Below are 72,089 nucleotides of genomic sequence, written 5' to 3'. Positions count from 1 at the left end.
CTTGTCATTTCTAGTGCCACTGAATCCTTCTCTTAACTCACATAACTATGACCCTCCTTACCTCTTCACCTGAACCATCGCCATAGTCTCTGACTGTTCTCTGTTCTTCAGATCTCTCACCTCTTCAATTCATCAGCCATGCAACCTCCAAAGTATGGGTCTGGCCAGGTATGTCATTCTTCTATTCAATAAACTCCAATGGTCCCCTATTAGGGGAATGGAATAAGTGTCTAGGTAAGGATTTACCCATCACTATGCTAAGTGCTTTTTACAAATGTTATCTCATTTGATCTTCAAAATTACCCTACAGGGAAGATGCTATTCATATCTCTATTTTACACATAAGGATACTGAGGCAAACAGAGGTTAAGTGACTTACTTAAGGTCACACACTAGTTAGTATTTGAATCTGGATTTGAACTCAAATCCAGTACTCTCTTATTATATCACCAGTTATTAGTTCAAGAATCAAATAAAACACTGAAAACTCTTCACAACCAGGTCCCTTCCTGCCTTGCCAGTCTTCTGATACATTATTTTCCTCTACTACTCACCTACATAAGCCTATGTGCTATTTCTCAAGCACAAAGATCCACTTTGGTTTCCAGGGTTTTTCACTCCTTGTCCCCCATGCCTAGAATTTTCTCTTTCCTCACCTCTACCTCTCAGATTCCTTGGTTTTCTACTGAGTGAGGTCTCCTGTTTCCAGAAAAATCTACTGTATTTTGTATATGTAACCCTTAGTCACTCATGTCAGGCTCATGTCTGATGTGGCAAAAAAAAAAAAATGTAATGGCCCATATTCGGTCATTCTGCCCTTGCAAGGGTAGTGATGAAATGGTTTGTGATGATACCCCAAGTTAGAGAGCAAAACCACTCTAACACTGAGCTGAGTGGTTTCTCCTCTGTGGCTCCTAGAGTTCCCCCATGACCCCATGCCTCTGACAATGGAGACAAGGAAATGCAAGGACAGTGCCAACCACAGGTGCTTGGATGTCATCCATCAAATTTGGTTTTTAATAGAATTAAAAAGGACACAATTTAAAGCAGGAATCCATCACACTCAGCTGAAGGCAGGGATAGGACAACAGACTAAAGACTTTCAGTTCCTTGTGCCTGTTTCTTGTTTTTGGTTTTTCTTCTTCACCCTACAGCTACCCAACCAAATGTCTGTAATTAAAACAAGACAAAGCAAAACACAGTCACACATCTTTCTACTTGTCCAGTTAGGGGCCACCTCTTATTGCCTCCCATGGAGGCTTGGGTTTGGAGAAGGGAATTCCAGATGGCACAGCTACCATGGTCAGGCCGCTGTTCTATGCGTTGGGTGCCTCCTGCTACTTCCTTGTTCTTTTCTCCTTATCCTGTTTCCTCTCCTTCTCAAAAAAAATCTTCAGAAAGTCCTACTGTACACAGGAGTACACGTCTTCCTCTCAAGTCCTGATCTTTTCTTCACTTCTTCTCTTCCCAAGCTGGGAGGAAATCCAACTCACAGGGTAGTTTGGAGGTTAAGGGTATTTACTATGGTGACATCTATTAAAAATGTCATTCTTCAATTTTTATGGAGCCATGTCATACTTGGGCAATTGTGGGCAAGAGTTCAGTCTGCAATGATGACTCAGTTCCAGTACAGTTTACTGCTTGAGTTTTCCAGAATATTTGGAGATTGGTACTTGTACAATATGGATTTGTCATCTGTTAGTCCTTGAAATGGAGCATAATTCTTGAAATGAAAGAAATTATAATTATGTACCTTGAAACATGCAGGTCATGTCCTGCTGGTTAGTCCATAGGTACTAAAATGTATAGCTTGGAGTAATAAGTTGTAGAATATCCATCATTTCAATACTTTATCTTTTTGTTATTGTTTAGTCCTGCAGTCATATCTGACTCTTGATGACCCAGTATGGGATTTTCTTGGCAAAGATACTGGAGTGGTTTCCCATTTCCTTATTTAATGGATTACAGCAAACAAAGATGAAATGACTTGCCCAGGGTCACACAGTTAGTGAATGTTTGAGACCAGATTTGAATGCAGGTCCTCTTGACTCCAGTTCCAGAGCTCTATCTTCTGTGCCACTTAACTGCCCCTTGCTTGAAGGTAGGGATTGTCATTCTTTTGACTTGTATTTGTGTCCCTGGAGTTTTATACAATGTCGACAATGTTGTTTTTGTTCAATTGATTAGTTGTGTCTGATTCCTCATGACCCCATTTGGAATTTTCTTGCTAAAGATACTAGAGTGATTTGTCATTTTCTTCTCCAGCTCATTTTATAGATGAGGAAACTGAGGCAAACTGGGTTAAGTAACTTGCCCAGGGTCACATGACTCCAGGTCAGATGTTCTATCCATTGGACCACCTAGCTGCTTTATTTATACTGATTGCTATATCCAGGCTACATAAGGAAAACTCTTCTTTAATTTCTGAAGGCAATGACCTAGTTCTGATTTGCCATCATAAGCTTCTGTATTTCCACAAAACTATGAGAATTAGCCATTTGTTTGACCCTTCTTTGTCAGACTGTTGTAGGTTGAAGTCATGTGGATGTCATCCAACAAGGACTTTTTGAGTCCACTTGTGGGTCTTTGTATTTTATCAGTTCTCATAATTTGGTATTAAATATGTAATGCCTTCTGTAAAGAAAGATGGGATCAAGCATCAGAAGACAATCAGGTTCTTTGTTAGTCATTCACGTACATCTGTAAAGCACTGTTCTTAAATTTAAATTTCTTATATCCAATAATTACTCTTATCTGACCTTGCCACTTTCCAATTTTGCAGACAGATTGAGGTTTCAGTCATCTCTTTGAATATTTTGTCTGTCATTGAATTAATAGGAAAGGGGGAAAGGAATAAGCATTTAAATAGTACCTACTATGTGTTAGGCACTGTTCTATGCGCTTTTTATAAATATTAGCTGATTTGATCTGTAGATCTTCTGCTTATTGCTTGCTCCAACTTGCATTATTATTACATAAGGACTTCTAGTGATAATATAGATCAGAGTCAAGCCCGTGCCTGGCAAAACTCCCCAGTGTTGCTGGAACCAGATTAAACTGTAATTGGGAAATGTTTACCAAAATAAATAAAAATATAATACACATATAATGCTAATCTGTGTTTTTCTAAGTCAGTATGTGGCAATAATAGCAATTATTATCATTATTTTCATTAAATAATAATAACATTTAAAAAATTGTGAATAAAGGGCCAACCTTAGAGTCAGGAAGACTGAGTTTAAGTACTACTTCTGAAATATAATAGCTGTGTGACCATAAGCAAGTCACTTAGCCACTAGGTGCCCAAGCAAATCTCGAAGACTATAACTTGCGGAGTTGTCAAGCCAAAAAGAAATGGATGGAGGGAGTTCTGACACCAAGATCTTTCTAGAAATATAACATGATATGTCTGTATAAAAAATATATGTATATATATTTAAACTCAGATCCTACACACCATTCTGTGCAAGGGCTTCACAGTTCCCCCAGTTACTACCTCCCCACCAAAACTATTTTGTGTTCATGCACATATGTAGATGTCATCTTTCCCTTTGCCCAAAATAGAACATAAACTGATAGATGGCAATAACTCGAGTATTATCATTGTGTCCTCAGTTCCTGGTGCATACTAGGTTCTTAACAAATGACAGCACAGTAGACAGAGTGCCAGACCTGGAATCAGGAAGACCTATCTTTCTGAGTTCAAATCTGGCCTCAGGCACTTACTAGCTGTGTGACCCTGGGCAAGTCACTTAACCTTGTTTGCCTTGGTTTCTCCATCTGTAAAATGAGTTGGGAGGAGGAAATGGCAAACCCTTTCTGTATTTTAGCCAAGAAAACCACAAATGGGGTCACAAAGAGTCAAAAATGACTACACAACAACAACAACAAAATAAATGGTTGAAGTTGGGAAAGTATATAATTCAATACAGAGATCTAGGATAATTAAAAAAAGAGGCAGCGTCTGGTCCCTTGAATATAAGCAACCTGAAAAAGAAAATCAATAAATTCCCAGAGTGGGTAGGATACTAAAGCAGTATCTGTCTATCCCTCCTTATACTCCTACTAAGTAAAATGGTCAAACTGAGGTCAAAGAGAAAGATTATTTTTATCCCTGATCATACCTTTGGGTGGGGAAACCAAACAAACAACAACAAAAAAAAGGAGTAAAATGTGTTTTTCCTAAAAAGCTTTTCGGGATAAGGTTAAGAGTGTTTATGCATGAAACAATCCCTTCGAAAGCAAACATCTGGTTCATGTAGAGCTCTGTGACGTCTCAGTGAACTTTTGCCATCCATTCTCCATGAAAAGGGAAAGAAAAAACAAGGAGATAGATAATCCATCCATGCATGCCATCAGTCCCCTCTGTATTTATCCCAGGGAAGATTCTGAAGATCATTTAACTGTAAACCTTCCACCTGCAATGAAAATGGCTAACATGAGTAGCTGAGTGTTCAAACGTTTTAAAGGGTTGGAAAGGGAATTTTTCTATTAAAAACAACGACAACAGCAACAGAATGGATCCTAGTGATCCAACAGGTTACAAGGAGGGGTATGGAGGCTGGAGAGGAAAGGGAAGCATATCCATTTCTGTAATCCAATATCTGAAAAGCTCCAGAACTGGAAAAGGTGTTGGCATCACATGCCATTTTCTCATAGCTCCTGGCTTGTCTTTCTTAATCATCTCCTCCTGCTAAAAGGTTTAAAATTAATCTTCATGTCTTAAGAGTACAATATGTCAGGACATCCCTAATTTCCCTGTCTGCCTTGATGACCCCAGCTGAAAGGGCTGAATCCCCTCCAATATTGGTCGTTTATTGGAGACACCTGTGCGATCCTCCCTCAAATAAACAAAGGAGCACAGCTGTAGGAGGGCTGACAAGTTTAACCCTCCATTGGATTTTGATTCTTTGATGCATCTCCAATTTCCTCTACAGATTGTGATCCCTAGATGCTTTCTATCCAATGTGATTCCTCCTCATATCTTTCTGTAAATAGAGAAGATCCCCTCCTCACACCAGAGTCTTTCTGTCACTACGGCTTTCTATCTGTTATTTTTGTTCATGTAGACTCTCATGCTTTTCTGGTCACATAGGTGACCTTAATATTGCCTTTTACCTGACATCTCCCACAGGTCATGCTGGTAACTGCTCAGCCTTCTTCCCATCCACCATGTGTCTTTTCATTCCTTTTTGAATGAATGAATTATGTGTTTATTTAACACTTACTATGTGTCAGGCTCTGTGCTAAGCACAGGAGATACAAAAAAAAAGAAAATTAAAAAAATAAAAGCAGTCTTTACTCCCAAGCAGCTCCCATGCTAATGGGAGAGACAACTCACATAAGCTTCAGCTGCAAGAAATAGGGAAAGGTCCCATTGCCTTAAGGGTACAAGGGCAAAGCAGAAGAAGGTGCCTCTTCCTTATTGTTTAGGATCACTTGTAATTTTGGTTCTTCCTAAATGATAACAGTCTATGATTAGCAGACATGGTTCTATCATTTGGAGTTCTGGAGTTTAAAAAATGTTGCTTTATTTCTTTTTCCTGTAAACAATGAAGTGTTCATTGAAAGCAACATATCGATATTGATATATGTGTGCATATAATGTATATATATATGTATATATACGCATCCATATACACATATACATGTCCATACATATTCTGTGTGTGTGTGTGTGTCTGTCTGTCTCCTAAATGTCATCCAGTATTTTTTCTCACCTACTCAATTCTTGGCCCAGCTCATTGTTCATCTTATGAATTGTAACTAGGATAGTGCAGCTAGGGCTTTGGTCCAGGTGCTAGGGTGCTTTATGTACTAAATTTAGGTACTAAATTTAGAAGGCGTTAAAAGCGCTTGAAGTCTGTCATCAGTATGAAAATAATAGAGCTTAGCACATACTTAGAATAATTCATTAAAATTAAAGGCTAGTCAATATTGCGTTCAAGTGAGCTCCTCCTTTGTTCCCGCACCTACTGTGCACATAAGTTTCACATCTATCCCTTGGAGTTTCCATAACTGCCTGGGCAGGAGAGTGTCCTGCCTCTCCACTCTTCACCTGAAGGTAGCATTGGGATGCTTGCTCTGGGTGTGTTTGTGGCACTTGATTGAGGCACAGAAACTCCTTGTTAACAGTTTTGTTCATCTGCAGATATACACAAATACATACATAGAGATATATACGCACATCCCTATCTAGATATACATATGTGTATTTCTGCATAGCCCAGACCCTCCACAACAAGATGGACTCCTGAACTCTGCCCTCATGATCATAGAGCCATTAGGGTCTATCATCATTTAAAACATGGCTCCAAGACTCCATTTCTTCTGAATCTCACCAGACTAAGCCAAATGATACTTGCGCAAAGCAAAAGGTGAGTAATTAAATAGATTGGTAAAGGAAATAATAAGGAAAATTTCCCCATAGGCAGAAGTTCAACAACCCCTTCTCTTCCCTAGCCCTTCTCAAGCTGCCAGTGGGAGAGAGGACAGTCCCTGGACAGCTGCCACTCCTACAGTTCTCTCCTAGCTGCAACAGCACTCAGAGCTTCCTCAGCCACCCACTGGGGCTCATCATTGTTCTGCTCCCCCACAGAGAGGCTGCTGAGTTTCTTCTCCACTGAGTGACTGCTCAGATGGGCTACTGCTGCTATCTGCTGGAGGGCTTCTTCCTCAAAAGGAATGCTAGAACATATTTGAGAGACCATCCGTCCTTACATAGAGCTATTTTAGCTCTTTTTTTAGTCAGACCCATGGTCCCACTCAACCAGCATAGAAATAAGCCCATAGGTCAAATTTCTCTTCCTCCTTCCTCTTCTCCTCCTCCCCTACTCTCCCCTTCCTCACCCTCCAGCAGGAACTGCCTCAAGCCCTTTTGATATTTGAAATGAGTGATTTTTCTGGCTAGTAGTACCATTGACATGCAAATTCTCCTGGAAGGTTGAGGTAGAACTGATGACTTTTGCCTGCTATTCCTACAGCAGCATCCAGGGTCACTGTGTTCAATGTACCTGTGAGATCCAAAGTCTCATTCCCCTCCCTACTCATTTTCTAGTCGGTTCTCTCTCCACCATCTGCTCTGCTCCCACTTGAGGATGACTATATTCTGAGGGCTACTTCATGATGTTGAGTCTTTCCCTGGAAGCACCATATCACCAGAAGCCCCACTGCTTACTTCTCTTCTAGCTTACTCTGTTCTGTTAGATTTCCACATTAGTTGCCTTGTTCAAACATGAATAACCTCCTTCCTCCCTACCTCCTCTACCTCCCCTGCTTTCTAGCCCTTCTTTAAGCTTTGTCTCCCCCCATAAGCTCCTTGACAGGAGAGACTGTCTCAAGGTCTTTGTTTTTTCTATCTCCAGTCCTTAATACAATGCCTTGAACTTATTTATTGACTGACTATATAAGCACTGAAAAAATGCTCTATCTAGCTAAACAATAACATTCTCATTCATTCTGTTTTTCTAGGGTAGACATTTATACAAAAAAATTCATATTAATATGGGTTTACTGAAGAAATCTTACAGTATTCCAGGTCCCAATGCAATTAGTACAACGTCATTTATGAAGAAAAACATTGCTTTACACCTTACTTGGTGACACATACCACCAGATACCAGAGGCTGCATGGAAGCCCATTCCCCTCAACCTAACTTGTTTCCTCTCCAGATCCCATCAGGATCTTCCTTTCCCACTAACTTTCCTTCCAAAAGCTCTTTCACTTTCCCTCCTCCTGGATTCACAATGACAGCATATCCCCACTCCCATGGGAAAGAGCCCAGAGCTCTAGGCCTACTCTGATCTTTAGGTTCATTACCCTCTTCCAAAAACTTGTGGCCCTGGGTTCCACTAGTCTTCTGACACAGGGAAGACAGGGTTATTCATGTGACATGGATAAGCAGAGAGTCACCAACTACAATTCTTCCAGCAGAATAGAGGACCACCAGGATAATTTGTGCCCTGCTGATGGGCTCTTCAGATCATAGGCATTGTCGTTTGTCTTTATCCTTAACCTTAAAGACCTCTGGGCCTTGCCATCTTCCCTGCAACGGAACTGTCTTATACAGTTGTCTCCACAAGTAGAGTATGAGATAGGCTTCTTTATGCTTGGTCCATTGTAAATGCTTCTTTATTCCTTGAATAGTCATTTTACTGTTGCATATCAGGGTCATCTTGTTTGAGGAGAGCCATCAAAGCTATATTTTGTTCTACCAAATCAAATGGTTTTTTTTTTAAATCATTAAAATTGATACAATGGAATCATAGCTATGGATATATATCTAAGTCACTTGAGCATTTCTAAAGATGTCTGGCATAAGAAAAGACCTAGAAAAGTCTGCTGTTCTGTTCTTGTGGTTTCATCAGTGTTAATTTTGCGGCATACATATATCACTCTCACAAAGCTTTCATAGCATTAAAAAGCATCATCTTCTTCGGTAGCTGCTAAACACTACCTATGATTTGTCCTTTCTTTTGAAATCATCCTATCTCGGTCATCTCTTAAAAATTAATCCCTTGGTGCCTTTAAAAATCAAGTCACTTACAGAATAAATCATTTTTATGTACATACAGTCCCAGAAGGCTACTCTTAATGAAATTATCTTAAGTATCATGACTATTTTTCCAAAAGTTCCTTAGGCAGTGTCCATCGGAGTCCAAATATAATGATTTTGCTATTTTTGCCTCCTTAGATATAATTTATATAATATTTCCAGATGCATTCCAATATACTCCAGTTTGTTGCCCTTCTAGTTTCATCTCCCAAGCTTCTCAGGGTGATCTCTGGAACTGGGTCTCTCTACAGCCTTGATCACTTTCTCAACTACTTTTCACTGTTTTGATCAATACTGAACTAGATGACAAAGTAGAGTTCTGGGCTTGGAATCAGAAAGACTCATCTTCATAAGCTCAAATCTGACCTCATATAATTACTACCTGTATAACCCTGAGCAAGTCACTTAACCTTACTTGCCTTGGTTTCCTCATCTATAAAATGAGTTGAAGAAGGAAATGACAAACCACGCCAATATCTTTGCCAAGAAAACACCAAAGGGGTCACAAAGAGTCAGACATGACTGAAAAGACTCAACAATAACAACAATGCTCTAAACTGACTCTGTCACCCACTTCTCCACCCCTTCCCAACTTCTATATTTCTCTACTTAGCAAAGGGATTAAGTCATTACTGACTGTAGAAGTTTCTGGATTCTTTTGGTCTCCATATTGTGGTACCAGTTTTCATATTGACTAAATTTAGCTAAAAAAATGGTGGTGGGGTCAATGTCTTTTCCTTGTATCTATTCCCCATTTTTCCAGTTGTGTGTTCATCCTTCGTTGCCAAAGAAGACCATGCCATCAGAGAAATGATGACATGACTTGCACTTGACTTTGTTTTAAGTGAGGAAGGGCTGTGCAGATCACCACCCTCACTTCTCCTCCAGAGCCATCTGAATCCAGTGACCAGATAGTCATCAGGACGACTGGAGATGATCCAGAATGAGACAATTAGGATTAAGTGACTTGCCCAAGGTCACACAGCTAGTGAGTGTCAAGTGTCTGAGGTGAGATTTGAACTCAGGTCCCCCTGACTCCTGCACTGGGACTCTATCCACTGAACCACCAGTTGACAGCTCATTGAAAAACCAAATTAAATCTGCTATAAGTATATTCAGTGCCTTCTCATCTGGGTCTCATCTGTGTTTCTAATTTGACATTTACTTGGACCCTTGTCCTAAATAGAAGATGATCCAGTTATATGTTAATAATTAATTATGAAATGACTGCTATGTTAATAAATAGTCATTTCTTATCTCTGTTTTTATGCCGTTTACTGCATCTTCCTCTGTCCCTATTATGTACAATAGAATAATACAGTGTATTGCTTAACCCTGGATTATTCAAGATTTCCATCATCTAAATGGAACATATGGCATTTTGCTACATTTTTCCCCTTACTGCCATTAATTGAACCCCAAACTCCATAAGGTGCTTCCCTTCTTCCCCATTTCATTTGGTACACATGAAAATTAATTAGAATGGCCTAAAATACAATGGTGTCACCATTTTCTTTTTGGAAAGAGGAGAGAGAATGGTAGAAATCAAATTAAACCCACCATTTACACAAACGAGATTTAGAACTGGAATGGCCCTTTGAGGTCATCTTATCCAACTTCCCTCATTTGACATTGGAGGAATCTTAGAGCTAGATGGTCATAGGATCACAATCCTAAAGTTAAAGGGCATCTAGCCTAACCCCCTCATTTTGCAGAAGAGGAGCTAGGGAAGTGATGGGACTTGGCCAGATGGCAGAGATAGGAAGCTTGATCCCAGATTTTCTAACTATAAATATGGCTCCTTGCCCCAGTGTGCTATGTTAAAATGACTTGCCCAGGTTCACAAAGGTAGCTGGTGACAGAGGTGGGATATAAACTTTGACTCTCAATTCCAGTGTTGTTTCTAATATGGAAATGAGTCCTATAAATGTACGTGAAGAAAAGGATTGGATGAAAGGCTTGATTTTAGATTCTCAGGTATCTCCCACTTAATCAAGATTCAGAAATTCCTGTGCCCATGAAGGAGACAAATGGTTTGAGTTCTTCTGTCAGGATAGAAAGCAATTGACTTCAATGAGTGTTGGAAGGGCTCCTCCAGACTCCCCAAGAGGACGTCTGAGCATGGAAACCAAACCCAAAAGCTGATGGCAATATGGCAGAGCATAGAGACGTGTCGGAGACAAAAGACACAGTCAAGATGAAAATTTACTTGAAATGTGCCAGGGACATAGCTGTGGTGAAAGATGAATGGAAGCGTGTTCTGAAAACTTATTGAAGCACTAACTCCCAGAACCACAGAGTCTGTGGTTCATGTGCTGAGCACTGTCACATGTTCTGCTGAAGAACATTTATTTCCTAGAGAAACTGTCCTCTTGGTGTGTGTTGTGCAGTACAACAGCACCATGAAATTTTAAAATACATTAAGTTAGAGCCCTTCAAAGAGAAGGGGATATATAAATCCCAGCTAATGGGGATGTTATTCTTAGCATGGGTGAAACAACTTTTTTTCCAATTCTCCATTAAGCAATTCTTTAATAATTTTTTCATACCATGGTTGTCAGAAAATTTATAGCTGTTCACACCTCAATCATTCCATCCTCCAAGAGGCATAAACCAAAAAGAAGTTTGTTTGGCTAAGAGGCTTCTTGAGTGCACCAAAATTTGAATATGTATTTATAACATGTATATGAATCCTATTTGTAAATGAACACTTTAAAGCTCAAATAAAGAAAGCGGTATAGTAAAATGGAAAGACCACTGGGCATAGCATTAGTGGACCAGAGTTCAAATCCCAACATTACCACTTACTAGCTGAAAAAGAAAGATAACAAAATGTCATAAACCCCACGCCCAGTAACTTCTGCCTTTGTCCAGAAGTATAAGGACTTTCCCAAGGATACGACAGAGGCAATGTGTTTTAGTGAATAGAATTTTGGCCTTTGATCTAGGATTAACTTGGTTCAAATTCTCCCTCAGAGAAAAGGTATGGAAGAAATTCATTTATATCCCTCCACAGAGGGCAATAAGAGGTATTGCTAAAGATACCAATATTAATGCTAAGAATCTAGTGTAAAAATATACATGTCCCAGTCATAGCCAATCCAGGTGCCAGGGGTATAGTCTCATTTCTTCTATAATTCAACATATGCAAATCTAAAATCACCACTCCATGCAAAATTATGAAATTAAAATCATGGGAAAATGGGATTAATGCCAAAATACTTGAAAACATCATCAGAGACATGTAAAGAAGAGAGGAATCTAATAAAATGGTAGCATTGTTTTCTACATGTTAAATAATTAAGAAATATGTAAGTACTATAATACATAGTGGTGGTATCTATGCCTTCATGCTGCTGTCTAGCCTGTACCCAGTTTCCCAAAGGGCAGGGCTGGCAAAGCCAATGACTATGAGTAAGGATGACCTCAGTGAGAAGAAACTCTTGGAATGGACGATGGCAGAAAGTAGAGAAGGAGCATAGAATGTGTGGATTCATGCCAACCTTCTTCTTCCCACAGCTCATACTGAATCAGAAGATGTATAGTAAATATGGCACTTTACCCTCAAAAATACTTGACTTGCTTGTAGAAGTAGGTGTCAAAAGAGTTGCCGTTTGTGAATTATTGTGAAGGGTATAGTTTTATAAGTCTTTCTGTTTCTTGAAAACAAAATCAAGCATAAGCAAACATAAATCTCACATTATGTTTAAATAAATCTCTAACATATTAATTACTTTGGAACAAATTTCCCTTTTCAAAACAAGTGTTATCACAAAATTGATTTACAGTGGCATGAAAATACTTGGGATAAGTAATAATTTTGGCAAAGTTTCATTTTGTGACAGCTATGTTTGTGTATATAGGCTTCTGCTAACACCAGGCTGACTTAGAGCATCTAACTTTGACCAAATGAAACTGGACCCTCATGTTTAATTAGTTCTCCATCAGTCATATGTTGAATTTCATGTCATATACACATCTTTCCTTGCTTTTTTGTTGTTGTTATATTTTTAATTCTGTAGTTTTTAAGAAAGTTTATTACTCCAAGGAAATATGCACAAGTTATAGCTATTGAAGAGCACACTTCAAGGACTGTTAGGTATATTAGGACTATTAGTGTGGGAAAATTAAGCATTTCAAATATGATTCAAGACCACAATAGGATAGCATCCATTTTACAGAAGGACCAAGGAAAGTACAATTAAAAAGTGAAAAATACCACCAAGAAATGAAAAATGATTGCTGGAAAAAAAAAAGAGAGCCTAATTACTCCTTAGAAAATAAGGAAAGATGTTCAGAGGAATGTGGCAACTGAAAAGGTTATTTTTTAAAATTCTTTTAGCGTGTTGGAAGCTAGAAGAACAGGGAGAGGCCAGTTTAAAGCAGCTGCTAAATATGGCTATGGCTGGGGGAAGAATGCTCATCCTGGACATGCTAAGACAAATATCAGACTACTAAAGATTTAAAAAAGGTTATTTCTACTGATGAACTCACTTTTTCATTCCAGGCTACATCAAATTTTTGTCAGAAAAAGTCCTGGTGAACCTGTACAATATGAGCTTCATTAGACTGTAAAACACCCAAAAGAATGGGAAATTTTTACTTCCAGTGAAACTAGAAGTCATCCCTAGTGTTGGAATGATGAATGCTAATTAATACATTGTCATACTGAAGAGCAGAATTATCCCATAATTACGAAAATTTAAAAATGAAGATAAAATACTACATGCAACTATACATCTTTGCTCCAGTTTATCCAAGACATGGAGATAAACATACGTCAGTTGTCCAGGAACATGCCAGACATAAACCTCAATAAAAAGTGATAGACCATAATCAAGACTAGGTGTGGGAAAAGGGACTATTCATCACAGGTTCATTTAATATCCAATGTGAAAAAAAAAAGTATGGCATCATGGTGGAAAATTAATGAATATATATCAAAATCTTATGTACTCAATACCAAATTATATAGAGGAATAATTGCTACAAAACATACATATTTCTTATGGAATTTTTAAAGATGTAAAAAGTTAGAAGATGTATGTCAATAAAATTAATTTTTCTACTTTGATCTAGTTAATTTGAACACCACTGATTATCTATTCAAGCCTGATATATCAATTCTGAAACTGTACATGGTGTGGTGGAGGTAGGAAAAAGGACCCTTGGAGAGGAAAAAAACACTAACCTTTGAGGTGATTGTGATGACCATTTGCTAAAGAAGTTGAGTGTCTCAGGAAATGTTAAGTTCTGCAGTTGGTGGTTTATACACTGACTTGGAGTGAGGAGGACTCAGGTTCAAACCCAGCCTCTGACACTATCTCCAAATACTTGGCAAGTTCCTTGAGCTGTCTGAGCCTTTCTCTATAAAATGGAGATGAAGCATAGCACTTACTTCCCAGGGTGTCATGAGAACCAAATAATGTGATGTCATGTATGTGATACATTTTGTAAATCAAGTGAGCCATGAGAACAATTCTTATCATTATCATTGTTAGGATCATAGGTTTAGAGCTAGACGAGATCTTAGAAAGCACTGAATGGACTCCCACATTTGCTGTTTCGCATAACCAAGGAAGTGACTGAAGCAGGATTCAAACCCAGGTCTTCCTGCCTAAAAGTCATTATTATTCTTCTCTGAACTGGGAAAGGATAAAAATTCAATGAGGATTTTTGGTTATTTGCTTTTTCTCTAAGGTTTCTGGTGCTTAAACATACTGGGGCAGCAACTGAGTAAGATTTACTGTTCCAACAGGCCCTGTCATTTTTAGCATCCTTTGGGAGTTTTAGTTCCTGTATTGACAAAACAACCACATCAAAGTCCTTGATGCTTCTTTTATAGAAACCTGATCCCATTCATTAGTATTCTAGAAATGATCATTTTCAGCCCAGTGAGTAGAACCCTGGTTCTGGTCACATTGTCTATCAACCAAACAGTCCAACATGGTAGAATCTCCCAGACATCCTTCCTATAGTCTGGTGTTTCTTTCTTGGGCCCTGTTGAATCTCTCCATATTTCTTGATTTTCCCAGCACAGGAATTGGCAACAAATAAAAAATGTTCCCTTCTACTCTGAAACTTTGCAAAAAAAAAAAAAAGTCCTTAGCAAACCACCCACATGTATGCTCATGGAGGGGAAATTGGGAGAGATTCATGGGATTTCAAAATTGCAAATGAAACACCCAAGGTGGAGTTTTTATTAAGGAGATCCTTGCTGGTATTTTGCTTTGAAATGTATTCAAGCCAGACTCAAGGGATTGGCAATTTGTTTCAAGAAATGGGTAAAATATTTAAAACCCCCGCTTTATTTAAACTATTGTGCCTCCTTCAGTAAACATTCAGCACAGGACTGAACCCTGTATGAACTTGGGCCTGTTGCTGGTTAAATAGACTCTAAGCTCAAAATCAAAGGAGGCTGCCATTGAGAGAAGAAGGACACACATACAAAGTTGCGTGTGCATTGGGGTGGGTATTTTTTTTTTGCCCACACACAAGGAGCTCACCCTGAACGTACCACGTGAGTGGACTCCTTTATTAAAAGGCTTCTTTTATTATTATTATTATTCCCCCCCCCTCGGCCCCTGAGTGCTCCACTCCAAGCAAGCTGTTAACAGAAATGAGTAATTATTGAAGCTTTAACAGGCAGCTTTCATGGAAGTTGATTACTGCAGGCATATAATCACTTTTACGGGTGTTGTAATCTCAGCGGCACGGAATGCTTGACTTGTTTCTTATTGTTTTCGCTCAGGGTGGAGGTAGGGGGCCTGGGAGCAGCCCCGTTTACCACCTCGCTACCATTTCTGCTACAAAAAAAAGGAATTCTCCCCGGCCCTGAATGAAACTCGGGAATCATTTATTTTTCCTTTATTAGCATTTTCTCCTCCCTCACACAAGAGGCTGTTGGAGTCAGGAAATTGCTGTTATTCAGTATGCAAGCCAGAGGTTGGAAGGACCGCTCGGAAGGGTATGACCAACAATTACAACCCTTAATGAATGGGGGTAATCTAGTTGAGACTAAACACTAGTAGCAACTCTGGGGCTGTCTCTGGTTAAATTAAAAGAGCGGCAAGGCAAAGGAAGTTAACAAGAATTAATTAGTTAGATCGAACTGAAAACCTACTCATTAGTGATGTTATAGGCAAAGAAAAAGCCTATCTTCAGTGCAATTAGGTAGACAAATGAATTGTACAAGTGACTGATTCACACCTGCTAACAGCTAAGGGCTACAGCGGGTGTGGATGGGATCCACTTTTTCCAGTTCATGCATACTTGCATAGTTTAATGGCTCTTGCATTCTCAAATTAGCCTCCATTCCCTCCCCGTTTTACTGGGGCGTTTGAGCTAAATATGGGGCTGAGGCCTGGGAGGCTTTGACAGGCCCCGGCTGGGGAGGGGAAGGGTTCTGGAGCCTCCAGAGAGGGGGCTGCTTGCCTGTGCACCACACTCCATTGCAGGCCTTTGATAACAGGAAAAGCATTATTGGAAAGCAGATTAGTTATCTTGTTTCATTGGTAAGAAGGGGTGCTGCTGATAAGTGTCCCCGTATAAGGAGAGATATTTTGTAAGGGAGATGTTATAGCATTATAGGAGCTAGTCTTTGGACCCCCATAATGAACTCTTCAAACAAGAAGGAGTTGCTACCTTTTATAGCTTTCAGACTGTACAGGACCTTGAAGATTCTCTAATTCATCTCCCTCATGCTACAGATGAGAAGACAGAGACCCTGTGAGGTTAAGTGACCCACCAAATGTCATAGGTCATTGGTCATCTAGCCTTAATCTTTCATTTTGCTGTTGTAACCGTTCAGTGAAGTCTGACTCTTGGGGTTTTCTTGGCAAAGATACTGGAATAGGTTGCCATTTCCTTCTCCAGCTCATTTTACAGATGAGGAAACTGAGGCAAACAGGGTCCAAATGAGGAAACGGAGACTCAGAGAATGATAATTACTCCCCGAAGGTCACAGAGCCGCGAGTCCAACTCCATCTTACAAAGAAGGAAACTGAGGCACAGAGAGGGACATCAATTGGATCAACATCACAAATTTTGCAGTATATTCCTTTTATTTTACAAACATTGAAGTGACTTCCCCAATTTCAAGCCATTTAGATCAACTTCCTCATTTTACAGTTGAAGAAATTGAGGCCAGGGCCATTAAATACCTGTCCATTACCATCCAGAAGTGGGATTTGGACCCACGTCCTGTGACCTCAAATCTCCCACTTTTTCCACTTGCCTACAAAATAAAAATGGGTAGAAGAAATGGGAAAGGGACCCAGGAAAGAAAAGATTTAAAAATCAGATGTCTCCTACTAAATGAGGGCCAGGGTGTGGATGAGGGGAGGGCTGAGTTCCTCTTTGTTTTGTTTTCTTTGTGGACAAGAGATAAATAGAAGAGGGGGGAAGAACCCTTGGAAATTTAGCCCAAGACCTTTCTGTGAATTATGAGCACCATCATCCAGTTGGATGTTTTTCCATATGTCCCTCTGATCTTTTCCTCAGCCTTACACCAGTTCCATCCACGTTTGGCCTCCCTGTGTTTTTGCAAGGAGAGAAAGTCTGGAAACTCTCATTCCCTGGCATGTTCTCTCCTCGACCCCGGGCTCAAAAAAAAAAAAACAAAAACATGGAATTTAGGGTGGACTCTTGAAGAGAAAGAAGGGGAGGACCATCTGAAGGACTAAATCCGTTCCTTCATATTTATGAGGAGGATGATGGGGGATGGGACTCCTTGGCTGATCCCTGGGTGGTGGTGTAGAACAGGAATCAGGAGTCATAAGTTTATTTCCCAACTCTACCCCCATGTCTCTGGATGAACTCGAAATAACCTCTCTCCGGCCCATATTTTCTGCCTTTTTTAATAGGGCTGATCACCAGGGTTTCTGAAATTTATGGGTCAGTCGCTGGGGGAAAATTTCTCCTCGTCCCCCTTTCACCACCTCTTAATCACCTCCGGAGGAGAGGGCAGATTGCTCCTTGTGGTGGCACCAAGAGGGGTGGGAGGAAAGGAGATTGTTTTGGTACCAGTTCCTTTTCATCCTGAGTATTTGACAGTAAGGGAAGCAGAACAGGCAAGGGCAACTGATGGACAAAACAGGGGGGGATCTCTTCCCCTTACGTGTTGTTATCAGACCTTGGACAACACCGGAAGAAAGAAGAGTCTGCTGCTGGGCTTCCAGAGAGACCAGTGTAAAAACTCCCTTTGCTGCAGTAAAGTGGGTAAGTAGACTTCTCCGATTCTTGCCATATTACTAGGAAGGGTGTTGGGTGGTAGGGAGCCCCTGGAATGGGTCCCAAAGACCATTTAGTGCACAATCCTCATTTTTCACATGAGGACACTGAAGCTCTAAGTGATAAATGGTCACATAGAGAGTGAATGTCAGAGGGAGAATTTGAACTCAGGTCCTTTGACACTAAAGGTAGTTATTTTTCCGGTGTACCATGATGTTTCCCTGAGTCTGAAGCTCAATTTTGTATTATACTTACAGGAAAGTAGCATTAATATCAAAACTCATTATTATTAATCGTGATACTAATGATAACAAGAGCATTAGCATTAAGGTTTGCAAAGTGTTATGCACATCTGTCTCATTTTGAGAATCATCCTGAAGATCCCCAAATTCAACACTCTAATTGAGAGGGTGATGCACCCAGAGAACATGGGAAGGATTTCTGATGGAGCACTCCCCAAGACATCTCCAACTTAGTTGATATAAGCCTTAGGAGGTTTCTGAACGTCTACAAATTTGATGAACTTGAGCAGGGTCCCAGAGTGAGCCAGTATCAGCATCAGGATTTGAATTCAAGCCTGCTCAACTCCAAGCCTATCACTCAATGACTACACCTCTGTGATTCGGCTAAACTGTCACAGAACTCAGCCTATTTCTAATGTTTCCTCTCAACTGCAAAGACTTGTCCACTAACAATGGGAATGCCACTGAAGAAGAGTAGCTCTACACAAGATCAGAGAGTCATAAATGCAGAGTCCATTGAAGCCACTCCCCTCATTTTACTGATAAGGAAATCAGGGCCAAAGAAAATGTCATTTGCTCTAAGTTTACCCAGGTAGTAAATGGCAAATTTGAGATTTGAACCCAAGTCCCCTCACTCCAAATCCAATGAAAGAAGGAAGGAAGGAAGGAAGGGAGGGAGGAAGAAGGGAGGAAGGAAGGAAGGAAGGAAGGAAGGAAGGAAGGAAGGAAGGAAGGAAGGAAGGAAGGAAGGAAGGAAGGATCTGGCATTATGCTAAGTGCTTTATTAATATTATCTCATTTGACCCTTACATTAACCTGGGAAGGTAAGTGCTGTTATTACCCCCATTTTACAGCTGAGGTTATTGAGGCAAATAGTAGCTAAGTAATTTATTCAGGATCACACAGCTGGAATAGCTATATTTGAACTCAGATCTTCCTGACTTTAGACATAGTGCTCTATCCACTATTACACCTAGATTTAGAGTTGGAAGGGATCTTGGAGATCATCTAATGCAACTGCTTCATTTTATAGAAAACCAAAATGAGACCCAGTGAGATAAACTCACTTCCCAGATTGTAAGTATGGTAACAGAGCTAGCTTTGAACCCAGGTTCCTTTTCTACAAATCCAGAGGTCTTTGTTGATAAAGTCTACTAACTTATAATAAGAACATAATTAGAAATGAAGTTTGATTTATCTAGGGTAACTCCCCCTGTCTTTGGATCAGAGCCACCCTTGTATCTAATGGCATATTAGAGATAAATAAGGCAATGAAATGTATGTTTTGTGGGGTGGGGTGGGAGCACGGTACAGAGTGCACAAGAGGAAAGAAAGGAGTTGCTTATGTTGTCGTTGTTAAGAGCAAAGGGAACGGGTGCTCGCAAGGGTCACTGACTTTGGAAAGTCTCCCAGTCTTTTTGAAGACTTGAGAGGGGAGGGGTGAAACAGTTGTTTCAAGAGTATTTGAGATCCCGACCCCATAAGCCACTCAAAAAGCAGCAGCAGAATCCCTTCAAGATTGGAATGATGTTATTTTGGAGTCTCATACCAAAGGACTCTTTGACCCATTCCTACGAGTCCTCTTTCCAAGGGTTACTTTGCCCCTTTCCATGGGGTTCATTCACTTCAACTTATCCAGGTCACAGATTAGCCATCCAGGGAACCACTTTGCAAGAGGGGGTATCACAGCATCCCAGAACTAGGAAGAACCTCAGAGACCTGCTGGTTCAACCTATACCTAAAAAAGGAAGCCCTCTGCAATATGCTGGCCCAATGCTCATCCATCCTGCTGCCCAAAGACCTCCAATGAGGGGAACTCCACAATCTTCCATAAATGAGAAAGCACATTCTACTTTTGAACAGCTCTGATTGTTAGAAAATTTTTCTTAACTTCAGGTCTAAATTTACCTCTTTGTGATGCCCCCATTGCTCTTGGCTTTGCCCTCTGAGGTCAAGAAGAAACAAATTAATCCCTCTTTCAAGTGGCTGCCCTTTAAACACTGGAAGGCCACTATAATTTCCTCTTTGTCATCCCTTTAGATTAATCATTGCCAGTTTATTCCTATAATCCTCATATGACATAGTCCCCATTTTTTTTTATCACCCTAGTTCCCCTTCTCTGCTCAGTCTCTAATTTGTTAATATCCTTCCTAAAAGTTCCTACCCAGATCTCCTTTAAGTGACCAGAGATGTCATCTGTTAGCTGGTCAATAGAAGCTGGGACTTGAAGGAAGCCAGAAAAATAGGGAGACAGAGATAGGGAGGGAGAAAATTAGGGTCTGTATCCCACCAGGACTTAATATAATCCAGATAATTTAAAATGGAAAGAATACTGACTCTGGGATCAGAGGCTTTGGTTGAAATAGTGCTTCTGCCACTTAACTACCTATGAGATAACCACCCTGGGCTTCAGTTTATCTGTAAAAATGAAATCTGTAAAATGCAGTCTTGTAAAGGTATCTGGAACATTAAGATATTAAATGACTTGCCAAGGGTCACATAGCATGTGACTTGAGCCAAGGTAGGCTTGACTTCAAAGTTCTCTGTGCACTACTCAGAACTGTTTCTTCCCCATTGTTATCACCGATGAAATTCCTTAGACAATTGTAAGAGATGTGCTTGGTTGAGGGAAAGGAGCACTAAAGAAAACCCAGGGCAAGGCATAAAAACACTCTGTTCCATTATGAAACAGGGGGTAATAGATTATCCTGCTTGGAAACAGATGGTAGCAATCAAAAAGTAGACCAATGCCTGAAACCAGTAGAGGTTTGCAAACCAGTATGCAAATCTAGAGATAAGCAATGAGGGTGGGTAATTGCAAAGCCCATCAGGATTAACATCAATATTTGGAGTCCCTGGACTTCCTCTCTCCTCAAATCCCTACATCTCTATCTAGGAAACTCTGCTCCCAATCCCAAATCCCCTCTCCCCTCTATTCCACAATTTATCCTGGAATTCCAACTCTCCCAGTCTTCTTCTCATGCCCCATCCTTGTTGGACTCTTGTGGCAGGACATCTCAACCACTATCGTTGTTGCTTACCCTTCATTGGAAGAGGACCAATGATATTAAGATGTTGGGGTCAAGGTACAGAGTGTTGTGTTGTGACTCATCAGTCCCATATAAGCTTGGAAGGATCTACCAAAGGTCAGGCACAAATGGTCCATTTGAACATTTGGGATGGAGATGTCTCTAGATTTATGCATCTCACATTTCCTTTGTGCTCTTGAATTTCTGCTTTACTCATGGAGCACAGTGCTTTCTTTGATGTGGGCACACCATGCTGGGAAGTCCGATGCCACAACCAATACTAAAGTTCTTCAGAAAGACCAGCAACCAGGAGAGAGAAGAATAGTGATGTCAAACTCCCCGTAAGACCACAAGGGACTATTCCTGGAACCCTAAAGTAGGACTCTAGTTAGGTCCCATCATGGTGGTGTTACTATAAACCTATACTTCCAGTACATCATGAGTTAATAGGCATTTGTGGACTTGTCTGGGAATGAAAACACCATGTATAGCACTGTTGGGGGAGGAGGGGAGCACGAGTCGCAAACAGCTGACTCAGAAACGAGCTTATGAAACAAAACTTATTTTAAAGTTAGAGATCGGAACTACTATTGTTCTTCAGACAGAAACTTTAAATAGGCTTTTATTATTATCTTGTTTTTACATAACCTATATGTGTCCCTATATCCCTCCTGCTTCTCTTTCCCAGAGAACCATCCCTTTTAAAAAGAAAGAGGAAGAGAAAAAAAATCAGTAAAACTTACGAACATATATTTTTTTTAATTACAGTTTTCCACACTCAGACCCCTAACCTTTGTAAAGGAGTGAGGGATGTTGTTTTCTCGTATCTTTCCTTTGGAGCCAAGCCTATTCTTTGTCACTTTGTCATTTGTTTTATATTGCTTTGTATTATTTTTTCCATTTTCATTGTAGTGGTCATTGTGTATATTGTCTCTGTAGCCCAGCTTGCTTCACTTGGCATTGGTTTATCTAAGTATTTTCATGCTTCTCTGTTCTCATCAGATTTATCATTTCTTATAACACAGCAATTTTTTAAAAGTAAAATTTAATTATGTTCTTCTGCTTTTACATTGACTAAACTTCCTTCCTCCCCCCAAATCACTCATATAAACAACATTCGTAAGATTAAAAAGAGGAAAAAAGAAAAAATCAGCAACACTGATCAATACATTGAAAAAATATAAAAATAAATGTAATGCTTCCCAACTATCGGTCTCCTACCTCTGCAAAGTAGGGTGTGGGAGGGGGTGTATGGAGTGGAGGAAGAGCTTCTCATATATTGTTTTATGATCATGGTTGTTTCCATTTCCATGATTATAATCATTGGCTATATTGTTTTCTTGGCTCTACGTACTTCACGCTGCATCAGTTCATGTAAGTCTTTGCATGCTTCTCTTATCCATCATAGTCATCATTTCTTATAGCAGAGTACTATTTTATTCCATTCATGTGCCACAATTTATTTAGCCATTTCCCAGTCACTGGACATCTCTCTTATTTAAATTCTTTGCTACCATAAACAGGGCTTTTGTCAATATTGTGGTTACACTTGGGGTAGCTAGGTGACACAGTGGGCAGAGTGTCAAAGCCTCTAGCCATGAAGACCTGAGTTCAAATCCAGCCTCAAACACTTACTAGCTGTGTGACCCTGGGTGAGTCACTTAACTCTGTTTACCTCAGTTTCCTGATCTGTAAAAAGAACTATAGGAGGAAATGGCAAATTACTCTAGCATCTTTGCCAAGAAATCCCCATATGGGGTCATGAAGCATCAGACATGACTGAAACAACTAAACAACAAAATATCAACATTTGCTGTTTTGGTTTTTTTGCTTTGAATGGAGCCTTTCTTTTTATCAATGACCTTCTTGATGTATATGTCTCATAGAGGGATCTCTGGGTCAAAGAGAAAATAGGTGATATTTTAATTGTTTTTAATTTTTAGAGAAAAACAGTTCAGAAGATCCATCAAACACTGTTGTTAGAGAATCACTTGGGAAGCAAGTGAAGGCTCTGGACCATACATGAAGGGCTATCATGGGAATGAGGAATTTCTTTTGTTCTTCTTGGTATTGGAGACAGAAGCAAAAACAAAGAATTAGAGAAGCAGAGAGGTAGAGGTAGGCATAACAGAGGGAAATGTCCTAACAACTAAAGCTTTTCCAGAAAAAAAAGGGGGGTGGGGTGGGGTGGGGTGTGAGCTTTCTCATGAAGTAGCAGGCTCCCTCCCAGTGGGTGTTTTGAAGAAAAGATTGGTAGATCATTTATGCATATTTCAGAGAGATGATTTCATTGATGATGGACTAAATGGTCTCTGAAGCCCCTTCCATCTCAGAGAGTTTGTGATTCCTTTAGGAGGAAACTCTCCCTTCTCATGGGATTCACTTTATCTATGCATTCCCAGCACCTAGTACAATGCCTGCCACTTAGTAGGGGCTTAATAAGTACTTGTGGAGTCAAGCAGTCAGCACTGCAGTCAAACTGGTCTAACTTGCCATCCATTACACAACTTTTCAATTCCTATTGAAAGTACCTTTGCCCCCTCTACTTTCCTCGTCTTTCTTAGGATCCCCAACTTTCTTTAAGCCCAACTAAAAAGCTGTTAGAAGTGACCCCATCTAACAAGCCCCCAACAGTGAGAAACATGCTCATCTTAAATAAAGAACAATGCCTGTTGTAAAATCAGGAAAGCCTTTTTTAATCTATAGGTCCATTCCCCCTGAATGGACAGGTAGCTCCCCAGTAAGGTTACAGGATGACTGCAATGCATGCAGAGAGATGGGGCTTCTTATACTATTTTCCTAACTTTGGATCTCCCACAATACCGTCCCCTGGCCATGTGAATCCATGTTCTCCTCTCTGATAGGCCCTTTCTCACACAGCTCCTTGGGTCTGCACATTAGTTTCTGACCTCTAACCTGTCCATGCAAGGTCACACCCTTATCAGCTAGGAATGTGGAAAACAGAACTTTCTTGTCTCCCACAAAAGCCATCAGGCTAACCTAATCCCCCTAACTGCTGAATCTTCTACCTACAGAAATTAATTTCTCTGTGTGTGTGTGTGTGTGTGTGTGTGTGTGTGTGTGTGTGTGTGTACATAATGTATTCATTGAACATTTACTTACTGACATAAAGGCAACTTCCTGCCTTCCCCATCTCTTACCCTAATAGATACAGTATCTTTGAGGACATAGACTGTTTCATTTTTGTCTTTCAGTTCCCAGCACCTAACACAGTGCCTGACACATAGTAGGTACTTGTTTCTAAAACATATGAATAAATGAAGTTATTCTTCCATGTGCCTCCTTAATAAGTGTAGAATCCTTCACCTCCTGCTCTAGTGAACAAATCATCCTATCCTGGCCTTTCTTTCCAGTTAAAGGTCATTCACATTTGGGATAAATTGATCCTCAAATTTCATGTCTGCAAGCAAAGCTTGTCAGGAAGGGACTTCATTCCTGTTACCAGACACAAGGAGCCAACTTTTGGACTTGTTCCAAATCCTGCATTCCTTCGTATTTTAAGTTTAGGCATTTTGAAGTAAACCAGGCTATGGGGCCCAACAAGAACCTTTTTTAATTATGGGTGGGGCATGTCTGTCATTTCTAAGCCATTAAATGAAGACCTTTGCAGTCTAACATTTTTTTTTTGGAGGGGGAGAGAGTTGTTGTTTCTTCTCCAGAGGGAAAGTTTGTAATGATGGCAAAATGGCAAGTTGTATTTAAAAAATAAAGTAAAAAAGACAGCCGGAGGTCACTCTCGAGGCAGAGTTGCATGGCTCCAATCGTAGCGTGCAGGCAAATACAGTCATAAGGCCAATGACCCAAAACTGACAAGATGCAGAGTCTCCGAGGAGTCATAAAGGTCATTCCCCTATTTCTGAAGCCAGGGTGGCTTAAGTCATTGGGATTTGGAGCACAATCCCCTAAGCACTGTTTGCTCCCATCATACTAGTTCTCTAATGAGCTGGAGTGTTAGCACAGTCTCTTGTTGGGCTGAATTTACTTCCATGGGGTAAAAAGCAGTCATTTGATTTTGCATCTTTTGCAAGTGGTTCACAGTAGCACAAAATTCCAAAAGGCTTCAAAAAATGCTTAGTGACTCAGATCGCAGGATCAAGATCATACACTGAAAAAGATCACTTACTGAGAAGAAGCTGAGGCCTTGAGTGGTAGGTAAAGTTACTTGTTCAAAGTCACCCCAGGGAGTAAATGACAGAGCCAAGATTTTAACCCAGGTCTCTTCTGACACTAAATTTCCAGTTCTTTCCGTGGCATTACACTGATCTAAAGACTACTAACTTTTTTGGTTGTGCAGTTTTGAGAGTCTTTTTCTAAGGAACCATTACTTCTTTTTATGGCGCTACTCTTTATTGTTCTTATGTCCTCTTGGAAATTTGGACTTCACTTTATTTTTATGATTTTGCCCTTTCTGATTTGGCAAGCTAGCACAGGATACGTCGTTCCTCCCCATACCCCCTCCTTTCTCAATCTTACACTTTGGATTGAGTTGAAAGAAGCATGGTTCCTTTTCTTCAACAGCGGCAACAATGGTTTAATTTATGTCGAGTTGGATCTTGCCAAGTCATCTTGGTTTTGTGCACCGTCCCCAGCACCGATGATAACTGAGCTCAGTACGGTACTTGTTAGCTGCTGGGGCTGACTCAACAGATGGAGCCCCAAACAGTGTTTACATAAGTTCTGTAAAAATAGTGGTTTTTAAAGCACTTTTGGCAATTTTATGGTAGATTGGGGGGGAAAAATCCCACTTATCATTTAGATTAGTTTTTCCCATAAGATTCTGAAAATGTTAAGGCAAATCAAATTTCAGGCCAAAAAAGGAACTGCCACTGCTTAGATTTGACTTAAAAGATTGTAGGAGTTAGATTTGGAAGAGAACTTAGAGGTGATCTAGTCCAAGCCCTTTGTTTTACAGATGAGGAAACTAAGATCTAAGGAGACAGAGTAACCTGCTCAAGGTCACACAAAAAATAGGGACTGGTCTGTCGCACTTGCAATCAGAGATGCCAATCCAAGTCTTCTCATTCCAATTCAAATGCCCTTTTTTGTAGCTCCAGAAGACCTTATAAAAAAGAATCCTTGATTTCCTTCAAGCACAATTTCCCTGCCTCATACACAGGGCCTTCCCTAAAATCTATCATTATTTGAGACCTAGGAGGGCTCTGAGAGGTAATCTAATTCAACTCTCTCATTTTACAGATGATGAAACTGAGGTCTAACCTGATTAAACAATTTGCTCAAGTTCACACAGGTATTAGGTGACAGGGCTGGGATTCCTTGGATCATGATATCATGGCTTTAGAATTAGAAGGGATCTTAGATGTCATTGGGTCCAAGCCTTCCATTTCACAAGTGAGGAAAGTGAGGTCCAAAGTTTCTGTGACTTGCCCAGGGTCATAGAGCTAGTAGATGTGTGGGGAAGGATTTCAATGTGGGTCTTCCTCCATGACACCACATTGCTTCTAGTGCATTGGCTTGTCCAAAGTAGGGATGGACTTCCACATAAGGAGGCCATGAGTTCCCCATCAATAGGGATGTTCAATCAGAAAACAAATCACCACTTGTAAAAATGTAATGAAGTTGATTCATGTGTCCAACCAAGGGTTGAACTAGGTGACTTCTAAGGCACTTTTCAACCCCGAGATTCTGTGCAACCAGTGAGGTTATGAAGTGATCAAAAATTTCCTGGATACATACGAAAAAAAAATATGAAATTTTGGTTTGGTCAGGGAACCACTAGCATATATTTCCTTAAGCCTTTAAGATTTACAACATTCTTTCTTTACAACAGCCTTGTGAGAAAACTAATGCAGTTATTATTACCCCATTTTAAAGATGGAAGGAGAGGCTCAAAAAAATTGTTACTTTACCCAGAGTCACACAAAGCTGTTAAGTGTCAAAGCCAGGTGATTCAAAAACTGATATTTTATTCACAGAAAAAAGTCATATAGACCCTCCCTTTGAGATAAATACTCCTCAGTAGAATGTGAGATCCTTAAGGGCAGGAGCCTCTTGTCTTTGTAACTTCCAACTAAGATGGTTCCTGTCAAATAGTAGGCAATTAGTAAATATTTACTAAATTGAACTAAAAGAAGAATGACTACCCCTGTTAAAATCTAGCAGGTAACTAAGAGGTTTTGTTAAGACTCTCTAGACTTGTCCAAGCAATGGCTTCAGAATTCCCTTCTCGCTCTCAAATCCAACGTTCCTTGTTTTATCTTCTGAGTAAGCCAGCTCTTCATGTAGGCAGTGTTCGCTGGTGGCATTTAAAAATGATTAAGAGCACTATAGACAATTTTGCATGTGTTTTAAAGGGCTTTCAGAAAGCTACCAAGTGCGTATTTTATAGAGCAAGAGAAAATGATAATAAAGGCTTCCTTTCACTAGCCTCACTTCATTCATTCACGTCCTTTGACATGACCACACAGGTCACATTCTGAGCACAGTTCAGCTTCATCCTCACATCACCATGTGTGGGGTCAGAAGTAAATTGTAACACAGCTATATTGCTTATAACTGCCAATAACCAAATGACTACACAGAAATGAATACATTGGATTCCTCAAGATCATAGCACATGAAAGTAAACTGAAAGAACTGGGGATAGTTATACTTCAGAGAGGTGAAGGTCAAATACGCATAGAACAGATGGAATCCATTCTCTTCCTGAAGACAGCCATGGTTAGAATCCCTTTGGTCTCCCTTGGTTGAACATTTCTGTGTTTGATTACCCCTGAATTTTTTTTAACTTTCATAACATTTCATATGCCCCCTTTCTCTCCTCTGACACTGCAATACCCTGATGCAGACACTTGTCACCTTGTTTCTGGACCAGTAGCTGCTGGTTGGTCTTCCTACTGCAAGTAATCCTCTATTTGGCTGTCATCAAGAAGTTGTCGCATGCCCTGGTAAACCATATCAGAGAAGGGGCTACACCAGGTTGAGGCTAACCAACAGGCAACAAACCCATCAGTGATGTAGAGGGATGCCTACTCTAAGCATGCAAAGACTTCCCCAGGGAGAATGGGTGGATGAGGATAATTTGCTCCAACATCCGCAAAGACAGCTGAAGCAGTTACTATACAGTGTTTGTGGTGGTGGTTTTTGATGTTACTTTTAGTGTTATTGTTTGTCCTTTGTTCTCAAAGAGGACCATGAAAGGTGGTAAAGGTCAGAAAGGTGATGTTGTGACTTGCTAGTGAATTGGACTTAAGTGAGGCAGGGCTGTGTAAAGTTACCAGCCTCATTTCTCCTCCAGAGCCCTCTGAGTCCAATGGCAAGATAGAGGACTGGAGATGGCCCCAGATGCAGCAGGAAGCCTTGGCCTTTTAAAGTTAAGGTCTTTCCCAGGTCTCGATTTGACTGAGGCAACTCTCATTCAGTGTTTAGGGCTAGGTAAGAAATGAGGCAAAAGATGGCCTCTTTTACCTTAGTCAATAGCTGGATGAAACACCTAAGACACCAAAGTCATTCGCTACATCCTGGGCCATCAACAATCCTCTTAATTTTTATCCTACCCAACAACTCAGGAAAACAGATTGAGGCAGATGACTTTTGACTACTTCACTAAAATCCACTTCACACAGAAGTTGGGACATTACCCTATGATGTCACTGGTCCTCTTTGAAAACAGAGGATCAGTAATGACAATTCTAAAGCACAGGTCAGGCCATATGGCCTCCAGGTCAAATATAAAATCCTGTTAGGCATTCAAAGCCTCTCATGGCCCAGTACTAGAAAGGGAGGAACCTTTCTATTCTTCTACCTTACTCATCCCCATAGGCCTTGCAGTCCAGTGATAGCAACCTCCTTGTTATCCCTCTAACAAGAGTAGCTCCCAGCATTATTACTGATTGTCCCTCATGCCGGGAATACTCACCCTTCTCATCCACTCCTCCTGGCTTCCTTCAAGTCCCAATAAAATCATATCTTCTACAGGAAGCCTTTCCCAACCTCTCTCACTCTGGTGCCTTCATCTTTTAATAATTTTCTATTTATCCCGTGTACAGCTTCTTTGTACATGACATAATAACCTCCTCTCCCTGGAAGGTCATTCTGTATTTGTATTTCTAGCTCTTAGCACAGGGCCTGGCACATGGTTAGCGCTTAATCAATGCTTGTTGATTTGCCTGTTGACTTAATTGATCTCTTTAACTCACTGTTTATGTTATGTTGAAGTCTGTTTATACCCAGCTTTACTATTTATTTTATAATAATTCCCATTTCTTCAGATACTGTATTATTTCATGACTCTGTAGTCATAGAAAGTCATTGGTAACACATTGGTGTTAAAACAAAAGGCCTTTGTTTTCAAGAAGAAGTTTGGGGTCACTAAAAGAACTTTTCAATTTCCCAAAGGTAATCCAATTCCTTCTCTAGATGGCCTCCAAGGTCCCTCCAAGCTCTAAATCTGTGACCCTATGATCCTCTTATTCAATTCTTAGCCCTAGTCACAAAGTAATGGGATATTTACTGCTTCCTGAAGCAGCCCAGTCCATTTCTGGACGTCTCCACACTCCAACATTTGAGTTTCTGAGCCATGGCGACCTAAGTCATCAAAAGGATAGGAGACACAGAAATAGGGTTCACTGGTTGTCTGGAAACTTCAATTTTGAAAAGATGAACCTTAAAAATACAGAAATTGAGAATTGGGTCTGACCTGATCTATTAAGTCGAACTGAGAAAGAACCTAGGGAGAGAAGGGAAGACCTTTCTGTAACTGTGGAGAGGTCATTTTAAGATCACTCAACGTGGAGGATTTCTAAACCCCTCTCAAGATAAGATTGTAGAGTAATTCCACCCTTGGTTCAAGCCTAATTCCTTTCTCCATGCAAGAAAAGCCAAGATTTCTCCAGTCACCTGTTTCTCTTTCTTGTCTATACTGAATCTCTCATTCTTCTCTTTGACTCTGTCTTCTACCTAACACCCAGCTGTCTGGACTCCCATTGACTTGAGCCCTGTTTTCCATCCCCCTCACCCCCCACTTGGAACCTGGAGCCATACAGTCTCTGGGCAGGGGCCAGAGACATTTCTTACATACTCATTACCAATCAACTCTTAACAATTAACTCTAGCTATTAACATACATAAACACAATCATTTAGTGAGGAGTACAGAAAGCGAGGGAATGTGAGGGGCTTTCATCACAAGAGTCATCAAGTTACCTTTCCCTTGCTCTGTAAGCTAAACAACCCCAGTTCTTTACCTTTTCCTTTGGAGCCTCTTTTCCATCCCCAAATGCAGTTTGTTCATGCTTCTCTGAACCCCCAGGTCTTCACAGTCTTTATGCAGTGGAGCCTCTAGAAGGGACCCAATTCCCTAAAGAAAGACTGCCTTGTAAAGAGAGGAATTTCTGAAAATGAAAAAAATACTATACATATAGACATACACATATATATACATATATGATTCCCAACCCTACAGTCACCACAGTATTATTGGATCTCAGAATTAAAAGGAATCTTAGGATTTATCTAATACAGGAGTCCTTAATCTGGGATTCAGGTACTTATTTTCATTATTTAATATTTGATAACTATTTTAACATATTTGGTTTCCTTTGTAATCTTATACATTTTATTTTGTGCATTTAAAAACATGATTCTGGGAACAGATCCATTGGTTTGACTAGATTGCCAAAGGAGTCCAGGACACTAAAAACTATTAAGAATTCCTCCAGGAGTATACTGTAGCCTGCTAGTAAGAGCCAATTGTTAAGAAATTAGCAAACACTACAAATCAGAGCCTGATAATTTTCTTTCTTTTTTTTTATGTTTGGCTGTTAATACACTTATTAGCAGATCACTGTTTGTTATTGTTCAGTCATTTCCAGTTGTGTTCAACTCTGTGACCCCATTTGGTTTTTTCTTGGCTAAGATACTGCAGTGGTTTGCCATTTTCTTCTCCAATTCATTTTACAGATGAGGAAACTGAGGCAAACAGGGCTAAGTAACTTGCCCAGGATGACAGTTAGTAAGTGCCTGAGACTGGTCTCAGGTCTGAAACCTGACTTCAAATCCTGCCTCAGATATTTGCAAGAGATGTGACTCTGGGCAAGTCAACTTACATTCAGCCTGAATTTTCTCACATGTAAAATGAGGCGAATTGGATTCAGTGGTTTCCAAAGTCCTTTCTAGCTCTGTGTCTATGATCCTATGACCCTAGCCTGCTTCTGGCCACAGAGCACACTCCCTATGACCACAAGGGCCACAGGACATTTGAATCTATTGATGACTGTGCCTGATTTGATTAATAGGAGAAACTTCTAGTTTAGAACAAAGAAAAGTACATTCTGGCCTGGTGCTGAGGGAACCTCTCTAGAACAAGTTAACAGCCACAGCTCACACCCTAAGAATTACTGCTCTTGCTGACAGAGTGATGTAACCTGGGAAAGGTTTTAACCAACAGAATTCTCCAGACTTCACCTCCTTGGCAGCAGCATTGCCCTTACTTATCCCCTCCTGGGTTCCCTTTAGTTATGGTCCTCCTCCCATTAGAATGTAATGGAGGAAGGAACTGTCATATTTGTTTGTGTCTGTACTCCCAGCATTTCATACAATGCCTGGCACACAGGACTTAACAAAAGCTCTTTTATCTTTCTATCCATCATCTATCTACCTACCTATCTGTCTGTCTGTCTGTCTATCTATCTATCTATCTGTCTGTCTGTCTGTCTGTCTGTCTGTCTGTCTGTCTGTCTGCCTATCTGTCTGTCTAAGGAACTGTCATTATTTGCTTGTGTCTGTACTCCCAGCATTTCATACAATGCCTGGCACATAGGACTTAACAAAAGCTCTCTATCTGCCTATCCACCATCTATTTTTCTACCTATCTGTCTGTCTGTCTGCCTATTTGACTTTCTATCTATCTACCTATCTATCTTTCTCTGTATCTGTCTCTATACAGCTGTCTATCTATCTATCTATCTGTCTTATATCTGCCCAGCTGGCTAGCTCTCTATCTGGCTACCTAATTACCTGTCTGTTTATCTCTAGCTAGCTAATTAGCTGGTACATTGAAAAGAGAATTGGGTCTGGATTCAAGAAGACCTGAGTTCAAATGTGACTTTGGATAATTAGTAACTGTGTGACTCTGGACAAGTCAATTAACTTCTGTTTGCTCATTTTCCTCATCCGTGATATATTGGCACCTACTTCCCAGGGTTGTTGGGAAATTCAAATGAGATAATTGTAAAACACTTAGCACAATGCCTGGCACATAGTCAAGATTATATAAATGATAGATCTTATCATCATCATTATTATTATTATCATGTAGGTGTCTATGTATCCATCAGTCCATCTATCATCTATCCTGTCGGTCTCTGCCTATCTGACTTCCTATCTGTCTATAACTATATCTATCTATGTGTCTGTCTGTCCATATCTATCTAGCTGGTTAGCACTCTGTAGGTGTGTGTCTGCCTATCTGTCTGTCTCTCTCTGTCTCTCTGTTTTTTAATCGCTCACTAGAGCTGTGTCCAATTTGGGTATGAGATATCGTCAATCAACCCCTGCTTCTCAAAATCACTCACTTCATTAAAAAGAATATTTTGACCTTAAATCTCTCTGAATCCCCCAGCTGTTAGCTTTAACTACCTGGTTTGTTTGGTTTTTTTGTTTTTTTTTTTAATTTATTCTGCAGAAAGGCAGCAGGTTGGACTGTATAGGAAGCTGTCCTCAGAGTCAGGAAGACCTGAGTTCAAATGTCATATATTGGCTGTGTGACCCTGAACAAGTCCCTTAACTTCTCAGGGTCCTAGTCCTCTTTTTAACTCTCTAAGTTGCCGAGAAAATTCTGGCCTGCATTGTTGAAGGTAGTTTCTTCTTCAGGAAACTTCTTATGCCAATAAAATCCCAGTTCTGGTCCCCTTTCCCTCCCTTCCCCGCCCCACTGATAAACTCCATGAGAGCAGGGACTGTTTCCTTCTGGGTCTGTATCTCCAACGTCTAGCCCAGTACTTAAACCACTGCTTAAACCACTAATCAATGCTTGTTGATTGACTGCCACACCCTCAACTGAGTGCTGCAGTTTCTTTAGATGGTAATCTGTAGTTTGAATCACTAGTAAATTGAGTAATCCTTGCAGAGACAGAAGTAGTGATTCTGACTTTTGGAACAGCAGTGTGCCTAGAGAAGACGGTACAAAGTCAACCAGAAAATTAACCTTGAGATGCATAATGTGAAAATAATTTGAAATAAATAAGACGAATTTCTACAGTAACTATACATGGAGCAACTAATAGTAGATTAAAAGTGCACTAAGACTTTGGGATTCCGTGCCTAGTTACCATAGAAATTTGTCTTACTTATTTCATATTATTAGTTATTAAGCTATTAATGGCTTGAATATTACATTATTATAATATCATCATTATTTCATATTATTAGATACTAAGCTATTAATAACAAAAATGTACCAAGACTTTTGGGACAAAAAAACCTTGATTGTTCAGTGCCCAGGGAGGAAGCTGTTGTTGTCCCACCCTAATCGTAGAGCTCCATTCCAGTTATACAATTACTTATATTAAATTCATCACTTCTAATCTCATCACCAAGTTCAAGCCTTGATTGACATCACCTCCCTCAGCCTCTTCTCTCCTCTGATTGGAGGTCTGGAAGGTCAGACTCTTCCCAATGACTTCCTTTGTGGAAGGCAGGAGCTGAATTTTTGGATTCACTTCACTCTGTGTATGCCTGCTTTCAACTCCATGGATCCTTGATTTCCTTCTTTTTTGTGTGGCTCCCTCCACGAGATTATAGACTTCATGAGGGCAGAGGTTGTCTTTCTTCTATATTAATCATATTTCTAGCACTTAGCACAGTACTTGGCACATAGTAGTCCTTAATAAATTTTTATTGGATTATTAGATTGGAGTAACCAGATTGCTATATGATGCTGATCCGATGTCTTCATTTTCATTTTTTTTTTAACAAGGTAGCTAGATAGTGCAGTGGATAGAGCACTGGGCTTGGTATCAGGAAGATTCATCTTAGCAGTTAGAATCCAGCCTCATATACTTACTAACTGTGTAGTCCTGGGCAAGTCACTTAACCCTGTGTGCCTCAGTCTCCCATCTATTAAATGAGTTGGAAAAGACCATAGCAAACCACTCCAATATCTTTGCCAAGAAAATTCCCAATGGGGTCATGAGGAAGTTAATATTAATACAGAATTTATGATGTTTAACTCTGTATTATCTGTATCATAAAGATTCTATGGAGAAAACAAAGCATAAAAGCCTTCAGTATGGTTATCTGGCCTTGTTTAAAACCTGGATTTGGAGTCAGGGGAGGCCTGGTATTGAGTCCCACCTCTAACACTGACTAATAGTGGGATTATGGGCAATCGTTTAAGCTCTCTGGATCGCAACTGCCTCCTTACATGGGCATTATAGGATTATAGATTTAAAGATGGGCAGTTCCTAAGTGGTCATCTCATCAAACCCCTTCAGTTTTTCGATCAGGAAATGATGAGGTTAGGTGAGATGACTTGACCAACGTCACGCAGCCATAAAAATCTATGTAGTGTCAACGTGAAGCTGTTCTAAAGTAATGAGATATTGGGCCCTGCGATCATTAAAGCCCTAAACATGGTGGTTAGTTTAAGCTTTAATAGCTTAAAACTCCACTAAGACTTTGGGGACACCCTATAAAAATGTCACCTAATGTCGTTATAATTCTGTTCCCATTTTATAACCACTCTCTCCCTTTCTTTTACCCTCAGGCCAAGGGCAGGCACATAAGCATCTGCTCCACATCAGAGAGGCAGAATTCCCCAACAAACAGATTCTCACAAACACTTACCAAGGAACTCATGAAATGGATTAAGGAAGAGATTATTTCTTTTAGACCCAAAGTCTGATTTCCTTGGGACTGGCAATTATTTTTCCTGAGGTACTAAAAACAGTTCTTATTTCAAACAGTCAGCCAACAAGCATTTATTAAGCACCTACTATGTGCCAGATACCATATTAGATGCTGGAGATATAGGGACAAAGAATGAAATAATTTGCATGATCACCTCTTTTCAAAAAGGTGGTACACAAATAAGACCATCATTTCATCCTTCCTGTCCTGAACTTCTTCAGAATGAGTTGCTTCCTTGTAAAATTCCAAGTGCTTGACAATGTTTAAATGACCATTAGGCTTTAGAGACAGCATACACAATGCCACTTTAACAGTCATTTGCTTATTAGTTGTTATATGTTTTTTTATTTGTCTCCCCCTCCCCATGTCTGCCAATAACAACATGTTCATCCATTGTTATGACTGCTTACGTCAGAAAGGTGTTGGCTAATCAATCATTAAGTGATGTTCCTTATCATATGCAAAAAAAGGCTATTAATGCCTTATTGTATAAAAGCTTACCTAAGCGGATACTTGAAAAACAGAGCCATTCAATCACATTGGGGCAGATTTTGGTTTTTGCTGAACATACAAGAAATATGTTCTTACTAATTAAAACACCCAGTGACAAAGAACACATTGAGAATGTATTGGTGGAAAAGATAGATGAACAGAGAATGTCTTTAGTTGAAAACATCCCAAAATATGTTCTTTGGTAAGAATCAATGATAAATATATTTATTTAAAGGCAGCTGAGGGAGTTACATCTTTAAATTTAGTGTTCAGCCCAAGCTGCTTCTAAAAGAAAATAAAAATAAAAAAGCCTGTGAATAATTTCCATTTTCTATTTTGTTGTTTGTTAAGAGTTTCACAGCTTTTTGGTGTCTTGGGTTGTTCCAGGCTGGAGATATATCCCCATTTCTCACAATATGCATCATTCAGTCTTCTAAGTAGAACTTCTTATTAAAATTTTTTTCATCTCCATGTCTTTGCAGCAGTCTTTATGCACCTTAAAAATAGAAGAAAATCTCTTTCTTTTAAAAATGTAAACCCAATATACAGCCTTGGAGGATGCCTTATCTCATTTATGGAGCATTAGACTGTTCTCTGAAGCCCCAGGTATAACTCTGATCCACCACTAGACTCTGATTTTGTCACTTGACACTTATGGTACCCCACACTTCCCATTAGCAAAAGGAGGAAGATGTTGCCTTCTTAAGAGGGATGGGAGTAAACTTGTGTTGGTAACAGACTTGGAGAGTTTCAGGTGAAAATAGAGAGAGCAGTGTCAAGTACCTGGACAGATGTACTCTCTCTATCCCAGTAGAAATGGAGAAATCTACACTCAGGCAACTATGGAAGATGAGCTGTCACGTTATAATAATTAAGCAGCTACTGTTCAACTACACTGACCTACTTGCAGTTCCTTGAATACATTCCACATATGATCTCCATGTTCTTCACATGGAACACTGCCCCCTTACCGCCGTCTCTTATCATCTTTGGCTTCCTTCAAGATTCAGCTCAAATCCCATATTTTACAGAAGGTCTTTCCCAGTTCTCTCAGCTACTATTGCTTTCCTTCTAAGGTTTCTTTCTGTCTGTTCTATAAATATCCTATAGATTGCTAGTTATTTGCTTATAGTCTTCCCCATGAGGATACAAGCTCCTAGAGAACAGGGGCTGTTTTGGTTTTTTGGTCTGTTTGTTTTGTACCTTTCTTTACACTTCAGCAGGGCAGCTAGGTGGCACAATACATAGAGCACTGGACCTGGAGTCAGGAAGACCTGAGTTCAAATTAGACCTCAGACAATCACTAGCTGTGTGAACATGTACAAGTCACTTAACCTTGTTTGCCTCAGTTTCCTCATCTGTAAAATGAACCAGAGAAGGAAGTGGCACACCACTTCATTATTTCTGCTAAGAAATCCCCAAATGGAGTCACAAAGAGTCAGACACAACTGAAATGACTGAACAACACCACATTTTGGCACTTGATACAATGCGTGGCTTAGAATAAACAATTAATAAATACTTATAGACTGACTGATGGATAGCAAGTTCTTTGCAAATATTAAGGCACTATAAATGTTATGTAGCATTACAATTTTAACTAATTATTCATGCTTAATAGGTTCTAAACTCAGTTGTTCATATGTACTACAGAAGGACTTAAAGGGCCATCATTTACCCTTTCTAAATCTCTTTGCCTTGTGAAAAGCCCAACTGCTCCACACTAGTTATGTCTCTTCACTCACTTCATAGTAGTACCCAGGGACCGCTACCAGTTATCCTGATCTATGTCTTGCCACTGGACTCTGATGACGCTGGAGGAGAGAGGGAGGCTGATGACTCTGCACAGCTCTGTCTCACTCATATCTGATTCACTTGCAAGTCAAAACATCACCACCACCACCACCACCCCCATGTAATTGATCCCCTTCAAGAACAAACGAGGAGCCCCAGTATGGCAGCGTCACCCAGTGAGAAAGTCCTCCATTCTCATATTGTGGAAATCTACCAGAATGAGAATCCTGTGGTTCCATTACTGTCTTGTGGTGTTAGATAGAATAAGGACATGCCTAAAAGAAACTGGAAAGAGAAAAATAGTCTTGGCCGTTTCTTTGCATTAAAGATGCAAAAATGTCGATGAATGAAAAGGGGATTTCTAAGTCTATCCCTGGTCATGAGACAAGAAATCATGCATCCCCTCTGCAATGTGCGTCAAGAGAGGCGACCGATTTAGATGTGTGAGGCACTACATAATCCATAGGAATGGGCTCCCTGCTTTCAAGTAGCTTACAGGCTATTTTAAACCGGCCCATATGGATACACAGACACATATCCATAAAGCAGAGGTAAACAAGGCATAAGGAAAAATCGGAAAAGGCAAGGAAAACTAGATCTGAAAACATCGCTTCTGTGGCTTTTTGGGGAGGTGGCAGAAGGCGAGGCCCTCAGGAAATATTTCAGGGATTCAGTCTAGGGATACCCTGAACACTGGGAATGAAAGACACAGGGTGTCTGATTCTCCTTTTTGAGTGACATCAAGGAAGTTTTCGGTTTCCAGGTTATCCCCAATTGTGATGAGTTAACCAAACAGACTAGCCGATCTGCTGTTCCCTGTTCATGGCAATCCATCTACCACCTCAGGACATTTATCCAGGCTTTACACCATACCTCCATCTCTTAGAATCCCAGATTTCTTTCAAGATTCAGCTCAAGTCCCATCTTCCACTTGAGTCCTTTCCTACTACCCTCCCACAGTTGCTAGTCCACTCTGAAAAATGACTGTACATATATTTTGCATGAACTTATTTGTGTTCAAGTTGCTTCTCCCCAGTAGAATATAAGTTCCATAAGAGCAGGACCATTTCCTTTTCATTACTGAATTTCTAGCATTTAACACAGTGCCTTATACATACTATAATATGATTATCAACCCAGAGTCAGAAGGGACCTCAGACCTAGTCCAACAGCTTCTTTTCCTACTTAAGGAAATTGAGATTCAGAGATCTTAAGTGGCTTGTCAATGGTGATAAGTAAATATTGTGAGGGGAAAGGAAGGGGAGAGAAGGGGAGGGGAGGGAAGGGGAGCATTCTAGAAATGGGAAGAAAAACCTTTACCCAAGTCATAGTTTAAAACTTAACCATATCAGACATATTCAAGACTCACTTAGTATTCCCCAACCTCTGGATGTTGAACAGGCTAGGAAAGCAAAGTCAGTGATAAAGGATCAACAAATATGACTAAATCTTGTTGTGGGCTTATTCATTCTGTGCCTAGAAAAATCTGACGTAGCTTAAAAAACAGAAACTTGTTACCCCACAAGGTTTTCTGTTGAATGAGCCTAATTTTTCATACTGGCCTGTAATTTTTTTTTTTGAAGAATAGGGACAATTATTTAATTCAGTTGGGTATAGCAAGAATCTATAACTAACTGGCTCCCTAAGTTGGTATGTTTTTTAAAAACAGATATTAATACAAATTGTCATCCAGTGTCACAAGTGTTTTTGTAACTGTTTTTTTTCCCATCAAGAATATAGAGTTTTTCATACAAACAACTATGCCAGCACCTCTGTAGGTGTGCTTTTACATTTTAAATGACTTAATAGTGCAGAAGCTTCCTGACTCTGCCACTGTCTCTGTCTCTGTCTCTTTTTTACTTTTTTTTTTTTTTACAAATCTCTGCTGATTAAATCCATCTTATAAATGTGACTTGTAATATAAAAAGAAAAAAAATAATATTACATATTTAAATATCTATTTAAAGAGGACATATGGATAATTCAAATGTAGGCAAGTAGAAGGCTTGGTATTTGCAGATTATTACAACTCAGGAATAACTCTCACATAGCTGTCTCTCGTCATGTGCCTCTTTAATATTTCAAAGGAAAGTTTGGTAATCAGAAGGAGCTTGGAGCTGGCATTTCCATGATGATGCAAATGAAACCCTGGAAATAAAATTGGTCCCAAAAGATCAAGTCAATGTAGAGGCTGCCTTCCTATTAGACAAATTGGAAAGGTATAATGTAGATAGAAACCTGCCATCCCTCATAAATGGTCATTGAGCTCAAAAGCTGCTTTGCCTCTATAAGCAAATGCATACATCAAATCTGAACCCAAATATAGAAATATGGAAACATATGGGTGACTTGTCAGGCACAGGAGGGTAGAAATATGTGACACATGTGAATTGTCTGTTGGAAGCTGCTTTTATTTTCTTTTTCTTACTTTCCCATCCTGTGTTCGTTCAATGTGGCAGCTCTGCTCTCTGATTCTTCACAGTAGCTACGTTTCTCACCCTAAAAGCATGCTTTACTTGGGACAGAGACACATCCTGCAGTTTTAATAACCAACAGATGAATTCTTACCATAGGCCATAAAATTGGATTATCATTCTGTTAGGCAGAAGGTCCTTTGTAACCATGAACACTTAGCTTCTGACCTTGAAACAGGAAGGTTTATGCCTGTGAGGCTCTAGACGCTGGAAGTTGGAAACCATTTGCAGTGCAGCAGACTCTGGTTTGACAAACTTAGGTGCCTTTTTAGATGGAACAGTTACAACTACAAGCCTCCTGGTACTAGTCTAATTTGCCCCCAAATTTCCTGCTGATGAGTTTCTGTCTCCCCAGAGCTCGAGTGGAAAACTTCTCTTCAGGATAAAATATAAGAAGTTAAATAAACATTATTGGGCTGCCTGAATGGTCCCATTTTCTTTTTACTTTTTACTTAAGGACATCTTGTCACAATTCAGACCATTAGGATAAGAAGTAAGTCATAAGGTATTAATTCAATTGCAGTCAATAAGCATTTACTAAGGTCCTGGTATATTAAAATCATAGGTCCAATTCAGAAAAAAAAAATCTCTGTAAAAAGGAAGAATTGGACTAGATGACCCCCAAATGTGCTTCTAGTACCAAAGAAAGAATTAAAATTATGGGCAGGGGAGAGGCGGGGTGCAGACACAGAATTGTTGCAAGGCATCCCTGAATCCATATGCACACCAAGCATTTTCATTTTATTTTCGCAATTCCCAAATCGAACTATCAATAGACATTTATTAGGCACCTACTATGAGCCAATCACTGCGTGCTGGGCATACCAAAACAAAGGATAAAACACTTTCTTCTCTCAAAGAATTTCCATTCCTTCTGATGCTCATCATTTAACCACAATCATGTAGGGGTCCATGATATTTTTGGACATCACAAAGAGTTTCTCATAATTGAAAGTGTAAGAAATCATTGACCTAACCCAACCTCTCCTCCTCACTTTTTTCTTTTTTTTTTAAATTTAATTAATTTATTTGTTTTCAGTCTTCAATAATCACTTCCATAATTCTTAATTTTTCCCCCTTCCCTCCTTCCCTGAGATGACATGCAATCTTCTATGGGTTTCACACCCTTCACTTTTACAGATGAGACAACTGAAGTCCGAAGGTGAGGAATGATCTGCCCAGTGTTGCCTTGGCAATAAGTGCCAGGGCTGGTCTTCTTCAAATTCAGTGGTCACTATTATTTCAGTAACTACTGTATGGCAAGGGACTGAATTCTATTGGCAACTGCAGTCATTTAAAGGAGAGAATAAATGAGAGATATTGAAGATGTAGAATCAACAGGACTTGGTGATTGGTCAACTGGGAGAGGTAAGGGAATGGGAGTAGTCAGAGGTAATTCAAAGCTATTGACTGGATGACTGGAAAGATGGCTACTGTCATTTTCAGAAGCACAGGTATTAGGAGAAGGTTCATTTTCAATGGGGAAGGTCATAAATGTCACCAGTTCAGAGGAATTATAGCCATAATGGTGATAATGGTGGCTTTAAACCATACCACATCAAAATCTGTTGAAGTAGCCAAGGATATTTGGCCTGAAGAAGAGGAGAATTGGGGGGGGGGGGGGGGGTAATAGCTGTCTTCCAGTATTTGAAGGTCTGCCATGGGGAAGAGGGATTAGCCTTAATCTGTTTAGCCACAGAGGGAAGAATTAGGAGGAATTGGGGGGAAATCCCAAGAAGCTGATTGAGACTTGGTGTCAGTAAAAACTTCTTAACAATTAGACCTTTCCAAAAGTGCAGTTGGCTGCCTGCCTTGGGACAGACGAGGTTCTCCCCTCACAGGAGGTTTTTAAGCAAAGACTGGCTGACCACTTGTCAGGCAAGCTGAAAAGGAAATCCTGTGTCAGGTAAAGTTTGTAATTCCTTCTGAGGTACCTTTTAACTTTGAAATTCTGTGACTGTAAAGCTCCCCTACTCATGGGAAATAAGACAGTCTCAGACTTTGGCTCAGCATCGGTTGGACCAAAGAAAAGTTTTGATCCAAAAGGTATATAGTGCAAAGGGTTTTATTGTCTATAAGATCATCAATCTCACCAGCATGAAAAAATGAATGGAAAAATATTTAAATGTTTACTCTGTGCCAGGCTTGGCTTATACAGTGCTTTCAAATTTGTGTCACCCCATTTGAACATAACAACAATATGATGTGGGCATTATGGTTAGTGTTCTTGCCATTTTATAGATGAGGAAACTGAGGCTGGGGGAAGTTAAATGATTTGCCCTTGTTCCTATAACTAATAAGTACCAGAGGTGGCACGTGACCCCAGGTCTCCCTGATTCCAAATTCAGTATGTTATCACTTTAACACACAGATACACACATACACACACACACACAGGCACACATGCAAGCACACGCAGCCACAATTGAGAGATTGGCTAGGAAGCCAGACAGGATAACTAGGCTAAAGTGCCACCAGTTGGGGAAGAGCTGTTTGTCATTTTATCAAAGCCAGGTGTTCCAGGCTCCCTGCTTTCCTCCAGAGTTGGCTGAGAACAGATTCTGGATGGCAGCCAGCTCAGCAAGACATGACCAAGATGATACCAGCTGCTTGGGGCAAGAGGACTTTGAGGAACACCTGGGTGTTGTAACCAGTCCATCTCAACGAGAGGTCAAACTTCTTCTGCGGCCTGATGATAGGCAGCTTAAGGACGAGACTGTTCATGCCAGCGTCCCAAGGGACTGCCGTAAAGCCAAATGTGTTTATCTTCTTTGTTCAAAGTCCTTCAGAGTCAAACAGCTCACTTCAGCTTGGACCAGATTGCTGTGCTCCTAAGGAAGAAAAAGAGATGGGTGTGTGTGTGTGTGTGTGTGTGTGTGTGTGTGTGTGTGTGTGTGTGTGTGTGTGTGTGTGTGTGATACATGAGTGCAAAACACAGAAAGGGACAAAAACAAAAGAGTGCTTCTGTTATGAGAGAGACAGAGAGGACAGAAAGACAGACAGAGACAGAGACAGACAGAGACAGAGACAGACAGAGAGACAGGGGAAGGGAGAGAGAGAGAGAGGAGACAGAGGGAGAGTGGGAAAATTACACATAGATTTATATATTTATACATACATAATACAAACACAAAAACAAATTGCATAAGAGAAGTCCACAGCTTCTCTGATTTTTTTTTCAGTCAATCAGTAAGCATTCATTAAGCACTTCCTGTGTACCAGGCTCTGTGCCAGCAACTGGTGATACAGACACAAAGAATGAAATAATCTCTATTTATTAGGCGTATACATTCTGGTTGGCGTGGCAGGTAGAGTTCTGGAGCTGGAGTCAGAAAGACCTGAGTTCCAATCCTGCCTCTGACACTTAGCTGGATGATTCTTGGGAATTCATTTAATCTCTCTCAGACTCAGTTTCCTCATCTGTAAAATGTGAATAAATAGCACCAACCTCACAGAATTACTGTGAGGTTCAAATGAGATAACATAGGTAGTAAAGATCTTTGCAAACCTTAAAGCAACGTATACATATATATGATATAATATATACTATTACTATTTTATAATGCATTGAAAATTTTGTTTATTAACAATAAAAACTTACATTAAAAATAAGGAGAGGAAGCTATTCCCTTTTATCTGTTAATCAGAGCTTTGACGAATAATTCCTGAGCTGTTCCAGACTCCATAAACATGTTCCTTTCCCATCCTGCAAGTATTTCTGCAGATGATATAAAAAAATTATTTACCTTAACAACCAATTCATCATCTTCTTTTGGTCTAGCTTCTCTGCTAAAGGGAATCAGATAAAAGAAGACTGACACCATCACTATTCTAAATCTATACATACTGGAAATATTTAACACTTTTCAGTATTTGGCTCTTAAATGTATCCTTTCAGAAAATAGAAAAAAGTTTTTTTTCCTGATTTGAAAATTTTAATATGTTTGACACTGAACATAGAACAAAGACACTTAAATTGAATCTATAGTCATTCTTAAGCATTTGACCTAACTATCCATACCCAAAATCCAAGTGGATGAAAAATGACTGGAATACTAAATACAGGCAAATGAATGACCTATAGAGTTCGTCTCTCAATGCATACGTATGTATGAATGTATATATGTACTTACAGTGTACATGTATGTCTGTTTTCAGACACCACAGATAGATAGTGCATTGGGCCACAAATATGACAGTAAGGAGAGAAAAGGCTGAATTCCCTTTGGGAAATGATATTAAACTTCTGTAGTATAGTCAAGTTTCTTCATGAAAGAAATGCCCAACTTTTTGATACCAAAATTATTCTAGTATTATTGTATGGCCAAGAGACAAGGAACACTACATGAAAAACTGAAATTAAGAATCACCCACCAGAGAATGGAGAGGCACCTGGTGGGTGCAATACATTACAAATACAAAATTATGAAGTAGCAAGTTTAAAGCTGCGGTCTAAGAAACACAAGAAAGATGGGTACAAAAGAAGGTGGGTTCGGTCACATTGTAAAACCAATGAATAATTAAGGGAGAGCCTGGATGCTACTGTCTTACAATGCTATCCTCTCAATACCAGAAACCTCAAATATATGGGAAATGCCACCTATGGTAAATTTATCAGAGGAGATGGTCTAGAGACATTCCAGATAATCAGGCATGAATGAGTTGTGATTTTCATTGAAGGGAATGACCACATTGATGAGATCACATTTGAGTAATTCTAACATTCTGTTGGCCTACATCTAATTTCATCTAATATAAGAGGATTGAAGGTGAATTTAGTTATTCATATATTCTATTTTTTATCCCTGGAATCACTTCAATTTTGTACAATCCTATTAGGACAATTCCGCTTGTCAACTAAGACTCTGTGCCTTTTGGTATCTGGTTCATATTGAATGGATAGAAGCTTTGATATGCCACTTATGTTTGATGGGGAAAGATTCCCAGTAGGAAATCCTAGTCTTTCACTGAACATATATTTAGGGGTGTGCCTTGACTAATGGAATAAGCTCCTGAGAAAGTTTCATAGAAATCAAACACTCTGTACTGAAGACTATAAATTGATAAAGGCAATTGCCTCATCCTGGAGTTCAATGTATCAGTGAAATACAGGCTCAATCCCCATCCCCTAATTCAAGTATTAGAAGTGAAATATGTAGGGTTTAGAGTAGAAAATGTCGAGTTCCCACCACCACCACCAAGTAATTTTTTTTTCAGCCCCCTTAACTTGCTAAACTCTACTGGGACTATATTGTTTGGGAGGCCTCCCCTACCTTTGGAATGAATCTTTGTATGTAACACCCAAGAAAGAGGGTAGAAGATGGTCTTCTTTGGACCTTCCCTTTTCCTTTTCCATGGTACAGTGTTAAAATCACTAGATGTTCAGTCTCAATTTGGTCATTCACTATCTGTCCTCACCATGTGCTTTGATGTAACCGGAAGTAGACCACTTCTCCCCCTTCCCCTATAAATATCAGATATTTTCCCACCTCTTTGTGTTTGCTTAGAATATTTTCTGATATGTCTTCTCCATACTCTCCACTTCCACCTCTGAAGCCCAACTCAAACACCATCACCTCCACCAAAGTTTCATCTAATTCTTTGGAAAGTCATTTTTTTCTCTGGGCCTCAGTTTCCTTATCTTGACATAATACAGTTGAACTAGATGACCTCTGAACTATCACAACAGTCTTTTTACTGGTCTTACTATCTTAAGTCTTTCCCCACTCCTATCCATCCTTCTTCCTCAATTGTGAAAGTGATTTTCCTAAAGCACAGGTCTGACCATGTTTACATACATCCAAACACACACACACAGAGACACACACACAACAGCTTCTAACGTCTCCTTGTTACTTCTAGGTTCAAATATGAATTCCTCCATTTGGCATTTAAAATTCTTCATAACTCAGCCCCTTCCCGACTTCCCAGTCTTCCACTTTACTCCCTTTCATGCACTTATCATCCAACAACATTGGTCTATTTCTGTCACTTGTATAGTCACTCCATCTCCCCCGTCTGTGTCATTGTACTTGCTCTTTCTCATGTCTGGGATGCCCTCCCTTCTCATTACACTTCTCGCTTTCCCTGGCTTCCTTCATGACTCAGCTCAAGTCCCACCCTCTGCCAAAGGCATTTCCTAGCCCTCCCTCACTACTCATGACTTCTCTAAGATGTCCTCTCGTCGACTTTGTATATATCCCAAATATACCAAGTTATTTGCATATTGTCTACTCCATTAGAATGTGAGTTCTTTGAGGATGAGGACTATACTTTTCTTTTTTTTTGTATTCTCAGTGGGTAGCATGCTTTCTGTCGCACAGTCAATGCTTAATAAATATTTGTTTACTGACTGACTCTAAATCTAGTAATGATCTTATTCTGTGATTCTATTGTCAATGGAAAGAACTAAGAAATAAGTTTATAGGGTCTCTTAAACCCTACAGTCCTGTACATTTGTCCTCAGTGTTCCTATTCAAATACCTGTGCATTCATTTTCTCTGCCTTTGCTGGAATCAGTATCTCTCGAGGCTGCCACATCTGGTTTAGGGACTCTGCCTACCGGCGGGTGCATACTGAATGCTACAGTCATAAACTGCTAAAAATTACCAACATTACTTATTCAGTATCGTCAGCTTCCCTGCCTCTGATGACCCCATATTATCACACTCTGAAATTAGAAACCCTGCATTTGCAATTTGACTGTGTTGGATCTGGGTCTTCACAACATGTAGTTTGCACAATAATAACACTTGGAGATCTTTCATTTTTCTACAGAAATTAATTGCCTAAACCACAATGATTTATAGTCATACTGAACATGATTATTAATTTTCCCAGTGATTATACCTGTGGGCGGCAACAAATCTACTCGTGATAGACCTGGCTTCGCAATTCTGCTAAAAAACTAAAATGTCCATAAGGTAATAACAACTAATTTTTACCTTAATCAACTTACACTTAAAAGAATTTAATATAGGGCACTTGTGCCTTGTGGGGAAACTTGCCTGAAATATAAGGTGCTGAGTTATTTATGAGAATAATTATATATTTGTTACTTTAGTTTGTACTGGGAAATCAGGATCTGAAATTAGACTGAGGTGCATTAAAAAATATAATGAACTCAATGGAATTGTGCATGCAAAGGAACTTTTGCACTAAGGTAAATATATAATAGGGAACAGCCCACATTGGTTATGAAAGAGGATCATTAAACCTTACTAAACTGCGCTGGCTGCTTTTTTTTTTTTCCTGTACCAGTGTCTGTAAATGCCGTCTTTGTTAACAAGAAAGTAAGGTGAATGATGCTAAGGAGGCAGATCTGATTCTTCCTCATTACTAAAATGAAAATTAATTTCTGTAGACTTTGCTCTTGCTGCCCAATGAGTACAGGTCTTGATCAGTCTCTAATAATACTGGCAAGAATGTTGAGAATGTCAGGCTCAGACTGGGTCTCTTAATCACTTCTCCTCCCTTCCTTCCCTGATGGTGGAGTGGTTGGTTCATTTATTCCAAGAGTCACACACCTATGCACCCCCTCTCTTGCCCTGCACTTGGGGGGGACAGGCTAGAAAGAAAAGAAGGCTGTGATTATTGGTTGATATGCAAAGCTTATATAATTCTGTATGTTCGCATCCCAGAAATATTTAAGTCTTTTTTTCCATGATTAGTGACATTATGCAGTTATGCAAATAATCTGTTATATCTAGGCACATTATGCGGTTATGTAAATGATCTATTGCATTTATATTTCCCACAGAGTTATGGGTAGGAAAGATGTTCTCCCACATCTCCCCACACCCTGGTTTTTAATAAGTTGTGGACCCTATTTGTATATTGCTGCTTCAGGTTTCCATGTTGATTTCCAGTCACCCTTTCCATCTTAGAGCTATAACCCTTTGTAACTTGATGGTCCACTCCCCACCTTACTCACCTTCATCAGTTCCCTCTACTCTCCAACCTGATACATCGTCCTCCTCTCTCCCCACCCCGACACACACATGCCAAAATCTTCCCTTTCACCAAGGAAGCCCAATGAGACTAGAGTTTTTTGTTGGTCTATTTTCTCACTTGCTTATTTCTTAAAGCACAGAGAGCGAGAGTTACTCAAATTGTTAAGCAGTACCTTTGGAAAGACCGAGAGCATTTAAAGAAAGAAAAATCAAGGTAGGTGAGTATCTTTAGAGGACCGGAATGATAATGAAGCCCGTGGAATTTGTTTTCAGTAATAATGTCTAATAGAAAGAACACTGGACCTTCAGGCCATAATCCCAGATCCTGAACTCTACAACTGAAGTTCTATCCCAGGCTCTTTAATTTAGGATTATTCCCTATTGGGGCTTCCATATTCCTATCTATAACACATTCAGTAGTATCTGCCCTTTCCTTTCTCTTAGCATTTTCTAACAGTTCAGTGGATATAAAAGTCCTTGCAGTTTTTAAAGACATTTATTTAAGATATTATGAAATGTTAAGCATTTAATAAATGTATTTGGGTGAATGAAGTTTTAATTTCAGTATTTTAACTGATGAATTAAATAAACACGCTTCATAAACTAACCTGTGAGGTACTCTGGGAAGCTGAGTTGTGATGGCTCATCTTATAGGTAGAGGAATGGAAAATCTTGCTGAGGGCTCTCAGGAAGGAAGGTTCTAACAATATGTATACTGTCTGTTAATAAAGATTATAGCAGCTAGTTTCTGTAGAGTTTTTCATTTATTTTTTTTAATAGCCAAGGACACACATAATTAGGCCTTTGGGTTATTTTTTTTTAATAGCCAACAAGGGACAAAGAGGGGAGGGCTGAATTTTAACGACAAGGAAAAAAATTGTACTTCCTGGGTCTGCTTCTACTACGAAAGAGCCTATTTTCCAACAGCATTTTTCCCAGCTTCTATGTCAAGAATCTACCGGGTTTGTGAAAATTAGAACATTTGGTTCTTCCCATTTAGGCCAGGGTGGAAAAAATGTAAAACTCTCAAGGTTCACCTTAAATCCAGAGCTCAGGCAGTGTTCTCATCTCTCCAGTGGCCCCTCGGTCCATCTGCTACTTCTCCTTCTTAATAGTTTCCGTCTATATCTTTGCAATTTTTTCTTTATCAAAGCCTCAAATGTGGTCATAGATCATGAGTTTAAGGGAAATCTAGAAGTCTAGTTCAACCCCTATATTTCACAGATGAGGCAATGGAAACCCAGAAGGCTAAGTGATTTTGTCAAGGTTATAGAAATGGTAAGTGGTAGAGGTAAGATTTTAACCCAATTGTCCTCACTCCAGATCTGACACACATTCTGTGGTAGTGGACTACCTCTCCAGGGGTTATTAGGCTTAGTGGATTTTCCCATGACCACTATCTGACAGCAGAATTTCTTGGGGAAAGGGGGATTCCTTTTTATGAACTTTGCAAAGACAAGCATTCTAATATACAGTGAACAAGAACAACACAAGAAATCGATGTAAATTTATGCACTTCTGTACTGTCTGTTAAGTTTAGAGTAGTATAGTGTGGAGCTAACCTGGAAGTCTGATACTTAGGGTCTGTATGATGCTGGGCAAGAGGCTTGACCACTAAGTGCCCCAGGCAACTCTCAAGTGAAACAGAAGGTGCTCAATTGCATTTAATGTGGCTTTGCTGGCCTCTTTTCTAACTTCTATGTACTTTCTTCTGCCTTGCTTTGATGTTTCACTGATGTTTTCCTTCCTTCTTTTTTTTCCTTTTCTTTCTTTTTTCGTTTTCTCTTTCTTTTTCTCTTATTTCTTTCTTCCTTTCCTTCCTTTCTCTTCCTTATTCCTTTTTTTAATTTCTTTATTTTTTCCTTTCTTCCTTTTCTTTTCTTTCTTCTTTTCCTTTCTTTTTCTTCCTTCCTTCCTTCCTTCTTTCTTTCTCTAGCTCTTCATCCCTTCTTTCCTTCCTCCCTTTTTTCCTTTTCTCTATTCTTTTTCTTTCTTGTAGGACTATCACTACCTACACACTTCCTTCTTCTATAAAAGTATAGTTGGGATCATAAATTTTCAATAATAAAAAGTTAAAAACAAAAACATATACTCAAAAATAATCAGTATAAATAGAGTTAAACAAAAGCAAATCCACAAGTTATCCCTCTATTAAAGTCTGTCTCATTCTGTACCTTCAGTACATCACCTCTATGCCACAAGGCAGGGGAAATTTTTCATCATCAGATGAAATCATGAATTCTGTCTCATTCATTGACCAGAGTACAAGGTCTTTCAAAGTTGTTTTCCTTTACATTACTATGGGCACTGAGCAAGTGGTTCTGTGAGAGGAATTTCTACTACCAGTGAACACTGGCATTGATCAAATCCTCCAGGGTTTGAACCAAGAATTCCCACCATATTTCTTCCCCAGTCATTTTATCCCAAGGGGCTCCACTCTTCACTCCAAGTGTGCTGACCACCCAAACGCTGAGCCAAATCACCAGTTTGTCCGAATCCATCCAGTTGAAGTTATCAAGTCTAGAGATTTAAATCTAGAGTCATCATATTCTTTTTAAGGATAAAGAAATCCAGCTGATCCACAAGAATTTATGAAAGATGATGCTGTGCTTAAATGACTGGAAAGGAAGAGAAAATGACAGCTTGCAAGCTAAGAATTCCACACAGGAGGAAGTGCTAAGGTCCAATAGTCCAAGTATAACTGGCAGAGTTTGAGTTAATGGATTTCAAGTCTTGTACTCAAATTGTAGCCCAAACAACCTGATGATAGGCAATTGTTTTCCTAAACAGTCCATGTAAACACCTTTTATTTCCCATGGTCAAGCTATTACAATGAAAAAATATGAGAACAAGGGATACCCCCTACATTTCTGGACCAGTTTCTAAAAGGGAGAAAAAAATCCAGTGGAAAAAAAAGTAAACGTAGAGGAGTAAAAACTAGCCGACAAAAAGAAGAGCTGAGAAGGCAGTGAGAGGGAACGTGGATGAAAGAATCAGAGAGGACATATTGCAGTTGAAATGAGGGAAAAAGAAAGATCCACTGAGAAATAGCAAGGAGAAACAAGAACAAAATATAAAAGGTGGAAGCAGAAAGTAGAAAGACAAAAGAAGGGGGCTTTGAAGAAAAAAAATGAAGGTACTGAGGAATAATATTTAAAATGATAAAATGACCCTGGGGGGAAAAAGAAGAAAAAAGGAGGAAATAAAGAAATAGTAAATGAAAAAAAAACTAGGTTAAAAAGTGAGCCACAGATGCAAAAATAAGAGGAGATAGCCAGAGAGTTTTAGGAGTAGAGGAAGATTGTTAGAAAGAAAGAAAAAAAAGAAAAACAAAACCAAGTAGAAATGGAATAATAGTTAAATAGTGAATAGAAGACAGGCAGAAATGAAAAGTTAGAAAAATATTGATTTCTTTTTGTTCACCATTATCATTACATTTGTCTTTTTAACTTTTTATTGTTGCAAATTGATGGTTCCAACAACACCAACATTGCATGCTGTACATCATCCTCTGGGTGATATTGCATATATAAATCTGGTAGGGTATTGGATGGAAATACACCCAAAAGGAAAAGCAGGCTTAGAAGTCAAAGATGAACTCCAGCTCAACAGCACGTACAAAAAGTCAGCTATTCCAAATTACAAAGCTTTTGCTTACTAGTGGTAACCAAAGATCAAGTCGGCATTCCTTCTGGGTTTTCCATCTTGCCAAACAACATTAAGGACCCATGTTTGTCTTCCTGTTTATTTGGAGAAAATTCACTTTTTAATATGGTAAGATGAGTTGGGGGGGAGGAGTTACATAACAACAGGGTTAAAGGAGTTGAATGTTTTTGGTTAAAGTTAAACAATGGTGGCGGCGGCCCAAACTTGTCAACAATGTATGCTAATTATCATCAGATTACAGGATCATGTATTTGGAGATAGAAAGGATTTTTCCAGGCCATCAAGTCCAATGTTCTTGTTTTACACAAGAGGATGCTGAGATCCAGACTAGGGATGCGACCTGTTCAAGCTCACATGAGGTAGTAGGCGATACCAATTCCTCTGCCTCCTCCACTGTGCCGTAAACAAGGCTAGAATGAAAACAAATTTGAAAATCAGAGCTAGGAAGCATATGGTTTCTCAAAGTTTTAATGGACCTCAGTGTTTAATAGGACCTCTGTCATAGCCTGACAGGAATCTTCTCTGTAAATTCCCTGAATAGAGACCTTCCCACTCCTGCTGACCTTCAGTGAAGGGATGGTTGATGCATGCTTTGGCAGTTCATTCCATTTTGAGACAGTATGGGTGACTAGAAAGCTTCTCCTGATAGCCAACTGAAATCCCTATAACTTCTACCCATAGCTGAAGATTCTACCTTTGGAGACCAAGCTGAAAAGATCTCATCCCACTTTTATAGGGTAGCCCCTCCAAAGCTGAAGACTGCTATTATGCCCCAGGGACTCCCAAAGTCTTCTGTTCTCCATTCCCCTCACCAGACTGACTGCATCCTTCATAAAATGTGGTAGCCACAAGTGTTTGCAATACTTTGGATTGGATCAGAGCAACAGAGGAAAATGGGATAATCATCTATCTCTTAGACACTGTCTAAGATTAAGCTACCTTTTTTCTTGGCTAACATAAGATGAATTCACAAGTTCACAGAGTTTAGAGTCAAGGGGCCCTCTTTGGCCATCTAGTTCAACCCAGACCCCATGATAAGTACTCACCCTTAAATTCTTCCAGGTAAAGGGAACCCACCATCACCTAAGGCAGACCACTTCTCCTTTAATTTTAAATTCCTGATGCCAAACCTACATTTGTCCCTTTGTAACTTTGACCCAAGTCTCCAAGTTCTGTCTTCTGGAACCAAACAAAGCAAATCTAATATGTCTTCCATATGACAAATACACATATACCACCAACCCCTGAGCCTTAGGATCCTGTGTTTAGAGCTAGAAAAAGATTTAGGATCCATCCTATTCAATTCCTTATTTTGTAGATGAGGCAATTGAGACCCAGGGCAGTAGAGTGACTTGCCTAAAGTCACACAGATCATAAGCATCAGAGGTAAGATTTAAACCCAGGTTCTCTGGCTCTAAAGGCAGTATTTTGTCCACTGCACCAAGTTCCTTTCCTCTTCTCCAGCTAAGTGACTCTAGTTTTCCCAACCTTGTAGCTTGACTCTTTTGTGTTATAGGATGTTTGCGCATAAACTTTGTCTACTGGATGAGAACATATGTCTCTGGAGGGCAAAGACTATGTCTTTCATGGATACTTTCCAATCCCAACACCTAGTTTAATGCCCTGTGGATACTAGATGCAGAACTGATGTTTGCTTAATTGCGTTGACAATGTCGATGACAACTTAGTCAATATTCATATTATTCTGCTTACAGCTTTCTTCTCTTTTCATAGATATTGTCCTCCATTATCTGAGGAGGAATCCCTTCTCTGGCTTACATACCACCATCGTCCCCTTCAGGAAATTTTTTTCCCCTCTTTTGTTTAGGGGAGTTAAGAGGAGTTAAGACTTCTTCCCTCTCTTTGGGAATAAATCTTATTTTAGTTAAGAACAGGATTGAGGAATCAAAGAGGGAGAGGGAAAAGAAAAGGGAGAGAGAAAGACAAAAGAGGATGGAGAGAGAGAGAGAGACAGAGACAGAGACAGAGACAGAGAGAGAGATAAACAAAGAGAGAGACAGAGACAGAGACAGAAAGAGAAGAAAATGACCATTTCCCAGGTCTTGCCTGGTCAGGATGAAGTTTGCTGCCTCCAAGAATAGGAGGACGTCTTGTGTAGAGCAGGCTCCTTGCCAGATTTAGTCTTGGTCTCATGGGTCTGAGATTTACTGTTTTTAATCTCTTTTCTGATGGGCATTCTAAATACCTGGTCTAGGCAGTGTTTAATTTCAGCACAGCAAGCATTAGTGTATCCATAAATGGGAGTAAGCAGCTTGTTCTCTTCTCTGATGGAATACTGAAAACATGGATAGTTTGGCTCCTACTCTCAATTCTCATGCTTCTTTTATCTAGTACGATATTGGCCAGGCTCCTGTCCATTCTCCCGGAGTGGTCCCTTGGCTTTCCTATTTCACCTGAAATTCCCTTAACTCTATTTCTCTGAGAAAAGAGAGCCCCTCAGAGGCAGAGGACATTATGGGAACTAGGTAACCCATTGAGAGAGAAGTGTTTAAAGCTGTTTCTCCATCATAAGAAAATGGCCACTTGGTTGGGCATTATCAATGCTTTCGAGAAAAAATTGTCTGTGGGCTCCCCTTCCTCATTATTGCTGTTGCAGTGGGGGTATCAACAATTTCTCTTCATGTGGAAGAGGCTTCTTTCAGGAAAATCGTGATGACATAAAATAGAAATGCTTTAAAGAGACATTGGAGCATGAATAGACATTCTGCAACTGGTTCGGGTTGATTGATCACATGGTGAGTGGGAGGCTCTTTGATTGGCTGTAAAGGCATTCTAAAGGTCTGAGTCACCTTCTGCCATCTGTCTTGTCTTGCTCCTTTCAGCTACTCTTTTCATAGTTGGACTCCTTGGCTCCCAGCGTCTGGTGAAAGAAAATGCTCTAAGGCCATGTTGCCTCAAGAAATAAGTCTTTAACTTTGGTATCTTCACTTGGTCTTTTTCTTCTGGATGAAGGAGTGAAGTCTCCAACTTTTTGAGTTCAAAAGAGGTCTGGAGGGTGCCTAATTATCCCAGAGTCCCAGAATCTGGGTTTTGCAATCAATATAATAGCAACAGTGCCCTGAGGAGCAAGGAGTACCTTTGGAAAGTAACTCTCTTTAACAGAAATGCGAATCATGCTATGGGAGATATGGTTCCTAGTGAAGAATGTCCTTGAATAATACTTCTCCAACTCCTTTTAAATTATCAGATCACCAATGCACTTATAATACTGTGAATTATCACTATCTGTTTTGGTATCTTATAGAATTACTAGACCATTGAATTATTTGAATTACTAAAAACTCAGAATTGTTTAAGTATTATATATCTTCTAGTGTCCCACACAGTGTTTTGTCTAGCTTATTTTATGGCAGTTTTTTCAATCTATCCTATGTCTCACAATCACATCTCATAACTTTGAGAAACAAGATGGCAGCTCTTAGAGCCAAGTTGTGGGATCCCATGAAAATGTTGTCCTATCCATGAGTCTACAAGGTACTGGTTTAATAGTGACTAAGAGGACCTGAGAGAGACAGAGAAGCAGGCCTGGATTGGAGTTGGGGCTGGTGTATGGCCTAAACTGTGAGCCAAGAGAGTAATCAGAGTCTCATGTGAAGTCACATCAAGTCAAGTCACTACCACCAAATCCAGTAGACAAAATGGGATTCATGAAAGACTCAGATACAGTAGCTAGGTGGGATGAAGGATGAGTATGGAGTCAGACAGGTAAGAACTATGGCAGAAATAGCACCAAATTTATGAATCACAGTCTATCTCTCACAATGTCACTACCCCAAGAGGGCATATTTTCATTTATGGTAAAGGAGCCATAACCTGTGGTCAATCGATCAAGAAGCATTTATGAAGCATCTCTTCAAAGTACTGTGGATAGAAAGACAAAGAATAAAACAATCCCTACTTACAAGAAGGCTGCAACCTAATTGAGGAGATAATGTGTGTGTGTGTGTGTGTGTGTGTGTGTGCATTCAGAATACATATGTAGAAAATAAAAACAAGGTTATTAAATACAAGGCAGTTAGGGAGAAAAGGTGTTAGCTCTGGGGGGAGTTCAAGAAAGATTTCTTGTAGTAAGTATTGTGTCTTAAAGAAAGAGAAAGATTCCATGACTCACAAGGAAAGGATTATATTCCAGGTAGGGGTTGGCTGGTACAAACACATAGAAACAAGAGATGAAATACTTTGTATGAGGCCATTTTGACTGGACTGTTGAGTGTAGGAAGTTAAGTAATATACAATGAAATTGGAAACATAGGTTAGGGCCAAGTCACGAAGGGTTTAATCACTAAGTAGAGGAATTTATATATGATCCTAGGTCTAGAAGCAATAGGGAGCCACTGGAGTTTATTTAGTGGGAATCTGAGAGTGACATGGTCACCTGCACATTAGGAAAACCACTTTGACAACTGTGTAGAGAAAAGACTGGAATGAGGACAGGCTTCAGGTAGGGAGACCTATTAGGAGGCCATTACAATAGTCCAGGTGAGAGGAGATGTAGGCCTGAATGGAGGTGGTGGCTGTGTGGATAGAGAGAAGGAATCAGTTTTCAAGAGCTATTGTGGAAAAATGGAAAGCTTTGGCAACAAATTGGGTATGAGGTAGAATGAGGAGTTGAAGATGACTCCATTATCCTGGTGCCATGAAACTATGTCTTACTCAGAGATAATATTGGGCCACAAAATGTCCAGTAGATAATTGAATATCACATCTTTCCTCAGCTCTATACTTGGTATTACAAGAATTACAAAAGAATATAGCCCCTGTCTTTAAGTGGCTTATAATCTCTTTTAGTATATATGACATAAAATGAATATTAGTAACACTTATGGGAGAATCATTATTTCTCCTACCATTTTAACAACACTGAAGATCTCTCCAGAACCCAACTGGGAATCACAAATACATCTACACTTGAGGCAGCTAGTTGACACAGGGGATAGAGCACTGAACCCAGAATCAGGAAATCCTGAGTTCAAATCCATCCTCAGATACTTCCTAGAAAGGTCTTCAACCTCTATATGTCTCTGTTTCCTCAACTCTAAAATAATAACACCTACTTCCCAAGGTAGCTGTGAGGATTGAAACTGCTTATCTCAGTACGTGGCATACAAGAGATAATTAATAATGTTTCCCCATTTACATCCACATGTTCTGGGAATTCATATGGCCATTATTTTGGCTGCACAAGGAATCTTCTGGTTCTTCACACAATCAATTACAGGATTCCTCAATATCTTTGTAAGTTCTTTCAGCCCATCACATAGAATCTGTTATAAAATTTCATGAGGGCCGAAGCTGTCAATAAATAATGTTTTATTTTTTATTGGGCCTGGAATGAAACTGCCGCCCAACACTAAGGTCATAGAGGTTTTGTTGGAAATCCTAGAAAAAGAGTGCACTTCTCTGTGGTGTGAGTGGTGAACTCAGAAAGCTGTCTTGGAGCCGGATGGCTTATTTATTTGTTTCTTTTTGCTAAGGGGGTCATCTCTTAAAACTGGACATATTTGCAAGCCAGTGTTCAGCCCAACAAAGATTTCCTGGCTATGAAAATATTTAGAGGAACCCACTAGCCACTGAACTTGTTAGTTGGAAATGAATGCTTATTGATTCCAAATATTGATCTCATACTTTAGATTAAAAACAATACTTCTCAAAAGCATGCTCAAAACGTTTTAAGGACCAAAGTGAAACTCTGTCTTGGAGCGGTTCCTAGCTGATTGATTGATCACAACTGATCCCACTGCCCTGGATCATAACTCATTATGGCACTACGTACCTGAGCTCCAGAGTTTGTCTCATTGAACTGTGTACTAGGTATGAATGACGGACACTCAGTTGAGGGTTGTTGTGGAGTTTTTTGAGATTCGCCCTTCAATCCATTTCACACAGCTAGTGTACAGTAAAAATGAGGCTTGCTGAAAAGTCCTCAGTAGAAACGGAGCAATTACAATATTAGTGGTCTCCAGTGATTCATTCACCTGATGAGGAGAAATTTTGTTTTGGGTAGATGCACACGAGCTGTATTCAAACTGATCACCTTTGGGGAAGATTCTGTATGTGGGAATGAACTGTATTTTATTTTTCTCTTTTACAGAAGCTGTTATCTAAAGAACAGACTTAACAAACATGCCAAACATTGACTAGGATAGGAGAGACTGAGTGACCCAGGTGTCAGGAAGTCTGGGTTCAAATCCTGCCTCAAACATTGGTTGTGTGACCCTGGGCAAACACTAAAACACTCAGTGTATTGCTTTCTTCATCTGTAAGATAAGAAGGTTAAGGGTAACAGAAGGGAGGAGGAAGGAAAGCAAGGGGAGAGAGGAGGGGAAGGGATCACTGTAAATAATCTCATACATATTATAATTATTATTATCTATATCTTATAGGTTGAGGCTCCTAGTAGTTAAGTGATAATAATGTCTAACATTTCTGTAGTACCACCAATGTGCCAAGCACTATTCTAAGTGCTTTACAAATATAATTTCATTTGAACTTCACAAAAATCCTGAGAGTGAAGTGCTATTATCTTCATTGTACAGTTGACAAAACCAAGGAAAACAAAGGTTAAATGACTTGCCAGGGTGGCACAACTCGTGTCTGAAGTCAAATTCGAACTCAGGTCTTCCATCTTTCTTTCTCCAGGCCCATTATTACCAGACGCCTTCTGTAGCTTTTAGGTTTTCTTCCAGATCTAAATACGTGATACTATAAAGTATCTTTGTTATGGCGCTTGTTGAGAAGCATCAGAATCCCATCTCTAATGGACAGTCAGGAAGTCCTGGGCTCAAATTCTGGTTCTGACACTTATTAGCTGTGTGACCCTGGGCGTGTCACTTAAACTTCGTTTGCCTCAGTTTCCTTATCTACAAAATAGGGAAACTAAAAACATATCTCTCAGGGTTGTGATAACATGCAGCCCTTTTCAAATTTTAATATGTTACATGTGTTTGATACTTTGTTTTCAAATTAGACCTCTGACTTCATTGCTACAGAACGTACCAGGGAGGAAACACTTATCTATGAAAACAGATTATACCCACTGAGCAACTGATAGTCTCAGAGAGCTGGTAAGGGCAAAGCCATCAGATTCAAAATTGAAACAAGGCCACTAATCTGTACATAAAGATGCCCACAGCCTTAACGTTGAATTGGCCTTAAAATGTCAGATTGTCCATGTTTAATTGTATTTTGATTTATTTTACTAAGTATTTTGCACTTGGGAGGAATGACTGTATTTGATCTCCCACCCTACCTAGCATTTAGCACAGTGCCTGGCACATTGTAGGTACTTAATAAATGTATATTGATTGATTGTTGATTGATTGTCTCCTGGCTTAGGGAACTGAGAGATGCTGGCTTGCCCAGATTCACACAGCTAGGATATGTCAAAGGGTAGACTTCAGCCCAGTTCCTCCTGACTCCAAAAGCAGCTTTCGATCTACTACACCATGCTATCTTTCTTGGCAGTGTGATTTATTTTTGTAATTGTTGTTGTTGTTGACAATAATAATAATAATACCAAAAAGAAACATGATAGAACAAGGTTTGAAGCCAGGGGGGCTCAAGTTCAAATCCAACTTTTGACCTATATTGGCTACACAACTCTGGGCAAATCATTTAATCTCTCAGTTCTTTAGGCTTTGTTGGGTACTTGGCATGCACTACTCCAGAAATCAATATACTTAGAAGATGGAACCTCTGTTTCCTTAGTCATTTCATCTTTCATGTACCACGTACCACACAGAGAAATGCAAACTTTTAGTGGTAAAGGAAACTCCTTCATCTGGGAGTTCTCTGTACCAAGGAAATCTCAGGTCCAGTTCCTACTGTAGTAGGAAGGGGAGGAGAATGAGGAAAAGAAGATAGAATAGTTGGAATTTTATGAAGACCAAGCACCATAGTCTCAACGTTCCATCTCCTTCCGGGGTTCTTAACTATTGAGTGTCACAGACCTCTTTTGTAGCCTAGTGAAGAAGCCAACCGAATCCTTCGCTGAACTGCAATTGTTTTTGTTTCTAAATTCATTATTGAAGGAAATTACAAATTTCAGCTAGAGGTTTGTGAAAAGAAAGATATATACATACATATATACATATACATACACACACTCACATATATATGTGTGTGTGTATGTGTATTTTACTCTTCCAAGTTCATGGACCCCAGGTTAGGAAGCCTTGTTCTTCTTGTACTGTAGGCAAAACCTCCTTGTTATAATACTATGATTCCTGCTAGGGTTTCAGTATTCCCATCTGTCTCCTAATGTCTTCTAGCATTCTAGTAGAGACGATCCTGGGAAAGGAAGACATAATAAAATAGTTAAGATCTCAGCTGGTCACTAACATAAGGGTAAGATGTAAGAAGGCAGAGAAAAGGAACCTCTATTAGGAGAGATGGGAACAGACAGAAGGTATGATTGACCTACGAGGTCACATACATGCAGAAAACTGGTCATTCAAGGCTCCAGAGGCAAGCAGAAATGTGACCACAGAAAGTCCTGAATGACAGGCCAAGGAGGCAATCCAAATCCCCTTCAGTTGTGCCAGACAGGTCTACACAATGGAAGAAGTGGGATTTCTACTCATTCATTCCCCCGGATTATATGTTGTAGGAATGGAGAGTTAAATTCAACTAAATCATCTATCAACCCTAATCATGGACACTAAGGACCTGACAAAATCTATAGATATCCAAAATTCATGTGTGTGTGTGTGTGTGTGTGTGTGTGTGTGTGTGTGTGTGTTCATCCTTTGTTGCCGAAGAAAACCATGTCATCAGAGAAATAATGACATGACTTGTACTTGACTTCGTTTTAGCTCAACAGAACAAGTTCTTAACAAATCCCTTCCCTGGAATCCAAGACAACTTGAAGAATCTGGCATAATTCCTTAGAAGGGAAGAAAAAAAAGGAGAAAAATTCCACAAATTTAAACCTTCTCTCACCTGATTTCCATTTAGCACTCAGATAATGAGGGGAGTAAGGGTAGGCAGTGAGGGGGGAAAACAGAAAGAATTTCACGAAAACATATTTCTCTCAAAATTGATAATGGCGAATCCCATCATCTGACCTATCTTTGGCTCACCATTATTTCTGCCATCATTGTAATTAGATCAGATATTTACGTTTGTAAATGATTAGATCACAGACCACACAAATAGCATGCTTAAAAACAATAGGGCCTTTTCTTTATCAGATTGTGGGATGTCGTTTCATGCCCTTGCTGGCTCAATGATACATTGTTTATGTAGAACGGATACATAGTTTCCTAGTTTCCCTGTGCTATATCAGCCTAAATCTATTTCACACAGTAGTTCATCATTAGAGCTTATTACCGCATTACCATTGTTAACAAGGAATAATAAGGCATATACCTTAGTCTTTCTTAGCTATAATAAGTCTTATGGAACAAGAGCACCTCAAAGGCCCCTAGCTTCTGAAAAATGATTAAATTTCGTTCAGATCACAGCATGCAACCCACTTCTGGGCATAGTATCAAAGCCAACTCCATAGGTGCCATCCAAGGCAATGTGTACAGCTCCTGCCTCAGGTTTTAGACAAGACTAGTTTGCATGCAAGATATTGCTAGAGCAGATTGCCTTTCACCAAAATCCTATGCATTTTGGCACTTGGAGAATATCTTAGATGGCATTAACTGTAAAACATTTCCTTGTACATAATGATGGTTTTATTTTGCACGCATGCATGGGGAGAAGTTTTAAGATAAAAAACTCGGGAAGTAAGACAATCTTTGGACAAAGAGAGGGAAAAAAATCTATTGTTAACAATTAAAGTTGGTTGGGTTTTTTTTTTTTTAAATCCTGACAACCTTTTCAGAACTTAGAGGGGGAAAAAATCCACATGGTTATTTTAATAATTGCTCCCCCAAATTACACTGTTACAGGAACGTATGGGAAATACAAGTTACAATGATTGCAAAACACCTGGAGAATTAGAGGCATTGTTTCCACGGTATATTTCTGTAGTAATAAGACAAGCCTTGTCAATAACTGATAAAAATAAATGTAGAGAGACCTGGAGCTCATTCTAATAAGGAGAAACCTTTCCATGGGCCTGTAAAAGGCTGTGGCCTCCAGCACATTTTCCCATCACCAAAGCAGTCTCTCAAGTCATGAATGTGTTAATTGATATGCTTGTATAAATTTTAGTAAAGCCATAATATTTTTGCATGGCAACTATTAAAAATATTTTTTTTTCTCTTAATTTCACCAGGGAGGCTGAGACTGAATTTTTCCCTCTTGCAGGAGGGAATAATTTAGATTTTCTTCCATCCCTGTCAGAAGTTGAACAGACGAACAAAACAGATTCTTCAGAGACAATTTTACACAGAGTTACATCCATCCAATTCAATTATAAATTAAATTGACTAACGAACCATAGCTCATTATGGGAATCAATTACTCAGAACTGTCTTTGGACCAAAAATGTGGAAAATAAAAAATAATGGTCATACTTCAATATACCAGATTGTCGGCGTTTGAAAGCTCTGTTTTTCTCTAGCTTGGCATAGTCCAACGCCAAAAAGAAATGATAATCATTTGTTTTACTGCTTGTAGAGATGTTCCCATTTTATGAAGACTAGTTAATTCTTGAGTTTTAATCTCTTTGGGACCAGCACCTTAGGCTGTTCCAAGATGACAGGCCAGCCCTGGAGATATACCATCACATGGGGATCATTCAGATCAACTTATGTAAATGTGTTATTAAAAGGAGCCTCGTTTTCTTGCCCCTAGTGATACCCAAACAATGGCAGTGGAAAATCCCAGGAGGTCACATTGAAGGAGTTTTATTAATAAAATCATTCTCATGACACAGTGCTATGGTTGGGGATGATTCTCCAGAGTATTAGCAGATCTGAGGTTGAGAGAAAGGAAACCTGAGGATAATCCAGTGGTCTTCTTAGTTAAAGGTGGTGGTAAAGAAAGAGTGTTTAAACATTCCCTTCCTCTGCAGTCATTCTCCTGTTGATGTTTACAGCCCAGAAACGGGTTATTTGCTGCAAATATGAAATGGCAGGACACCTAGGTGGTATTTATCTAAGTGGACCTGAGTCAGGGAAACCTGAGTTCAAATCCGACCTCAAATACTTACTAGCTGTGTGACCCTGGATAAGTCATTTAATCCTGTTTGCCTCAGTTCCTCGTCTGTAAAATGAGCTGCAGAAGGAAAAGACAAACAACTCCCCTTTCTTTGCCAAGAAAACCCCAAATGGGGTCACAAAGAGTCAAACATAGCTGAAAAATGACTAAAGATAACAACATGAGTTGACAAAATGCCCCATTGAATTTGTGACTTTATCCATGTGGATAAATCTCCCCCACAATGACAAGTAATACCCATCCCATGTGACACTTAGATGTCCCATCCCACTGTTTCATCAGTAGGGGTCCACCCAATGTTCTGAGGGCCTTCCCCATGTTCTCTTGATTTTGCCTGGATGCCATTGAAGCACATGAGCAGGCCATCGATTGACTGTCCCTTGCAGTCCACTGGTCATCCCTCCCTTTTGCTATAGAATCATCCCATGATATATTTTTATCTTTTGGACCTACATTTTTCCAATGACATTCTTTACACTGGGAGCAGGCATGGGCATGCCCAGATAGGATGTACCACATCATGAGGCTTTCTGACAAAGGCATCCTATTCAGACTTAGTTATTGTAGAATAATAATAATTATAATAGTTAACATTTACATAAGATTTTAAGGTTTGCAGATCATTTTACCCATGCTACCTCACTTAGTCATAGCAACAATCCTGGGAGGAAGTACTATTATTATCCCCATTTTATAGATAAGGAAACTGAGGAAAAAGGGGGTTATGTAATTTGCTCAGAATTACATAGTTAACAAGTGTCTGAGACTAGATTTGAACTTCCAGTCCAAAACTCTTTCCACTGAGCTTCTGCCTAAGATCCCTTCCATATCTGATTCTGTAACCCAAAAAGGAATAAAACCAATCCTCTCTGTCTCAGTTTCCTCATCTGCAAAATAAGGGGGCTGAGCCTGATGACCTCTAAGATCCCTTCTAGTTCTACATCTATGACGCTATGACTTCCAATAGTCATGAAGCAGCTAGGACACTCAAATCACTAAATTATGCAGAGACTTCTTCAGGGAATAAAACCATCCAGATGTCCTTCAGTTTTCCCTCTGGGAAGAAACTCCCCATCAACTAGTACTTAGAGAATGGAAAGGGAAACAAAGACTTCTAGCTCAAATGGTCACCTAAGGAACATCAAGTTACCAAAAAAAAAAGGTAAGTATTTGCATATATGTATATATATTTTAAAATATATGTGTGTATGGGCATATGTAACATATTCAGTCCTTTCAGTGAAACTGAAGATAATATGTTTTTCTCTAAGGGAAAACTGGGACAGGTCCATAAAGACAAGTTAAGCCTAATATGTTTGGTATTCACTTTATTTGGAAATCATATATATAGATAGATATAGATACATATGTGTATGTTTGTATATATACATATACATGTATGTATGTTTATATAATAATATGTATTATATAAAATAAATGGGGGAGAGGAGAGAGTGTATTTCAGGCGCTGGAGAAAGTCAGTGCAAAGGCATAGAAATTGGCTATAACATGATATAAGTCTAGAAAATACTGTATCTATTTCCTCCAAGTTTGAACCCTGCATGGATTTCAGATTGAAGCGATTTGCAGAGTTACTTAAAAAGCTATCAGAGAGGGGATTCTGCGTGTCTAGGAGAATTCCTGTGGGACAAACATTATGCCAAGTCCTTCTACCCTGACTCCATTCCAATACCATTCCAGGCCTGTTGTCGTTCCCAAATGAGGCTAGGAACTCAAGAATTATAGTCACTTATAAGGCTGTAACATCGCAGCATGGTGCGCTTAAGAATTGGCATTCTCTTTCCATCTTCAAACCCTACAAGTTGAAAATCAGATTCAATACTTCTGATAACTTTTTTCGGAATTTTAACTTTGTTTTTTAAGGGTTTCAGATGTTGATTAATCATGCATTACATGCGTAGAGTGGCATCTTGTAGATTTGTCAGTGTTATAAGAAGGAAATACCTTTCTCTGTGATCACTGGGGGTGGTAGTGAGATGGAGGAGGGGTAACACCTTATTGCAGTAATATGCAAAGAATTTCAGTCTAAGCAGTCCAAATGAGCCTTGCATCACATCACTGTAGTTCTTGGCAAAGCCTTCTGCTGCTTTAATTTTAACCAATTAGAAGAGGCAATCTCCTTTAGTTCAGAAGTATATTAAAAGGTATCACATTCAAAGGCTGGACATGCACTCAATTAATTACTGGTGTCCCGCTAAAGGTCTACCATTAGCTATTGCCATGACAACCTTTGGTAGGCCTCAGCCCACCTGTTGCAAGCTAGAAACAGCATTAGACAGTTGGTTCCTGCACTAGGCCTCCCTCTGGCCTGTGGGGAATTCGTACTAATTAGAATTAGTTGTCCTTCTGTAGTCCAGCTCCTGACACAAATGGCTTTCTGTAGCTTTTTGTTCCACTTGAGGTCACAGACAAAATAGCCCGTGCTATGTTTGAAATGAAGCAAGGCAATAGAAAAGGTTTTTATGTAATTGGTTAATAGAGTTTAGCATTTTAACGAATATCTTCAATGTGGGTTTCCTGCATGGAAACTTATTTGCTTTCTTCTCCTCTTAGCCGGTAATTATTTAGGATCACATGCGATATCATTTTAATATAGTTTGTTCAGGTATCATTAAACCACTGTCAGGCTTGGCTGCCTGTCGAACAAAATAAGTGACCTTTAAACATGATCAGTGCAAGCAGATTGGTGATGGGGGTGATGTGCAGAAGGACAGACAGCAATAGAGATATAGAAAGAGACTTTTACACTTCCCAAAAGGAAAACTTGCCTGAATCCTAGATCAGATGAAAAGAGAAGGGTGATGTAGCAGAGGGGGCAGTCAACAAAGAAGATTATTGGAATTCCTCAGCTGATCAAACCACAGGAAGACTGTGGCCCACAGACCCTGTGAATCTGAGCTTCTTCTAATAGCAGGACAAACAAACTGGGGTATGATAGGAAAGGAGCTTGCTAAAGATTTTTGGACATAATTGATATTAAACAATTCTTTAAGTTGACTTCTGAGTCTTTAGATCAGGGGTTCTTAATATGAGAGTTTCAAAGTAATAATAACTGCCATGTATGTTGTTCAGTCACGGCCAACTATTCATGACTCCATTTGGGTTTTCTTCACGAAGATGCTGGAGCGTTTTGTCATTTCGCATATGAAGAAACTGAGACAAACAGGATTAAGTGATTTGCCCAGGGTCATACAGTTAGTAAGTATCTGAGTCTGGATTTGAACTCAGGTCCTCCTGAGTTTAGGACTGGTTCCCTATCCACTGGTTCCCTATCCACTGTACTACCCAGCTGCCCTACTACTATAGTATATTAAAGTTTCTAAAGCACTTTACCTGTGTTATCTCATTTGATATGTCATTTTTAAATATTTTTATAACCTTATTTCAATATAATTGGTTTCCATTGCAATCCTGTGCACTTTATTTTAGGCATTTAAAAAACATCCTGAGAAAGCGCCCATAAACTTCACCAGACTGACAAGGTTCATAATGCAAAAATAAAAAAAAAATGGTTAAGAATCATTATTTTAGAGATAAGATGATAGATTTAAAGTTGGAAATGACCTCAAAGGCCATTCCACAGAACCCTGTCTGTCCTGCATCTGAGGAAACTGAGATGCAAGGAAGCTTAGAGACTTGCCCAAGGTCACATGGAGGGTTCTCTGACCACAGGACTAGTAGTCTCACTGCTCTGTAATTCACTGAATGAGGAGGTACCTGCTTTATACATCACCTCCTACTAAATCAAGATACAAGCTTTCATCATTGGGGCAACAGAGGGTGAGAAGCAAAGTATCCAAGGTCTTCGATGAATAGATTCAGAACCATTTTAGTTATTTTTGGAAATGGCAAAACTCCAAGGTACATAGGAAGTGCTCTCGCCTAAAGAATTCCAGTTAATATTTTCACAGGGCTGGCAGATTGGAGTCTATAGGGCGCCTCGCTTTGTGTAGGGAAAAGAAACAAGATCTCATCTGGCCCCTTTCCACTTTGCTCTCGGCACCCAAGTCTCTCAGAATCTATGAGATATTTGTTCCCACTTATATAAAAAGCTAGGTAGCAAAGTAGATAGAATGCTGGACTTGGAGACAGAAAGAAGTCAATTCAAATTCCAGTGTAATTATTTTACTGAGTGACCCTGGGAAGGTCATTTAACTCTTTTCTGCCTCAATTTCCTCATCTGTAAAATGGGGATAATGACAGCACTTACTTCACAGGGTTTTCGTGAAAATCAAATTAAATAACATGTGAAATACCATACGTACCTTAAAGCCTTACATAAATGCTAGCTATTATTGCCATTTTCATCATTATCATGATGAATTCCTCTAGGCATAATTTAAGTTTCCTAGGTATCTAGGCTCATGAACATCTAAGATTTAAATATTGTCCTGAGTAAGAGTGGCCTCAGAGGGAGTGCAGTAGAACAGACAGAAAGCAGATCTAAATGTCAGAAGGACCTGGTTCAAGTCTCTCCTCCAACACATGCTGGCTGTGTGGGTCCTTGATAGTCTTCTTAGCCTCTCAAAAACCTAGGAATCTGTCTAAAACTATTGGTTGCTGTTCAGTCATTTCAGTTATGTCTGACTCATTGTGACCCCATTTGAAGTTTTCTTGACAAGGATACTGGAGTGGTTTACCATTTTCTTTTCCAGTTCATTTTACAGATGAGGAAACTGAGGCAAATACAATTAAGCAACTTGCCCAGGGTAACACAGATAGGAAGTGTCTGATTCCAGATCTGATAGAAAAGGTACTAATCTGTATTAATAGAGAAAGTTTCTTACTGAGAATTCCCTGAACCAATCCTAGCTCGTTAAAAAAAAAAAAGAGTGAGCCAATTAAAGGTCGGTATTCCAGGCAGATGGATTCTGATATATGTAAGTTGTTTTGAAAACCAATGTTTACTTTTTCATTAATAAGGAAATGTAAATAATTTTTGTTACTTTTTTTTAATAAGGTTCCAACCCACATCCCAAATTCATTCTCCAGCCTTCCATATCAAACTCATGTTCTTTGGCATGTGCCCAAGGCCAAGAACCAATATCTCCCTTCTTTTCACTGTCTCTGAATCTGAATTCTACAGCGATAAGAGGCACTTCAAAATGCCTAAAATAGACAGAATTGGGAATGTCTGAGCCAAGGTAGGACCTAGCTACACATAGATAAGCCAGAACTGCCTTGGTGATGGTATTAAACATGAAATATACAAATGTGAAATGTGCAAAAGAAGATCTCTAAAAAAAACAAAAAAGAAGGAAGCTTTTAAAGATACATTTTAATTGTGAAAATTAACTGCCTTTTTCAGAAATCTTTTTTTTTTTTTTTATCATTTTATCTGAGAATCAGTATGAAATAGTGGTTAGAAGATCAGTCTTAGGATCAGAAATCAGTCAGTCAACCAGGATTTGCTAAGTACCTACTATGTGCTAGACTGGATTTATTACAAATGAAACAATCTCTGTTCTCCAGGAGCAAAGGCATACCTATGTGCAAATTCATTAGGGGAAACAGGTTTAGATTCTGAGGATTTGGGTTCAAATTCTGCCTCTCAGAGTCATCATTTGTGTACCCATAGGCCAGGCATTGGTTCTCTATTTCCTTACCTATAAAATAAGGGAATTGGCCTAGATGACCCTTATGATTCCTTCCTTCTGTGAGTCCTAAGAACTATGTGACCTTGGGCACATGGCTTAATCTCTCCAAGACTCTAAGTTACAGATTGTTCTACAAAGGTAGAGGGAGTCTCCATACCTGAATTTCCCACATGAAAAGCTCCAATGAGGTGGTGGGGGTGGGGAGCAGAGAGCAATGGCTCTCAGAATAAGCAACAACAATGATGACAGAAAGGAAAGAAAGAAACCTTGAAAACTTCCCAAAAGGATTGTAAAATATTCCTTGTCTAGCAATGGACCTCACCACTCTTTTTGTGTACTGGGTGACTTAATATTCATTTGTTTATTTGATTTTTTTTTTCAGTTGCATCCTTTGCTAAAAACTACAGGGAAGAAGCATAATAAAGTCATCCATTAAAGCATTTAAAATAGATAACAGTAGTAATAATAACAGCACAAGTAAAACTTAGCCACGTAACACAGTATAAACAGCAGCGCCCCGCCAGCTGAATAGACCAGATTAAAAAGTTAATAAGCTTTTGCAAGATAGTGACAAGCAGCGCATTCCACAGAAACATCCCCCTCCACCGGCTCTCCAAAGCCTAATGGTTATTAGGGACACATCATTTGATCTTAAGTGTGTATAGGGAGAGAGTTGATCACTTAGCACTGAAACTCCATGGGGAAGGAACCTAGTCCTGTGTATCTATAGTATGTCTTTTCTGAGTGCTACTGATTCAGAGAAGAATCCACAGACATTCTGGTTTGTTTTCTATCATATGTCTGGTTATCATGGGAGAGTGTCAATACAGTTTGACATTCTACCCTTGTTTCTTCCTCTCTTGAGGTTCTAAGTGGGAAAAACATGACTGACTGACTATAGCTAAAAGAAACCACTGTAAATGCTGGTATAACCTCTTAATTACCTGTCTCTAGTTCTGGTATCACCCAATAATCAAGAGGAGCTAAGGTCTTAGTGGGGTTAATAATGGAGGCACAGGCAAAGCTGGGAGGGCAGGGAATTGGTCCTGAGAAGAGAGTAGGACCTCCATTTCCAGTCTATCTTGGTCCTTTCTAGACAGATGATTGCCTTGTTTGGGTCCCCTTGGCCTCATGGCAGAGATTCATAGTAACCTCAGTGGTTACCACATTTTGAGGAATATATGACTTCTCAATGGGCCACAGCTCTGGTTTAAGATTGGGAGAGGCCAAAACCCATGTGGTGTATTCCATTAGCCAAGAGTCACATTTGGGCCCTGCTTAAGTTAATGACTGTCTCTTCCCTTTAACTTCCTCTTTGTTTACAATATTCCAGGCCCTCAGAACAACCATATAGAGAGAATAAGATGAGAGAGAGGAGGTTCATAAAGACTGATAGTCAGTTCTAAGGTCTGGTATCTCACCTTATATTTAATCTTTTCAATATGACCTTTCTCATTTCTTTTTTTTTTTCTTAAGCCAAAGAGGCATTTTTCTGAAAAATCATGTTGCAAGAGGCCCCAAAGCAAATGCAAAAGAGAGAATAAAATCATTTGTCAAAATTGTGTGAATTTGTAATTCATAATAGACAACAGGCAATTTAAGGAAATAGTTTTCTGCTACTGACACCGCTGTCAAAATAAATGTAAGGAAGAAAATTATAGTAATTAACAAAATAGTTAATTACACTTTGTCATGAGATAAGGTTCAGTCTGATTTCTGATTAGGAGGAGATCAATACCAAATTCTTTCTTCTTCATAGCTGATTATTACTATAAGCTTAGGCTAAGGATACAGATCAGTTTCCCAACCATGGCCTTTCCTTGGGAAAACATTACATCAGCTTCAAGTTGCCTTCCTCTCCAAATCTGCAACTCCCTCCAGCTCTCACCAACGAAAAGTTTTATGTTTGATTTCACCATGCCAAACGCAAAGTTTTAGAGCGCTAAGTAAGACATATTTTTCTGATGAAAGCATTTGCTTCCCTGCTGGAAAAATAATGCTTTTCAAAGAATTTCGCATCTGGAGAACTCCTCGGTTCTGTTAGTCCCAGAACCCCATGACCCAGCAGCAAGTGAAATCCAACAGCCAAATGAACAAATAGAGAGAATATTCAAATACCTTTGGCCCGAATCTATTGCTTATGGCACCCCTTAGTCAACATGAAGCCAGCTGAGAAACTGGCATTCCTCAGGGATAATTATCTCAGAGGTGAGGAGATGCGTTAGCGTGTGTGTCTGTGCGTGCCCATTTGTCTGCTGTGGTACTTTTGGCATCCATTTAGCCTACACTGAAGGTCCAAAAACATTATAAATGGGCTGGGAGGAAACACATAGGCTTCATTTCTTTAGTAATTGAAGCAATTAGATAACCTCTCTCTTGGATGTTGATAGCGTTACTCATTAAGTTCCACTGTGCTTACAATCGTTTTCTGCCAACTGTAACCTTAAAAAAGAAGATCGATGTAAGGCTTTATAATGATGGAAGATTGCTTTGAGGGTGGGGAATACTGTTCCTTTGTACATTTCCCTTCTACACTAACCATATCAAGAGAGAATTTGTTTCCTCGGTAAGAAAAAAAAAAAAAACATTGTCTCCCTCTTTGCCAGAATGAAAGTGGCCAATACTTCCCTTCACAAGGACAGGGACCTCAGAGTTGAAGGTGGGGACAACTTAATTTTCATTTGTTGGAAAACAGGAATAGGAAAAAGAGGAGAATGGAGCAAGAAAATATTGGCTGAGTTTTTTTTCCCACTTCTAAGCATTCATTCACTATTTCTTTCTCCTCCTCCAGCATAGAAGCATTCCATCATCACCCATCTATCATTCTATCCTGTCTTTAGGCTCAGTAGTGGTCACTTCCAGGAGCTCAGGTCCTGGGACTGCCGTCTCAAGGAAGAATCATGTCCAGTCTGCTTGTTATTATCTCCCATGGAGTTTCCATTTCCATTTACAAGTAAAGTGATCAAGATAGTGATAATCCATCAACTCTGTCATTGTCCAGGTCCTCAGATGCTTTGGAATCCTCTTTTTCATGTTTTACAAGCAATCTTTTTTTTTCCCCAAGGAGTGATAAAATCAAGTAGATTTCTCGAGTTTGTTAACCAGTGATTTTTGAGAGCATGAACTAGTAATGTTCAGTGAGTGGATAGATTATAGTTTCTGAAGTCAAAGGGCTTGATGTGGTAAACTGACTCTGCCATTTACTCTTGGTATGACCTTGAGCAAGTCATTTCATCTCTCTATTTCTTAGTGTCAACATGAGGGAGTTAGACTAAATGACTGCTGAGGTCCGTTCCAGCTCTGATTGGATCTCTGATCCAGTGTGCTATATCTACTCCCAGCCATCTTGGGATCAAGTCAACCAGTCAATCAGCCATCAGTCAACAAGGACTTGAGAACCAGAAGATACTGAACCAGGCACAGTAAACCTCTTACATCTCTGTAACCCTGTTCCCTCGTCTCTTTGCTATCTAATCCACAGTGAAATCTTATCATTTCTCCATCTTCTATATGTCCCCTTCTCTCCACCCTTCTCACCCCAGTCTTAATTCAGGCACCTACAATCTTTTACCTGAACTACTTACAGTAGACTTCAAACTGGTTTCCTGCCTCAAGTCTCTCCCCATTGCAATCTGTCCTCCACTTCACTGCCAAAGTGATTTTTCTATAGCTTGGGCTTGATGATGTCACCCCTTCTCTTGCTCAGTTAGTTCCAATGGTTCCCTATTACCTCTAGGATCAAATGACCCCTTCCCCTTGTATTTAAAAGGTCTCCATAACATGGCCCATTCCTGTTTCTAGTCTACTTAGACCATAACCATCTCCATGTAGTCTAGGATCTAGTTACTCTGGCCTACTTATGCCTGCTTTCACAAGATAACCCAACTCCCATTTCTTTGTTATTCTACTGGTTGACCCCCATCCCTAGAATGCACTGCCTTCCTGGGAGTTTCCTTTGCTTCCTTCAAGATTTAGTTCAAATCTCACTTAATGCAGAAGCCTTTCTTACTTCTC

The 72,089-nt window shown here is 39.6% G+C and overlaps 1 long non-coding RNA gene across 1 annotated transcript; it reads left to right on the top strand.

The window, feature by feature from the left end:
- Positions 1 to 17,231: 17,231 nt before the first annotated feature.
- On the top strand, positions 17,232 to 69,603 carry LOC140529930 (uncharacterized). The gene is made up of 2 exons (XR_011975739.1): positions 17,232 to 17,774; positions 46,544 to 69,603. It is a non-coding gene; the product is annotated as an uncharacterized lncRNA (long non-coding RNA).
- Positions 69,604 to 72,089: the final 2,486 nt, after the last annotated feature.

This window comes from Notamacropus eugenii, chromosome 2, assembly GCF_028372415.1.
Source record: "Notamacropus eugenii isolate mMacEug1 chromosome 2, mMacEug1.pri_v2, whole genome shotgun sequence".
In the NCBI taxonomy this organism is placed as follows: domain Eukaryota; kingdom Metazoa; phylum Chordata; class Mammalia; order Diprotodontia; family Macropodidae; genus Notamacropus; species Notamacropus eugenii.
The sequence above is the reverse complement of the archived record's forward strand: the minus strand, read 5'-3'. Positions and strand labels throughout refer to the sequence as shown.